At 32.7% G+C, this 72,089-nt stretch overlaps 1 pseudogene; it reads left to right on the plus strand.

Moving 5' to 3' along the window:
* The first annotated feature begins 32,276 nt into the window (after window positions 1-32,276).
* Window positions 32,277-39,031, plus strand: LOC114086004 (large ribosomal subunit protein P1 pseudogene; annotated as a pseudogene).
* Window positions 39,032-72,089: the final 33,058 nt, after the last annotated feature.

A 72,089-nucleotide genomic window follows, 5' to 3' on the forward strand; every position in this document is an offset into this window, starting at 1 on the left:
CCACAATTTTATTGGTGCATTATATTTTTACATAGAATGGTGATATTTATTGTTGCATATTACTATGTAACAATATAATTTAGCTAATTTCCCTCCTAAGGCCTTCCGCCTCCCTGAATCTCACCTCCTGATCCCCTTCCTCTATTCTATTGACCTTCCTTTACTTTTTCATGTGATTACCCTGCACCTTTCCTTTTTCCTGTCTAGCTTCCACATATGAGAGAAAACATACGACCTTGAACTTCTGAATTGGCTTAGTTCACTTAACATGATGTTCTCATTCCCTGCAAATGACATAATTTCACTTTTCTTTATGGCTGAATAAAACTATTGTGTATATATACCACATTTTCTTTTTTCATTCATCTTCTGATAGACATCTAGGTTGGTTCCATAGTTTAGCTATTGTGAATTGTGCTGTTACAAATATGAGTATGCATATATTACTATAATATGCTGACTTGACTTCTTTAGGATAAATACTTATGAGGGTTATGACTAGGTCATATGGTGGTTCCATGCCTAGTCTTTTGTGAAACCGCCACACTGATTTCCACAGTGGTTGTACTAATTTACAGTCCAATTTACAGTATAATATTGTTCCCTTTTTTCTCTACATCTTTTTCAGCATTTATTATAGTTTGCATTCTTGATGACTGCCATTGTAACTGGCATGAGATGAAATCTCAGTGTAGTTTTGATTGCATTTCCCTAATTGCTAATTATGTGTAATTTTTTCATATATTTGTTGGACATTTTTATTTCTTCTTTTGAGAAGTATCCATTTAATTCATTTGCCCATTTATAAGTTAGGGTTTTTAAAAGATATTTTTAGTTGTAGATGGACACAATACCTTTATTTTATTAATTTATTTTTCTGTGGTGCAGAGGATCGAACCTTGTGCCTCAAACTTGCTAGGCAAGCACTCTACCACTGAGATACAACCCCAGCCTGGTTATTTGTTTTTTTGTTTGTTTTTGGCATTCAGGTTTTTTTTTTTTTTTGCATTCTTTATATATTCTATATATTAATACTCTGTCAGAAAAGAAGCTAGCAAAGATTTTTCTCACATTCTGTAGATTCTTTCATCACATTTTGATTGTTTCCTTTGCTGTGCAGAAGCTTTTTAATCAGATGCCATCCCATTTGTTAACTCTTGGCATTACTTCCTGAGCTTTAGGGGTCCTATTGAGAAATTGTTGCCTGTGGCTATATCCTAGAGTGTTGACCCTATGTTGTCCTCTAGGAGTTGGCATAATTTATGCTCTAATTCCTTGGTCTTTGATCCATTTTTAGCTGATTTTTGTGCAGGGTGAGAGATAAGGTTCTAATGTCATTCTTCTACATCTGAATAAGTGGTTTTCCCAGCACCATTTGTTAAAGAGGCCATCTTTTCTCCATTGTATGTTTTTGGCACCTTTGTCAAGGATTCAATGACTACATATATGTTCTATTCTGTATCATTGGTCTATGTGTTTGTTTTTATGCTAGTACCATACAGTTTTTGTTACTCTAGCTCTGTAGTATATTTTGAAGTCAGGTGTTGTGATGCTTCCAGCAGCACATTTTTGGCTTAGAATTGCTTTGGGTATGCTGGGTCTTTCATTTTTCCCAATGAATTTTAGGATTGATTTTTCTAATTTTGTGAAGAATAGTATTGGTATTTTGAATGGGATTTCATTGAATCTGTGTATTACTTTTGGTATTATGGCCATATTAACATTATTAATCCTGCCTATGTATGAACATTGAAAGTCTTTCCATCTTCTTGTGTCTTCTTCACTTTCTTTCTTCAGTGTATAACAGTTTTCATTGTAGATGTCTTTAACCTTCTTGGTTAGATTTATTCCTAGATATATTCCTAGTATGAATGGAACTATTTTGCTGATTTTTTTTTCTCAGCAGATTTTTTTGTTGGTATATAGGAAAGCTCTTAGTTTTCATATGTTGAAAACTACTACTTTGCTGAATTTGTGTATTAGCTCTGGCAGTCTTTTGATGGATTTTTTTTAAATCTTCTAAGTATAGGATCATATTGTCTGGCAAACTGTTAATTTGCCTTCTTTCTTCCTTTATATATTTATCTACTTCTCTTGCCTAATTGCTCTGGCTAGAATTCCTAGCACTATATTAAATAAGAGTGGTGAAAGTGGACATCCTTGTATTGTTCCTGATTTCAGAGGAAATGCTTTCAGATTTTCCCTATTTGTTATGATGTTGGCTTGGGGTTTTTCATATATAGCCTTTATGATGTTGAGACAGATTACTTCTCTCCCTAGTTTCTTTAGTGTTTTTATCATGAATGGGCAGTAAATTTTGTCAAAGGCTTTCTCTGCATCAAATTTTCTTGTCTCATAGAAATTCGACCAGTCCCTGATTATGGTTTTTATCAGTAAAATGAGGAGAGTAATACTACAGGGTTATAAGTAGAAATAACTGAAATGATCCTGAACCCAATGTTTGGTATATTCCAGGTGCACAATTCATGTTTTTCATAAAGAAATGATTCTGCAGCTGTAGAATAAGGCTTCGGTATCTTCCCTGATGCTGTAATGTTACTGTTGTAATGCCAAATAGGAAAAGATTGTTAAAAAGAACAGGGTGTCATTATCATTAATAAAGAAATATGGCATGAATGCTACTCTAAATTTATTATCCCTTTACTCTTTGTCATGGAGAAAAATTTTTCTGTGGAACACCCCTTACTTCATAGTCCTTAGAAAAGTCATTGGTGTGAGAAGAAGAAATAATGATATGCGATTTTTATCCTGATGAAATACCATTAGTGTGGTAATATAGTTTAAGTAATACAAACACACAAGTCTACAAGTTTTCTTTGGATATGTTGCAGAAAATAAAGTGTTATTTAAGGTAAAGTCTGTACAAGATTATGTAACAACATTCTGTGAGATGTTGACTGATTCTTGTTCTTTTTTAAAGCAAATAACACTTTGCAATAATTTGTTTGTAGCATATATCAATGCTATGGATGCTCCATATCATATTCTGTCAGCTCACCTGAACTTGCAGGTGCAATATGTAAGTTCCCAGTATGCTGAAAACGTCCCATTTCAAGTTCCTGTTCTCACTGCTTCTCTACCCAGGGACATTCTATAAAACCATTAGAGCTTGCTCAGTCTACTTGTTGGGAAATCTAGAAGTTTTGGGACTTAGTTGCCCCAGACACTACCCTCAGCCAATGATGGCTGAAAATAGGAATATAAATTCTTTATCTTAGTCTGTCCTCTGATGATAGACCACATGGTTCTTCAATAGGATTGAACTGTAGTTGGCCACCTTGGTTACCTGCTCATAAAAGCCTTTTAGGGAACTTCTGCCTTGCCTGCTTTACATTCACTTTATTTTAAGTACTTCTTATAACTATATCTCAAATTAACTATCTTTACCTCACTTATTTCATGCCTCATGATTTAATTCTGCAGGGGCTCAAACTTAGATATAGGATTCCTAGAACTGTTCATTTCATACTGCCATATTTACATTTCTAATTATATAATGATATCTAGTCAAAAAAGAATTGTTGAACTGTCCTCTGTAGAAAGAGGAAATGGCTATTTTTAAATGCCTTTTAGGAGGAAAAGTCCAAAAATCAAGGATTTATTTCATAGGAAGGAGAGTATCATTTAGTTAGAATATCAACATTTCAATTTTAGACTGCATTTGAACATTAGGCCACACTAATGCCCACTAGCTCCTTAGAGTCATTTACTTTATGTGATGATAAAAAAAAAAGAAAATGTGATATATATACACAATGGAATATTACTCAGCAATAAAAGAGAATAAAATCAAAAAAAAAAAAAAAAAAAAAAAAGCAATGAATCGAAAATATTCAGTAATTTAATCTGATGGATGGCTTTGTGCTTCTGCACCTTTGGATCCTAATTGCCTATGTGGAGGGCACCAAGTTGAACTTGCTAAATAAAGCCTAGAAGGAGTTAACATTTCATCTGAGTGACCTACAATTGACCCCCATCCAATCTTCTTGGAGAGTTTCCAATAGAAACTAAACTATGCAACACACGTAATTAGCTATTTTAGATCTTGAGTTAGTAAGGATGCTAGACCATACACTCAGAGAGCAAAAGAGCTATGCCTTTCTTATTTACTTCTACATCTATAGTTCCTAGGACTTAATTAAGGGTTCAATAAAATGTTCTTTAATAAAAGGACACATTTCTATCCTCTACTTAGCTGGATTATATTTTTCTCATTTGGATTAAGATGAGAGATTTATTATCAAAGATATTACACATCGAAAAGAAAAACACTAGCATATATCTATCCTTTATCTTTTGTGTGAAGTTATAAGCCAGGAAGGTACTTCACTCTTTTTAGTCATACATGATGGTAGAATGTATTTTGACATATCATACATACATGATATTCAAGTTCCCATTTTTGTGACTGTACATGATATAGAGTTGCTTTGGTCATATATTCATATATGAACTTTGGAAAGTACTTTTTGTGGTTCATCTACATATCTGGGAAGTAATAAGCAGGAGGAAGTTCAAAGACTGCAAGATATGAGTGACCCTTAAAAGAAATTGTCTACCCATATAAATACTTGCTTAAACTCACTCTCGTTCTTTCAGAAGAGTTGGTGTAGAGAAATCAGAGATTTCAGGTCAGAATCAATTTTGTAGTGTTCTTTATTCTATCTTAGTAGAAAAAAGGAGTCCAGAAAAGTATCTACTTCATATTTGCAGTAACTAACAGATGATCAAATAACTGTAAATTATTTTCCTTATATTAGGAGATGAACTCATATCATTGATTTACAAGTGGTGTGTCTCAGATCATTTTGGATATGATATTAATTTCAAAATAGCAATGAATTGGCAAAGTGCAAAAAAGAGGAAGAACTATGTAACTTAGGCCTGCTTTGCATAATAATTGAATTTCTATAGGATTCATTATTTCTTACAATATATATCAGTTGACTTAATCTTAAAAATTTTATACCCCCCTAAAATTTCATTCCATTCCCCTCAGAAATTTTGAAGTTTTCTGCTAAAACCTAGTTAATCATTCTTAAATGCTATAATAAAAACTTTAGAATTTTTACTTTTTACTGTGATGTTTGGTGTACCCAGTTCACAGAAACCTTAAGTATTATCATCAATTTCTGATATGTACAAAATTTGGAGTTTGCTAGGGAAACTGCATAAATGTATCAGATAAAGTAAAAGGGAAACGAGTGTTTTCATTTGGCTAGATATAGATAGTGAAGAAAAATTCTCAAAAATGGCACATGCAATGATTTTGGAATTTTGATGAGAAGTACAAAAACTTTCTAAATTTTAAGTTGCAATATTTACACTTATAATTTACAGTGATGTGCACTAAATAAAGAATTGTACTGTCCTCTGTAGAAAGAGGAAAAGCCAGGCTTTACAATTCAGCAAGGCCTTAAGCAAATTAGAGGCCTTTAGCAAAGGACTGTAGTAAACTAAAAAACATTAAAAAGGCTAGGGATGAGCACCAGGGGGTGAACCCAGGGTTGACCACTCCTGGGTTCAATCCCCAATAGAAGAAACAATAATAATCATCATAATAATATTAGATTGTACTACCATGCCTGGCTCAACTATCATGTTTGACAAAAAAAAAAGGAAAAAAACTATTATAGAGATGTAAACTACTTTGGTCAATATTTAATTTAGATAATATATGATATGAAATAGTTACTCAATACCCTCATTTTTCTATCCCATTCAACAAGAATGCCTATGCTTTAATCTGAGCTCAAGTTATCTGGGAATCCCCAGGTTGTTTTTTTGATTCTCTGCCACTGCACTGTGACTAAGGACTGCTCAGGATTAAGTTGCATCATTAGCTCTCCCCAGCCCACTCTGATTGGCTCTTCAGGCTTTTTTTTAATATTTATTTTTTAGTTTTTTTTAAGGTGGACACAATATCTTTATTTTATTTTTATGTGGTGCTGAGGATCGAACCCAGTGCCTCATGCATGCCAGGCAAGTGTGCTACCACTTGGGCCACATCACCAACCCCTCTTCTGGCTTTTTATAAATGTATGTTTTGCCTCAAATTGTACCTTCCCTCCTTTCCTTTTACTATTTTCTCTTCTTTAAGCATTTCCCTGATAAATGTAGTTTACTGGCAAAGGCCTACTTTTAAGCATTACCCCTGCTGGCAAATGATTAAAACGTTGTGTTTGCCCCTTTAGGCCTTGACTACTAAGGGCATTTTCTGATTCCTTCCAGTTTCGATCATGCACTCACATGTATACAAGAGCAGAAGCTGCAAATTAGCCTTTAACTATTAGCTTGCTGTAACATTGCTTTGCCAAGACCATCTCTAATACTCAGAATGATGAGATGAAGCACAAATCCATTTCTGGGGATGCTGACAGTCTGCTGAGCATGGCAATTTTGCTTTGTAGGAGATAAGAAGCTTTTTGTTCGGTACCTGTACTCAACAAGGTCAAACACCCTACTTTTGTTTGTTTTATCTTACACACTTATCTTACTTAATAAACCAATGTGATGTCAATAGGTATCAACCCTGACAACATTTTAGGTCTCTCTGAAGTGGTTTTAAGAAAGATCACAGAAAAAGACAAAAAGGGCAAATTCTAAAGGTCATATACTAGTATAAAAATAGGTTTGCTTTGCATAATAATTGAATTTCTATAGGATTCTATCTTCCAATTAAGTAGGAGATCAGCCCCAATTTGGTACTATCAAGTTTCAAACCATTCACATTTTTCAATCTCATTGGACTTCATAATTTTTCACATAATGCACATTTAACAGATATGTGTTAAAAGAGATGATGATGATGATGATGATGATGATGATGATTTCTGCTATTGGAGATTGAATCCAGGGGTGCCCAAACCTGGGTTTACTCCCTGGTACTCATCCCTAGCACTATAAAAATATTTTTAAGTTTGAGACAGTCTCCTTCTAAGTTGCTTAGGGCCTTGCTGAATTGTGAAGCCTGGTTTTGAACCTGCAATCCTTCTGCCTCAACCTCCTGAGCCTCTGGGATTATCAGCTTGTGCTACCATGCCTGGCTCAACTATTATATTTGACAAAAAGGCAAAACTTTTACATAGGTATAAACTACTTTTGTCAATATTTCATTTAGATAATATATGATATGAAATTGTTACTCAATGAGAAAATAGAAAATGGAACTCAACAAGTAAGGCTTCTTGGAAAAGATATCTAAAGGAGTTCTTTATTTTTTAATGGAGAAGGACGATTCAACGTTAAAAAATGGCTTGTATACATGAGTAAAATTAAGTTAAAGTAACTTTTATTTTTTTCTTTTACTAAAGTAACCTTATTCCAGTAATTCATACTACATTTTGACCTGACTGATTACTGTATAAAAAGTTTATTAGAATTTCAACACAAAATAAAGCATAAGTAAGGTTGAAAATAATGTGTTTTGTTTAAAAAATGAAAGTTTGCCCTTAGTGGTAGAGATGATAGAATTTACCTATGAGATATTCTCAACAAATAGATCACTATTTGAAGCATGATTTAGGGATTTAATTTTGAACATTCAGATAACTCACATAAACAGCATTAATAATATTTTAAGCTATTAATGATAGCATAGATATTATAATGAAGCAAGACAAAAGAACATGTTTTTAAAAATGAAACAAAGATCATAGGAGAACTGTGGACAACAGGGAAAACACACACAAGGAAAATGGATGTAATCAAGAAAAATGTGGTTGATTTCATCATGTTGTCTTGGATAGCCATAAAAATTCTATAAAGTAATGGTCCTTAATCTGTTTTAGGTCATGGGCTCCTTTGAGAATTTGATGAAAAGTTATGTACTTCCTTCCTAGAGGGGAAAATGAGCATGCACACAAAATTTTACTATCAGTTTAGGATAATTATAGAACATTAAATCCCCACTACAGTACAGAGAAATAGAAGTATGTCTGAGACTATGAAAAATAAATAATAATAATAGGCCAGAAATAAGTTTCTGCAATGAATATATATTTCTTTTTTCTTTCACTTACAGAAAGTACATCACAGGTTTGAGGATGTTAATGAGGCTTAAATGAATAAGAAATACTTAAGTATATCTAACCCAATATTTATAAAGATTTTTGTCACAAAAAGTAATTACATTTACAGTTCAATTAGTAGGACCAAGAAGATATTTCATGACTGATTAGTCTGAGATTAGATTTCTGAACCAGTAATACTCATTAGGGTTTTTTTTTTAATAGTAAATTTTTGTTTTCCTTTTCAAATTATCAAATCACACTGTTTAATCATTTACTTTCTTGCCATCCTTACAGCCTCTCTGTTAACTCAGAATGCATTCCAAAAGGAAGCCCTTTACAAAGCAAATACTTTTCTACTTCTCCCACTAATTGAGAAATATAAGAGCGAGACTAGTCTGATTTACATTGATACTGACCTTTATGTATTTCAGCTTCATTTTTATTCAGTGACTCCTGGAGAACTCCAACATCTATCCCTTGCCTTGTCCCAGAACCTATTTTCTTGGTTTCACAGAACTTAGCTTTCATCCACATTTTTATAATATGCCAGCACTTCTATAGGTAGTGGGGTTTTGTTGACCTCACATATCTTTAAATAGGATTTAAAGGTCTTTAAATAGGATTCTGGAAACAGAATAGGTCATCTAAACAGCTCCAATTCAGGATTAAAAAATCATAATATACTCTTAAGGCATAAAGTTCATATTTAATAAAAATATATTCTCCTCAGATTTTCATTTCTGTTTAAATTACATGTAAGAGGAACACTTAATCATTGTGAGATTCACTTATATGCTCCACAGTGCTCACGCACCCCATGTGCAGATTAGGAGCCAGACTAATTCTTCTTTCCTTGCAAATTATTAAAACAGGTAATGCACTTTTATTAATGATAGAACCAACTGAAATAATTCTGGAAAATTAATGCCTCAAATGAATGCAATTTCAAAGCTCAGTGAGTACATTATAAGCTTATTATTCTTATCCTGTATGGGATGTTACATTCTGCAGTTTTGATTTCTATAGAAGAGTAAAAATAATTTCCCTGTCTTTTGTGCATGATAACCTGGTTATCTGGCAATGTTCCTTAAGTGAAAAAGTATCACTGCGGCTTGGGATGCCATAATTTTTAAGAGATATTCAGTTAAAATATCAGAGAGCAATAGAAGATTTTCTGTCATAAGCTAAACATTCTGTCATAAGACAAAAGATATAGTAAGTGTACACGTACCCCTTCTTTCTCTCTTTAATCTCAGAAACACACACATACAAATATAAATAACACATGTAAGTATATATTATGCTAAATATCATGTATGAGGGATATGTGTGGTATAAAGAAAACACAATATCCTTTCCCTGGAGCTAATTTTCTAATGGATGAAACAAACAGTACATGTAGAAGGATTGTCTTTAAGTAGGAGGCAGGACTCTCCTTAAAATATAATAGGAGAGCTGGGGTTGTGGCTCAATGGCAGAGTGCTTGTCTAGCATGTGTGAGGCACTGGGTTTTATCCCAAACACCACATAAAAAAACTAAATAAACAAAATAAAGATATAAAAAGATATAATAGGAGGGAAGATAAAATACAGTAGATTCATAATTTGGTAGTGGTAGAGGTCAGAATTCCCATTTGTTCGCTATTTTCTTTAAGAAAGTGTGAGGTAAGCACAGAATAAAAAGGAAATATCCGAGTAAGGAGACTTAAAAACAAAGGAGAATTAAACCAGTTATTTGGAAACTGGAAAACTAATGTTACTAGGCAGTACTAAGAATCTACATTGATTTGAGTTAAGGAAATTAAGGTGAAAAAAAATCTAAAAGTGCATTTTTGATACATATGTAATAGAATTTTATCATAATTATTGCCTGGATGAGAGGCTTTTAATCATGACTAACAAGCCAGTGGTCCCTTAGAAACCTGGACATATTGAGGACCAGTGATGATACACACCATAGCATTTGGTTCATTCTTTGAAACCTTTCTTATTTGTAGTGTATAGGTAGAAATGATTCCAAATTAAATTTCTCCAAAAGCCATCTTTTGAATAAAGTATGTTTCAATGTTGTGTTTTGGGCTTTTGTCAAATACTCACATATGAAAAAGTGAAATGAAGAACATTGTGTTCCTTTTCTAGATCCATTACTGGGAACATGATCTATTACGTTGCTCAATACTCCTTGTATAAAAATTCATATTATAGTTCCTTCAGTACCAGGAAAAAAAATTGTCCCTTATGAAGAAAGGGTAGGTTTCTTTTGATCAGATTATATACTCTATTGTGTTCTGCTTTTTGCTTTAACTACATAGAAATTCACAAAATCTAATGCTCTGTCATGGTATCCAGGGTGTCTCTTCATATTCTCAAACAATCAACTGCTCTCTCTCTCTCTCTCTCTCTCTCTCTCTCTCTCTCTCTCTCTTCTCTCTTCTCTCTTCTCTCTTCTCTCTTTTCTCTCTCTTTCTCCCTCCCTTTCATATATCTCTGTCTTCTCCACATTGACAATTTCAGTCAGTTTTTTATCAACCTTATAATAAATGCATCAATTGTTTTCAGTTTTCCCCCATTATTTTAAAATTTCAATTAGTATATTAATTTGACTTGTCGTACTACTATACTTTTAAACAGGAAAATCTCCCTTGCTCTGTTCTTCTATATATAATTTAATCAACACACAGTTGTTGCATTATTCAATATAATTTTCCATTATTTCCTCAGAGAACTACTCATTGAGACCCAAATGCATCTCTCTCTCTCTCTCTCTCTCTCTCTCTCTCTCTCTCTCTGTCTCTCTAGAGAGAGAGAGAGATATGAGTATGACCCAGCATCAGTAAGGTCTTAATAATTTCAAAGTCTACATTGGTGTGATATAGAAAAATATGTAGTCATGATATGTGTTCTCTAACAGGAGCCAGAAAATTGTTACCTAAGGGAATTTTTCTGAAAATAAAATTTTATTAGAATACAGACACATTTATCATTTACATATCACCTATGATTGCTTTGGAATTATAACCACAGAGTTGTGTAGTTGCAACACAGACCTCATGGTCCTCAAAGCTTAAGGTATTTACTATCTGGTTCTTCACAGAAAAGTTTTGCTGAGCCCTGATTTGTTATTATACATATACTTTCATCTCTGGCAACACTAACTGTTAGTAACCTAATTAGACAATAATACTCAGGTCTTAGTCATTATCTAACATGTATGAGGTTGAGTAAATATATATTTACTCAGTCTAGCTCTCCCAGCATTGGACTGGGAATGAATTTCAGTGGCACTGTCTGAAATACAAGACTGCTTTGAGCTGGTAAAAATGAATAATAATAAAAGGATCTACTTTCTTTAACAATAACCATATGATATGTGCTTTCCTAAACACTATTTAAACATGAACTTATTCAACCCTCAGAAAAGTCATATGAAACATTCTGTATAGTAGTATCTATGTTTTGGAAATAAGGAAATGGAAGCTAAAGAAAATTCTGTATCTTGCCCAGTCATGTAGCTAATTAGAAGTAGAAAAAAATTCAATCATTTTTTGCCTTCAAAGATTGAATTGCCAACTACTGAGCTATACTATATCTCTACTTAAATAATTAATAAGCACTTCCATGTGTGCACTCATTGTGAACTCAGTCAGAACCTCTGAGGATTACCTATCACCATCATATCATTTACCCCCTATATCTGGAAGTTCCTTAAGGTAGCAAGTCTCTAATATTCATCTTGGTATATCTAGTTGCCAGCAGTGGGTCTCAACAAAATGGGTTATAGGTGAATAAGTGGGGAACATTTTCTAGAAAAATATGGGTTTGGATAAAAGGAAATCTTGTCACGTGTGACAACATGGATGAACCTGGAGTACATTATGTTGAGTGAAGTAAGTCAGGTACAGAAATCCAAATAGCACATGATCTAAATTATATGTAGAATCTAAAAAAATTAAACTCATAGGAACATTAAAAGGATGGTCACCAGAGGCTGGAGATTGGGGGCCTAAAAAGATGTTGGTTAAAGGACACAAAATTTCACTTAAAAAAAAAAAAGGAATACATTCAAGAGACCTATTGTACATCACAGTGACTATAATTAATTACAATATATTGTATACTTGAAAACTGTTGAGTTTAGATTTTTTTTAAACAGAGAGAGAGAGAATTTTTTAATATTTATTTTTTTTAGTTTTCGGCGGACACAACATCTTTGTATGTGGTGCTGAGGATCGAACAAGGCGAGTGCGCCACCGCCTGAGCCACATCCCCAGCCCTTGAGTTTAGATTTTAAGTGTTCTTATCACACACCAAACAAAGGATATATGATGATATGTCATTTAATTAACTTGATTTAACCATCCCACAACATATAGGTATATTGAAACATTGTGCTTTGTAAAATAAACATACAATTTTTATTTGTCAGTTAAAAAATTAGAATAAAAAAGGAAAAAAAAATATGGGTTGGGCCTGGATAAAGAAAGGATAGGAATTATCTCCCCATCTTTATCACCAGGCAAATAGTGGGGTGGCTCAAGAAATTTGAGGGAAAGCATTCCACATCTTGGAATACATTATGAGTCCTCAAAAAATTCTAACAATGGTAAGAAAGTTCTTGCCTATAAATTGTGCATTTGGACACTATTTCCTCTATTAATCAATATATTATTTATTATTATGTCCACAACTCTTCTACTAATTAAATACAATTCCAGAAGATAAAAATAAATTTGTCAAAATAATGAATATTTATACTAGAATTATAAACTATTCCCAACCATATTTCCCCTTGTAGTAATTTGCATATGCAACCAGAATACAGTAGCCTGATCAATGTTCTTACACAAAGAAAAACGTTTCAGCATAAAAAACTATTTCTAAATATTACCATTCATAAAATACATATTCAATAGAAATTTCAGTATTTTCCAAAGAACTGGCAAGAAATAACATTTATATTTTGAAGTAAACTTAAAAGTGTTCATAAAATGATTAAGGAATAATTAAACAAATATACTAAATTCTTTTTAACTTAACTGATTCTATAACTGATATGCATCTGGTTCAGTCAAATCTTATTTTCTATGAAAATAAACTAAAACAATATATTTGATCCACTTATTTTATAGACAGCAAGTTTATTTCATATGGTTCTTAGGGACTGAAAACTGCTCTTAAAGTCATGGTTGGAAAATAACTTACAATCTCTTTCCTCAAGGAACTCATTGTTAATTAGTAATTTTTTAAAAAGCAAGGAGCAAGTAAAAAGTATTGCGGGAGAAAAAAGCAGAGATCTACAGAGTTCTTATTATTTCCCAAATCTACATCCTCTAAAATATAGGATATGAATAATACCCTAGCTTTTGCTAAAGCTTACTTATTTTCTCCATACAAATTCTTTTTTAAATTTTTTTTAAAGAGAGATAGAGAGAGAGAGAATTTTTTATTTGTTTATTTTTTTTAGTTTTCAGTGGACATAACATCTTTATTTTTTTATTTTTATGTGGTGCTGAGGATCGAACCCAGCACCCTGTGCATGCCAGGCGAACACGCTACCACTTGAGCCACATCCCCAGCCCACAAATTCTTAATATATAGTTTAATAAAAATAATGAATAAAATGATCATCAAATATCTGAAGTTCACTGTATACAAAATATTATTTTTATATTTCTTAATTGGCAAGGGAATCATTTTTACTTGACTATTCTGAATTGTAAGCAATTTTACATTATCAAATACTATTTTAATATACTCTAATAATAGGCACTAAACATATTTTATACTATAAAATGTAAGTACTACAGGAAAAATTAAATATATTTGCAAATATTAAAAAGTCCATCATCTATAATTTTCATAATTGTTAAAGATACCTTACAGGGTTTTTAAAAATGTTTGTTTTCAGCAACATGACAAATTTTGTGCAGTTTCATTAGCATATTTTTGCTTGAGTCACTCTATTTAATCTTGAAAATAATTTTTTAATGTGACAAACCAATCCAGCACTCTCTTTTTGAGGTAGTTGTTGTTTTTTACCAATAGCCTTAATCAAAAGAAATCACCAGAAGAATGACTCATCTGGGGACAAAATCAGCTGAAATACTGCAGAAAAAACAGCATGTAATGGCTGAAACAAAGCTAAATTGAGGACAGTGGCTTCTGATTAGACATGAACAAATGGTTGAAGCTAGATCCAGCTGCATATATTTCATTAGGAAAAAGCAAACATGGGGAATGTCTTTTTCAATCCTTTTTATAGTTAATATATTTTAAGTGAAATTAAACAAAGCAAAACAAATATAACATTGTATGAGTGAGAAAGAGATTTGTGTGTGTGTGGTGGCAGAGCACTTGAAGCAGGTGGCTTCATGGCTGACTGCAGGTTCTGAATCAAATGAAAAGCACCTAGTCACCTGATACTGAAAACTGATGCTATATGGAATTGAAGGATACACAAACCACAAATTTATCCCCCTCAATAAGATTTTCACATTCTTTACAGTAACATATATTTTAATCTGGACTACCATTTACCACCCCCACTTCCTTCTGCAAAAATGATAACAATAATAATAAAATAAATTAAAATAAAGGAAAAAGAAAAATCCACATTATGCCATGTAATATTCTCTTTCTTTTAATATTTATCAGTGGCACTAACTAAATCCAAATTATGCAACCTTGGACTTAAATTATCTTGGACTTTCACTTTCCCTCATATCCTTTTAGTCATTAAAACCTATCATTTTTTTCTTACAATTGTTAAGACAGTGGAGATTAGTGTTTAAATTGATGGGTTTTAGAGGCAGACAGGGAACATTTGAATCCAAGTTGAAATTCTTAGCAATAATATGTCCTTGGGCAGATAGCTAAACCTCAACTTGCCAATATGTATAGTTGAGGTAACAGTACTCAATGTCCCAGAGTTGTTGCAAAGGTCAAATGATGTCTGGAGCAAAGAAAGTACTCAGTGATATATACTGAACATATATCTACTCTCTCCATCTCAATATGATACTAGGTTTGTTTTCTTTCTCTCTCCCCCCCCCTCTCTTTTTACACACACACCCACACCCTACATAATAATAACCTTCTGTAATGTACCTATTATTGTTTTTGATACCAGGGGTTGAACCCAGAGGTGTATTTCCACTGATCTACATCCCCAGTCCTTTTAAAAAATGTTTTATGTTGTTATGTTGAGACAGAGTCTCACTAAGTTGCTTAGAGCCTCACTAAGTTGCTGAGGCTGGCTGACTTTTAATCTTTGATGCTTCTTTCTCAGCCTCCTGGGATGCTGGGATTACAAGTATGTGCCACTGCACGTGGCATATCTATTACTGTTTGTATTGGGATGAATAGTAGCTCCCCAGATTTCATGTCTGGGATCTAGGAATGCAAAATTTAGAATTTAAAACTATTTAGAAATAGTTTTTAAAAATGTAATTAATTAAAATGAGGCTATACTAGATTAGGTTAAGCCCTAAGTTTAATATAATCGATACTCTAATAAGAGGGAATGAACACAGAGTAATAGAGTAGAATGACACAAAAAGATAGAGACAGAGATTGGAATGATGCATCTATAAATCAAAGAATGGATTGCTGGCAACCATCAGAAACCAGAAAAGAGACATGGAACAAATCTTTCTCTAGAGCCTTCTGAGAGAACATGACCTTGCCAAAACCTTGATATTCAACTCTTAACCTTTAGAGCTATGAGAAAAATGAATTTCTATTATTTTAAATGACAGAGTTTGTGGTTTTTTTATTACAGCAGTCTTTGAAAACTTACACTCTACTTTCAGTTTATCAATGTAATTTAAATTTTCCTTCATCTCTATCTCCACTTCTGGTGCTCTTTATCTGATCAAAATAGTAACATCTAAGGAAAGAAGAGAAAAGAGGAATAGCCATGATACTAGTAAGAGTGCCTCTCATCCTGGGTGTATGTACCAATTGCAATTAAAATGCTGAAGGATGAGGTAGAGTCAGGAAAGCTAAGGTAATGCTGCATGCTGTGAACATAGTTTTTTTTTTTTTCAACACACTCTTGTATCACTATAGGGAATTATGCAGAAATGAATTAATTCCACCACATTCCATTGAAGTAAGACTAGGATAGTCTATTTTAATCTAGACTCTTGGAAATTGAACTTTGCCTTATATTATCTGTCTGAGGAGAGAGCAACTAGCCAATGATCCAAGAAAATTGAATCCACTATCAGAAAAATAAGGACTTGGATGGATAAGTGCTTTTCAAAATCTATCAGGTTTTAGAACATATAGAATGTGATAACACTGTGCCATATTCTGGTACACTGTGAAACTGTTTTTTAAAGCAGCTGCACCATTTTACATTCTATTGAGTTTTTTATGACGATTCTGATTTCTCCACATCCTAATACTTGGCTATCATCCATTTTTTTGATTATAGTTTTCCTAGTGGATGTGAAGTGTAGTATCCATCATGGTTTTGATTTGTATTTACCTAATGACAAATGATGGTGAGCTTCCTTTCATATACTTACTGGTCATTTTTTAATGTTTATTTTTTAGTTTTGGGTAGACACAATACCTTTATTTATTTATTTTTATGTGGTGCTGAGGATCGAACCCAGGGCCTCACACATGCTAGGCAAGTGCTCTACCACCTAGCCACAACCCCAGTCCCTTACTGGTCATTTAGATATCTGCTTTGGAGAAATGTCTATTCAAGTCCTTTCACATTGTTAATTCAATTGTCTTTTTATTATTGAGTTGTAAGAATTACCTATTCTAGATAAAGATCTCTTATTAGGTATATTATTTGCAAATATTTTAATCTATTTTTTGGCTTATGTTTTTAATTGTTTGATGGTATAATTTTCAACAAAAAAATGTTATTTTTTAATCTTGAGGTTGAGAAACGTACCTGTTTTCCTTTGGTATTTCTATGTTTTTGTTTGTTTGTTTGTTTGTTTATTTGGTATAGGGGATTGAACTCAGGGCCAATCAAAAACTGAGCCACACCCTCACCCCTATTTTGTATTTTATTTAGCGATAGGGTGTCACTGAACCAAACTGAACACACAACAAGTGTAATTTCACCCTTGCCTTTGCTGAGGGTGGCTTTGAACTTGTGATCTTCCTGACTCAGCCTCCGGAGCCACTGGGATTACAGGTGTGTACCCCTGCGTATGGCTCTATAATTGATGTTATATCTAAAAATCCCTTACCTAAACCAAAAAAACTATTTTTATTAATTTTTTATATTGTTAGTTTTTGTATTTAGGTCTATGATCCATTTTGAGTTAAATTTTATGTATGAGGTAAGTTGAGTCCAAAAACATTGTTTATCATATGAGTACCAGCACTATTTTCTATTTGTTGAGACTATTGAGAATAGTATTTCCTCATTTTATTTTATTGATATGTAATATATATATATATATATATATATATATATATATATATATATATATATGGAGCTCAGTATAACTTACATATATATAATTATAATAATCACATCAGGGTGATTAGAATTTTCATTCCTTCAAATATTTATTCCTTTTGGGTTAAGAACCCTCATATACATTTTTAGTTATTTTGAAATATATCACAAATTGTTGTAGATTTTAGTAATTCTCTATACTATAGAATACCGGAACTAATTCTTCCATGCTTTTTTGAGAGAAAAAAAAATGTATTGGTTCTTTTTAGGTATACATGACAATAGAATACATTTTGGCATAATTATAAAAGCATGGAGTATATCTTGTTCTAATTCAATCCTCAGTACCTCTCCTCCCCTCCCCTCCCCCCATCTTCTACTCCCTTCCCTTTACTGTTCTTTCTGCCATTTACCCATATTTTGTTACCCATTATTTGAAGATTTAGGATTAAAGGTACTAATAGGAACAAAAATTAAAATATACTGTCGGGATGGAGATGTAATTCATTGGTAGATGACATGCACAAGGCCCGGAGTTCAATTCCCCAACACAAAAAGGTTGTTTAATAATAATAATAACAATAATTTAATAATTATATAATTAATTTGATAATTAAAATAATAATAATTTAATGATAATAATATTGTTGTCATATTGAGTTTCAATTTAAGTTCACATAATCAAATTTAACATAATGTATATCAAATATGAATTATTAAAATAAGAATGGAAAAATCTCAACACAATGAGAAGGTAAAAATAATTCATTTATTTAACTTTAAGATGTTCTAAGATTATTGTTTTAACAGAGGTTAAGAAATATGAACAAATTGCAACATACTATTAAACAAATGCTAACTGTAGAAGTACCTTGCATAAAGGAATAGATTAAACAAATTATTTTTATACTTTATGTGAAATGATACCTAATTTAAAATAATAGTTCAAGGAAACTTCAGTCCTAAGTACCTTCATTAGGTCAAAGGAGTGTAACTGGTTGAGTTTGCCATTTCACGGCTTTTCACCTAGGACAGGTTTCAGACACAAGTGTTGGGCATCCAGAACTCAGTCAAACCAGGCACCAAACAACAAATATTGCATGTTCTCACTTATATGTAGATCAAGCTGATCTCATAGAAATAAAAAGCAGAAATGTGGTTACCAGAGTCTGGGCAGGGTAAGAGTAAGAGGGAAAAGGGAGAGGTGGGTTAATAGGTAAAATATTATAATTAGATGAGGGAATAAGTCCCAGTGATCTATAGCATAGTATGGTGGCTATAGTCAACATAAGTTGCTTCATATGTTAAAGCAGCTGGAAGAAAGGATTTTCAATGTTCTTAAGACAAAAAAGAGACAAAAATTTGAGGTGTAGGATATGCTAATTATCCTGCTTTGATCATCAAACATGTAGCAAAATATAACACTGGACCTCATAAATAGGTATAATTATTATGCATCAATTAAAATATGAAAAAAGCCAGAAATTACTGGGTTAATGAACCAGATGACAGAATTTAGTTCTCTCAGCAGTAGCTGGAAGCTAAAAATTTTAAATTTTGAAAAGAAGAGAGCCACAGAAAAGAAGATCTAAATTCTACACATAATTTCTACACAAATTTCTGTCTGATCTTTGAACTATATGTACCACACATCTATAAGACAGATTACAAGCAACCCAACTGAGGCTAAAAAACACAACAGAGATTTCACCTTATAGGTAGCCGGTGAAATCTCTTATCACAATAAGAAAGTTTGGAACTTGAGTTCACTACCCACTTAAAGAAATATCACAGAAGTCATAATCTATAAATTGTATCACTAGTAATGTTCAAGATGCAATTTAAAATTACCAGACAGCAGATACAGAATTCACAGGATAAGTGTATTCCGTGAAATGAAGGAAAACATGCTCATAATAAATAGGCAAAAATGAAATTTCAACATATAAGTAAAAACCATGCTTTAGACAAACAAGTGGACATTCTAGAACTGAAGAATATAATAATGGAGTAAAAATCACTTAATAAAAGATTAGATATGGCAGAAAAAGCTTCAGTAAATTCAGAGGCGGATTGATAGAAATTTTCCAATATATTTAGTTACCTATAGGTTTATAACAAATCTATTTATGAAGATGTGAAGTACTCAATAAATAATAGAATAGTACAGAAAAAATGTCTGAAATTTTTTCAAGATATATATGACACTATATTCTTTCCCAAAATTGTTTTAGCTATGGTATTTCTTTTGCATTTCCACGTAGTTTAGAATTGATCTTGTCTACATATTAAAAAATCTTGTTCAGGTTTTGATAGGAATTGAGTTAAACCAGTGTATCAAGTTGGGGAGAATCAACATCTTTGCTATCATAAAACCTTCAATCTACTGATATGTTATATCTCTCCATTTATTTAGATCTTCTCTGATTTCTTTCATCAGTGCTATATAGTTCTCAGTATATAATCCCTCTATATTTATTATTAAATTTATACATATTTCATTTTAAACTAATGTAAACAATATTATGCTTCAAATTTCAGCTTCTAAATATTCATTGCAAGCCTATAAACATACAACTTATTTTTGTTTGTGGATCTTGTATTCTGTGGCCTTGCTGAAATAACTTATTAATTATATTGCTTTTTCATAAATTCCTCTAGCTACATAGACAATGATGTCATCTGCAAATAGGGATAGTTTTACTATTTTTCTCCACAAACTTCATGCCTTTAAATTTCCTTTTCTTGACTCCTTTTGCTCTCTATGATTTCCAGTACTATGTTGAATAAAAGTGGTGAGGGAAGATATCTTGTCCCTAATCATAGAGGTAAAGCATTCAGTATTTCACTATTAAATATTATATTAGCTTTAGGTTTTAAATAAATTTTTGTAAACTTGAGGAAATTCCTCACTATTCCTAATTTTCTAAGGATTTTTAATAAATTAATAGGTGTTGAATCTTGTTAAATTATTGTTCTGTATCAATTGACATGATTATTTGATATATTTCCTTAGCTTGTTAATATGTGGGTTACAATGATTACTTTTTAATATTGAACTAGAACTGCATTCCTGGAATAAACCCAACTTAGACATGGTGTGCAATTTTAAATACATTTTTGGGCATGATATGTTAATATTTTCTCAAATAAATTTGGATCTATGGTCATTGGGGAAAATGATAATTTTTTTAACTTTATCTGCATTGTTCTGTTATCAGAGTAATACTGGCCTTATAAAATAAGATTGAGATGCCTCTCTTCTATCTTCTGGGAGAGATTTATCAAATTGCTCTTCTTTAAATATTTAGTAGAATTCTACAATAAAATGATCTGAGCCTGAAGATTTTTTAATCAGAAGTTTTTAACCATGATCCAGTTTCTTTAATCGTTATTGGACTATTTATATTTCACCTCGATTAGTTTTGATTGATAACTCTTTTAAGGATCAAAAATTTTACCATCATTGCCTTTTTATTACTTTTATCTACTAGTATTTCTGTTTCTTTCTCTTTTAATTTGAGTGATTTATACTTTCCTAGAAACATATTAATCCACTCCCATGTTTCAGTTTTCTCCAAATCTTCTTGTTTACTGATGATCATTTGTGTTGGTCTAAGTTGTACAACTTTGTATGTATGTGTGCACACATATAATCTTGATGATTTTGGATTAGTGAAAGGAAAGATTAGCTAAACTAGTCCACTATTTGGTCAAATACCTCTATGTTTGTTCTTATTCTATTTTCTAGGTGTCATGGTCCTATCTCTTTCTGGTGAAATTTGAGTCGTAAGGCCAATCATAATTGTTGTCTCTTTTCTGAAAACTCTTATAATTCTGTGGTAGTTAGATCCCCTATGATTTTTTATATCAATATCATTATATTTTTCACATTGTAAGACAATGATGACTTTTCCACACTGATGTCCTCATTAGGCTTTGGACTTCATGACACTAGGGATAATGCAATTTAGAATTTGCAATTTCAATGTGTAGCTCTGTTTAAACATCAAGGAGAAGGAGATAATCAATATATTTATCATATTGTACATAACTGTTATGCTTTACATCATTTTTCTCTTAATATAACTACACAAATGAATACACTTTAATATTACTTTGTAAATTTAATATTTAATGTTTAAATTTTATTTGTTTTTTAACTTAATGGTGAATAATTTTAACCAGGAAAATAGTTTCCTTCGAAATCACTGTCTTTTTGAAATGTTACTTATTTGTTCATGTAGTACAGGTGTTTAATACCCAGTACAGAGACTTTAGTAAACTACCAAAGATATCTTCACAGTGATAACCTTATAGCTAGAGTTCAGTTTCTGTGTTTGATTTCTCATTGAACCATACACTATCAAAAATGAGGCAATCATTGAGTAATTGGACATTTGGTTAGTGTTCTACGGTTCTATGAAGTCCTGGGACTCAGGTGTATTCCTTATGCATGAATTAGCATCTAAGATAATTTTCATAATTCTGTATTATATAACCCATAATATTCAGCCCTACCCATAGTATTTCATCTTATTAGATTTGATGACTATCACATATGAAAATAGAGAAAATTAAATATAAATTTTACTAACCTATACTAACTGGTGGAAAATTAGACCTGGATTTATAGAAAGAATGAAACACAAGTTTTGAAACCAAATAATGTAGTGAAATAGTGTTGATTTTAAATGAAACAAACAAAGTGAGGGCAATTAGAAGGTTTTAGGCCCTTGCATTAATATGTATGAATGAATAAAACATATAAATTGTACTAGTGACTGGCTTGGAGAAAATTGATATCTTGAGCATGTTAAAAGATGCTCCTTGTAATTTTTTAAAAATTTTTTAGTTGGAGTTGGACACAATACCTTTATTTACTTATTTATTTTTATGTGGTGATGAGAATCGAACCAGAGCCTCCCATGTGCTAGGCGAGCACTCTAACACTGAGCCAGAACCCCAACGCCTGTAATATTTTTATAATGTATATTTAAAACATTTTTATAGTTAGAGAAAATATAAACTTTAGTCTAGGAAATACTTATTTATTTTATCATAGAGCATGACTTTGAGGACTTAAAAAGACAAATACTAAGTGTCTTGTAGTGTATTTATGTCCATTAATAGTATGATAGTTTATCTTTACTTTCATCTGTTTTAAACATATATGAACTGTATTAAACTAAGATAATGAAGTTAACATCGCACAAATGCTTAGAATAACAGGTAGAATAAAATCAATACTTCTAATAAATTTTAAATTAACAAGGCTGTAATACAATAAAAACCTGCCTAGCCTGAGAACCTGATAGAATAGCTGTTCAGAGCACTCACATTAGCTTCCTGTTCAAGTCTTTAATTCTGTTAATATTTACCACTGCTGAAGCATAAAGCATCCCAATGAATAAAAAGGCATTATTCAGCTCCCCATACAGTCACCTTCAACCAGGAAACAAACCAGTCTAATTTAATACAAATTAGTGGTTTTCTGTTTTATAAAGATAATATGGAACCTTTATTGAGTTTGTTCTAATTGATATTTATGCTTATAATTCCTCCAGAGAAGCTATTTTGTTAAATTATTATGAAAAGCTGTAGGTCTAGAGGTATGGTAGAATTTCCAAATGCTTTAGAGACTAACTGACTTTGAATGCTGCTGGTTCAGTAATCTACTCAGTGGGTGACCATGGCCACGTTCACTGACCTACATGAAACTTGGTTTATTCACCTATGAAATGGGGTTATACAAATATCTGACCTTATTGGATTGTTGTGAGCATTCAGTGAGAAAGCACTTGATTTGTAGTGAGAAAAATTCTTATCTAATGATTACCTAACCTTGGTAAGCATAAAGCAAGGAAGACAGAGAGAAAATCAAAACTGAATTGCCTTGTTTATGGGACATCCCCCCTTTAAATGGTTTATAATAGGTATTGTTCTAAATGTTACACATATTGACTTATTCTTCATTTTAAAAAAACTATCAAGTAACTACTACTATTATCCCAATTTTGTAGACATTAAGAAACTTTTCCAAGAGCACCCAGTTAGTATATATGACTGAAATATAGCTGGGGAGGAGCATGAGGCACTGAATCTTCCAAACTAAGTCATGGGCACAGTTAGGGAAAGGATACATGACTTGTCAAGATTCTTAAAAACATGAGCTAACTTAGGGGGGCATCAGAGAAGAAGGAAATCAGAATGGAAAGAGGTATCATTTCTGTATTGCTCACCATATCCAAATGCCTATGAAATGGACTATTTTCATAACATCTAGTGTTAGAGACTGCTGAAATAAATGTAACCTTGTCAATTTAAAAGACTTGAAACTGCAAGTGAAATATTAAAATTATCCCAGTGAAGTCAAACTAAAAAAGTAAATCTCACTGGAAAAGCAATTGTCAAGATCTTTGTAATCACTGATCTATGTACTATCACTATAGTTTCATCTTTTCTAGAATGTGCATAGAAAAATTATGGCTAATTCATACCTAAATTATAATATTTAGTTGTGCATAGGAAAGTTATGTGCAATTCATATTTAAATCATAACATTATATTTCTGTCATTTAATCCTTATATGGACTTCTGTTGGTCCTAGTCTTTATTTCAAACACTATACTCATGGGGCTTTCAATAAAAACTAAAATCAAGGATAGATATATTAGTAATTTGGACCTTTTCCCAAAGTTGTGAACTTAAGAAATGCTAGTAACACTTAACATTCTGTAAACAATAGAACACAAGTTCACTCAATAAACATAATATAGAAAGCAATTTTAGGCTCAGACAGGTCCACATGGTGAAAAATGTTGACTCATATATTGCTGGTGGAACTGCAAATTGGTACAACCACTCTGGAAAGAAGTATGGTGGAGCCACCATTTGACCCAGCTATCCCACTCCTCAGCTTATATCCCAAAACCTTAAAATCAGCATACTACAGTGATGCAGCCACATCAATGTTTATAGCAGCTCAATTCACAATAGCTAAGCTATGGAACCAACCTAAGTGCCCTTAAACAGATGAATGGATAAAGAAAATATGGTATATATATACAACGGAATATTAATCATCTATATAGAAGAATGAAATTATGGCATTCGCTGGTAAATGGATGGAACTAGAGGCTATCATGCTAAGTGAAATAAGCCAATCCCCCCAAACCAAAGGCCAAATGTTCTCTCTGATATGTGGATACTAACCCATAAAAAGGGAGGGTAAGGAGGGCAAGTATAGAAGTTCATTGGATCTGAAAAAGGGGAATGAAGGAAAGGAAGGGGGACAGAAATACGAAAGACAGTAGAATGAATTGGACATAACTCTCCTATGCTCATAAATGAACACACAACCAGTGTAACTCCACATCATATACAATCAGAAGAATGGGATCCTAATTGGAATTGGTTGCACACTATGTATGTATAATATGTCTAAATGTACCCTACTGTCATGTATATCTAAAAACAACAAATTAAAAAAGAAGTTGATATTATTCAGGATTGCTAATACATGATTATTAAAAGTGGAAATAAAAGGTAATATATAATTATAGATGTGCCTAATGGTAATGGTTTCTTTAAAATGTGTTAAAGGGGCTGAGGTTGTGGCTCAGCAGTAGAGCGCTTGCCTCACATGTGTGAAACCCTGGGTTCGATCCTCAGCACCACATAAAAAAAATAAACAAGTGAAATAAAAGTATTGTGTCCAACTATAACTAAAAAATAAATATTAAAAAATGTATTAAGGCTTACGGTAATCACTAATGCCATACTGGTATTCATTAAACTGTCCCACATTTTAACATAGCTATATTTACTAGCTACACTTAGCTATAATCAATAGTAATTGTTATGCAAGTAACAGGAACATTCTTCTAAACAAAAAAGGCACCTTTCAGGTCCAATTTTAAGAATCAGCACTACCAGCCCCATGAGGTTGCACACATAAGTAATCCTAGCAACTTGGGAGGCTGAGAAAGGAGAATCAAAAGTTCAAGATCATCCTGGGCAAATTAGTGAGACCTTGTCTCAAAATGAAAATAAGGGAGGGAACAGATCCAAGGAAAAGAGAAGGGAGATCAGTAGAGTATTAAAAGGAGATTGAAGGGGAGGGAAGAGGGATGGGAAAAGGGAGGAAATTAGAATGAAATTAACAAAATTATACTACATGTGAATATACCACAGTGAGTTCCACTTTATTTACATCTACAAAGCAATGATAAAAATACAATAAATAGAAGAATAACCAGTAAATAAGAGGAAAGAGAACAGGAGGATGGAAGTTAGGAGGGAAAGGGGAAGCACTGGGGACTGAAATGGAGCAAATTATATTCCATGCATATATGATTATGTCAAAATGAACCCCATTATTGTGTATAATTGTTATGCATTAATACAAACATTAAAGGCTGGCATGGTATTGCTAAGTGGTAGAGCATATCTGGGTTCAACTCCCAGTACACATATACTACAAAAAGAATTAGCACTACACAGTATGATATATATTCAAATACACTAAGAAAATTATTTGTGACTAACTCATATACCTCTGACTTTCAGAGTTTTTAAATTAAGAATTTTTCTCTCATAAGCTAAATTATTACTTTGTCTTCTACCAAATATCAGACGTATTTTGAAGAAAATATATTAATTGATCAATAATACAGTAATTAAATGTTATATTATTTTTTGTGTAAAATTTTGACTGGTACTAAATAAAGGCAACATGAAAAATGCATTTCTCCTGTTTCTTGGACATATTAAGTGCTTAATAAATGTTTTTTTTCAATGAATTTGTAGAATATCACCTGCCTGCTTTATATCTGACACAATTCTATGAAGCAAGGAAACAAAGTTATCTAAAAGATAATAAAAGATAATCCTTGACATTAAACTCCAGAGGCAGATACCTGTATAATTAAGTGGATTATTCTGGTAATGCATACAAATTTCTGAAAAATAAAAAATTCTTCTTGGACAGGTGTCAGAAGAAACAATAATTGTTTGGGGCCTTAGAGCATCACTGCATGGAGTTTTAAAGGCTCTATCATAGTTAAAGACAATAATTCTAGGACATATTCAGGATAAATTTAGATCTAAAACATCTCTTTCTTTTGGTGCTAGCTGAAGGAAATAGTGATGCACCTTAATTTTTTTCTTTGTCAGCAGACTCAAATTTCAAGTAAGGATGACTTATTTCTAATTAGAAGATCCACACAATGTTTTTCATTTAACTTCAGTAAAATACAGATAATACAAACTTTATATCTTAGCCAGTTCAAAGTGTACAGTTCAGTAGTATTAGGAACATTCATGTTGTTGTGCAACCAGCATCCAGAACTCTTTTTATCTTTCAAAACTAAAACTTGATATACTCATAAAATATTCCTCCTCATTCTTCCCTCCTCCCAGTGCCTGGAAGCTACTGTTCTACATTCTGACTCTAGAGTTTAACCACTTTCAAAACATCATACAGGTAGAATCATATAGTATTTACTTTTATTCACTTATCACATACCCTCAAGGATCATGTTTTAGCATGTGTTTGAATTTTCTTTTACTTTATGGCATATACCACATTTTGTTTATTCATCCATCAGTAGACACTTGGATTGCTTCCATATTTTGGCTCTTATGAATAATGGTGTTAGGAACATGGGTGTGCAAATATCTCTTTGAAACTTTGCTTTCAATTCTTTTAGATGTATACCTATCTATGGAATTGCTACATGAAATGATAATTATATTTTTAGTTTTTGGAGGAATGGCCATAAAGTTCTCCATACTAGCTGTACAAGTTACATTCCTACTAACAGTACACAAAATTTCAAATTTTTCCCATCCTCACCAACTCTTTTGTGTTTTTTTCCCTTTTTTGGTAGTAGGCATCCTAATGGGTACAAAGTGGTATTTTAATATTAATTTTCAGTCCTTTCTCATACTACAAATAAAGTAACTATGATTACTATATAAAATTTCCTCTCATAAGGATTTAGATAACACATGTAAAAGATTCAGAGTGATATATGACATAGGATGAATACCCAGTATATGTTTGCTATAATAACCTCAAGGTTGTTATGAGTAAATCGGATTTTTAAAATTATTTAGTCCATTCAACTATTTACTGAGCACCTGCTATGTAAATAATTCTATGTGCATAATTCCAGTTCATGAAATGGTGATTGGAAATCTTCTGAGTGCAGAAGCAAAATTCAATTTTGGGGAAAAGTTTCCTTGCTGTTTTCTAAAGGAGGCCAAATAAGATTAAGGAATGTTTCTTTAGATATTATTATGTTTTGTTAGGTTTGTGTGTGATGCTTGGATCTGTGGCAGCCATCTTACTATTATGAGGGGAAATAGCCTGAAGAACTCCTTGAAGAATGGCAAAAAAAAAAAACAAAAAAACCTCTGGATCTTTAAAGGGGCCATTAAGCCTCTGAATTAATCCACCCTAGAGCTGCCCTATCTCTAGTCTTTCTGGGTAGTGAAATAAAATCTTCCCTCAAATCTATTATAGTATATGTTCTGCCTCCCATAAAAAGTAGTCAAATCAATACAGGAGTTTCAGAATGGAAATATTCTGCCTTCCTCTCCTAATCCGTTTGCAGAGCACTGAGTTAGCAGTATGTATTTCATTTTCATTCATGGATTTTGAAATAAAACATTTATTTGAGTTTTCATTTAAATGATTTTGTTTTTGTTTTTGTTTTTCAACTACAGGATCAAGAACAAGAACTTGAGGTCCATAAAGAAAGCATGATTAATAATCTGGTGTGATGTTGGACTGTCTCCACGTAGCAGTCCAGGGAAATTCCCTCTGGACAGTTCAGGTTTTATCTATTCCTTTTTCAGTAACCCACTATCAAAGACAGAATTCTTGATTAAAAAATAAAAATGGATTCTGCCTTTAACAAGATAAGAGGTACCAACTAAAAGTAATGCCAAGAACACCCAAAGCAAATGAACAGTATTTAGATGTGTGATTCACCAGAAAAATACAAATAAAGAAAAGTTCAGTGTGTTTATTCCTAACTTTTAAAAAGTTATAATGGAAAATAAAACCATTAAAGGAAGATCAAATTTAGAGCCCACAGAACACCATCTTTTTTTCATCTCAGCTTAGAACACTAAATCAAAAATGACAATTACTTTTGCCTGTGCTTATCTCAAAGACAGCCAAATAATGTGACTAAATGTAATCTTATTCACCCTCATGAATGCAAATCCAAGATTTAGAGATGCTGTACTGTCTTGTGCATTTGTTTCCCCTTAAGATGGTAGTCTATTCAATTTCATAAACTCATACCTCATATCTCATAGGACAAGTCTATGTACCTAGTTCTTGAGGGGCAGGAAGGAGGTTGAAAATGAGGTAAAAAGGAATAAGGCAATCGGTGGGTTAGAAAGCCACTTCAAAGTCCTCTGGAAAGCTAATTAGAATGTTAGTTTCTGATGCTCTTTAATGCTATAGCTAAACAAAACATCAAAGAGCAAAGAGAAATGGGAGGCTATATTCAGTCTGAGAAGGAGGAAAAATCTCAAAGAAATTATAGTACTTGGACATAGGGAAAATATGTAGAGTTGATTAATATGTAAAAACTGGGGTGAGGTCCTTTCTTGTGTGAGGAAGCAGCTGGAAATTTATATTTGGTAAAAGATATGTAAAATGCCCAATCTGCACCCCAAAGAAGAATCTCTGTGGAGGCAACCAGGCATGGGGGTGTTTTAAATCTTTCAGTGATTCCAAAATGTGGTGAAGATCAAGATTTTCTGGAATACAAAGAACTCCCTGATCTAGCCTCAACACTTATCACCCACCACTCTTATCACTTATCATTCTTCAGACAGATGATATCTCTCTCCTCTCTCCTCTCTCCTCTCTCCTCCTCCTCCTCTCTCTCTCTCTCTGCCAGAATAAGCTTTTATTTCCCTTCCTCAGAGCTTTGCATATCCTTCTTCCTCTGCAAGAATGTTTTCCCTCCCAAATCTTCCTTCACTGGCTAATTAAATGAGATTTGGGAGACTGAAAGCTTTCTTAAAACCTGAATCAAGTTAGATCCTGCTGATAAATAGCCATAGAACCCCATTTGTTTTTCTCTTAGCACATATTGCTCTCTATAATCAAAAATGTATTTATGTGATTGTTGGTTCAAGTCTTTCTTGTCTTTAAGAACCATGATAGTAACAAGCACAAACTCTAAAAAAATAAAAGAACCATGATAGTGGAAAGAATGTGAGTTTCATGCATTTTTTTGTCACAAATTTCTAAAATCATGTCTAGTGGATATAGATGTTAAATTAAAACTTGAAATGTAAATTAATGAATTGGATATTTCAGATCTCAGGAGACATGCAAGTTATCTATTGTAGAATGTACATGTACTGCCTAATCAGAGTGAATTTTTCATCTCCCCTATAAAAATATTAACAAATCATCCACCATTTCTCTCCCTTGCTTTATTTTTCTTTATAATAGTCATTTTTACTGACATATTTATATATTTTTACTTTGTTTAAGAGCTGTCTTCTCTTGTTAGAATTAAAGCCTTTTTATTTACTTCTGGATCTTCAGTATCCATACAACACCTGGCATTAAACAAATTGGGGTGTATGAGTGTTAGATAGGACAACCAATCATCCAGTTTTCTCTGGAACTGACTTGGAACCTTCATCGCTAAATCCTGGAATGTCTTGGAAAAACTGGGATGATTTGTTTACCTTAAAATGTGAATAGGTTAGGAAGGGATGGGGTGTTCAGAGATTGAGCCGAGCCAAAAGGATTCAGAATAAAGCAAGAATATTCAAAATCATGGAAAGTATTAAAGTTGTATGTATATATGTGTTTGGGGGATGGGGGATTGATTACACTATGGGAATAATATACATGGAAGATTAGATTAGAGAACTATTAAAGAAGAGGTTTTCAATTAACTTTTTTCCAATATCCCAAGAAATGTAAGTGGGACCCAGGCAAGAAAAGGGAACTAAAACGCAGAGGGATGCACCGAGAAAGATAAGCAATAGTTGAAGGTCAGGGCTGAAGGAGAGAAAATTACTTGATGAGTAAATTCTGCATTCTATGATTGGGCTGGTGAGGGCAGTAAGATTTGGCAGTGTTGCAGCACACGATATGAAACTCATAGCTGTGAGGCTTGGTGATTTATCTGAGCTCTGAAAAATTGGAAGTGTCACACTGGTGATGTTAAAGAGTGACTCAGGTACCTGAGCAAGGCTGGATTGAGATTTCCTTAGAGGAATTTACTTATCTATCTTTTTTCAATACATAGGATTCTGAGAAAGATATGCTTGAGTGTGTGGGCTTTTCTCCCTCTGTTTCTGATTTATTCAAGGCAATTTCCTAATACCATCTCTACAACAACTAAAACTCATTTTATGATTTTTTTGATACAAATAAATGAGGATTATCTATGTGACTGATATGTTCAAGGAAACTACTGAGAAATGTCTTATCCAAAGAGGTTATTCAAATAGTTTTAAATGTTGTATTTTTATGCATTACAATTTCAAAGAAGCTTGTGTGTGTGTGTGTGTGTGTGTGTGTGTGTGTGTGTGTGAGAGAGAGAGAGAGAGAGAGAGAGAGAGAGAGAATATTTTGATCAGTTCTCAGTTCTACAACTAGTTTCTCTGATGTTGCTTTCCTTCAGTACCAATTGGGTTCTTCACAAAATTATCTTGGGTTAAGGAAAAATATCTTTCCAAATAAGAACAGAGTATCATTCAATTAAAAATCTTAAGAACAGATTTATGTATGTATATACATGTGAAAAGAGAAATGGAGAAGATATGTCACATTCAACTTACAAGATCAAGTAGATTACATTACTAGCCCCAATTATTTCCTTGATTGCTTTAGGCCATTTCCCAAGCAGTTTTGCAGTTCTTTTGAGTAAAGACATGAAGTTAATTTCCCTATTCTTTGATTTTCTGTTATGTCACACTACTTTATTGGTCAAGGGAATAACACAAATGTGTCATGATCCTTTATGTTTGGACTTACTCTCTTGCACTTCTGCCATGAGGAAACATGTCTGGGTTAGCCTGCTGATCTCAGGAGAGGAATGAAATGCATATGGAGCAGAGCTGTACCAGCCAAATCACAACAGTCAAGCTGAGTTTATATTAACCACCCTATAACCTACACTCAGACATGAAAGAATATGAGAAATAAATGCTTATCATTACATACCACCAAGATTTTTGTGGTTGGTTGTTACACAGCATATTGTTGTAACAGTTGACAACTCAAGAAACTAAATATAGTGGTTTTAAGGAGTCAATAATTTATACCAGCAAATAAAATGACTAACTCTTGATATTTAGAATTCATATGAAAGAAAAGAATAAGAAACTGTAATTCGGATTTATTTTAATGTATCAACTATATTTTGTAGAGATGCAAGTAACTTCCAAAATGTATTTCTTGACAGCTTAAAGCATTACAAATTCAATTTATTTGGAGGAAAATGTTATATAAAAGATTTTTGTGAAGGATTTTAATTTTAAAGACAAAATAGGCATGCCAGATAACAAAATGCCTAAGATGGAATTAGAGGCAGTTTCCTTTATATAACTAATTTGCTTATCAGGTATATGTCAATAAATCCCTCTTTCCATCTCAACTAGGGATTTCCTTTTCTTCCTTTTCATTTCCTCTTGCTTACCTGATCTTACTAGAATACAAGTACCTTTCCTCCAGTGTCATGAATCCCCACACAAATCAACTAAGTCTTTTATGTGTCAGTAAGAGCCTAGTGGCAGAAATAGAAGCAATGATGGTTGGAGGAAGAGATCAGATAGTAAAAATTAAGGTAAAATTCCCCTTGATTACCAGCCCTCATCTCTTTTCATCAGTGCTTATAATTTTTTGTTTTATATAAAATGCTATGAAAATGGCACACAGAAGTTTTCACAAAGCCAAAAAATGACAGCTGTCTATGAAGATCCAGGTTATTCACATTTTACAGACTGAAAAGTGTCCAGAGGTTCAAGATGTGCCCCAAATCAAAGTTGATATGAGTCCTCTCTACCATAGATAATCAAGGCCTGAACAAGAATGATATGAGATTTTAGTTTTGTGAGGACAGCTAGTAATATTTACCCATATACTCTGCAGAGACAATACCATAGCAACTAGATTGGTTATAGTTGTTAACTATATAATATGGATACAAGGAAACATCTTATGCTACAGATCCAGAACATATATTGGCTTCTATTTGTACAAGCACTATATGAACATGGTAACTAAAATTTTTTAAAGTACAAAATATTTTTCCTGTGTCATACATTCCTATTCCATATACATTTTGTTAAAGGCAGATAAGAACTTAAGTTTTGAAAAATTGTCAATTCCAATTAAATTTACAATAACAACTGGCACATTTATCAAAGTGAATTTCTTCAGCTATAGCTATCATCTACTCTACTGCCTCTTATAGTACTAAGGTGAATATCAGTGTGTAAGTAACATACTCTTCAATGAAAATCTTAAAAACTAAGAGAAATAGAAAAGATGAGTCCATTTTGTAAGTTTATGACATACCATCTTTGTATAACACTCTAATCTCAGACTCAACTGTACTCTAAAATATGGGTTAGAATTCCAGGTTAGTATAACTGGTTTGTTGCCTTGCAACATTATGGGTTTCCAAGTCTAAATTGGTTCTCATCAATTGGATGAAAATTTTTTAATATTTATCATTGTGAACTCTATTAGTAAAGTAAAATGAAATCTCCATATGTTTGAGGGAAGAATTTAAAACATTCTATGATGTCACAGAAGACCATAGACCATGAATTCTCTGGATTCAGAGACATTCTATGCCATCAAGGATAATTCTCACATAGAGAAAAAAATTGTTTATAGTTCCTATGAGCAAACTATTCTTCATGGTAGTAGTGTCACATGTGCTTCTGATTTTTAGCATATTCCCTAAATCAATTGGCTTTTTGCATCAATGTCTTGGCTGTGCCAAGATGTTTCAGAGGGAAGATAGTTCTAAAAGGCTCCTCTATAAAATGTGGATATTCCCTTGCTTCTTGGAATTGTGTCTATGTGCCTGGGTAGTTGAATCACCTGATATATTTCCCTTGTCAGCACTTCCAGAGAACAGCTCCTTTGAGAGCATCCACTGAGATGGGCAGTGACAGTCACCATGCTGGATCAGTCTTATAAGGAATACTTCAAAATCTTCTAGTGTTTCATGTGGAAATCTTGGATGACAAAAGATTACCACATCACTTATTTTTGTCTCTCCCTCGCCTTCCTTGCTCTCTGATATGATCCAGGTCCACTCTCTACCTTGGGATGAGATGATGAAAACTTCATACTTGCAAGTGTCAAGATTCCATAGGGGTTACAGTTATGTTCCTTCACTCATTTGGTTAAAAATACAAGTTTAGAAAATTGAAGAACATGGCCGCCACTTCTACTTTTCAAAGGAAGTCAGACCCATCAGATCCCTGATTTAGTCACCAGCCTTAGATAGTGATCAAGATAAAGAGATTAGACCTGAAGGTATACTGACAATGTGTGGAAACAGGCCAAGTTGTATGTTAGTTTTCAGATACGGTTATAAAAATACCAAAGCAGGAGACTTTTTATTATTCAATTTATGCCTATATCTATACAGATCCATTCCTAATCTGACCTTAGAATGTTAACTGGGCTTGACAGAGAAATAGGGAAGTAGGTTGGAGAATTTATCACTTAAGAAAGAATGGAGTTTGTGTGCATAAACTCTAGTGCATAAGTCACTGTATTGATTAGAAATATTTAATAATGAGTAACTTTAGTGAGTCAATGCTAATGATGTATAAGATCAAAATATATCATACCACTCCACTTACCTTGTCATTCTGCCTTTTCAGGCATTTACTAATTGTCCTTAATGCTATCAGTTGTTATTTGAGATGGGGCATATGTTGGCATTGAGACTGAAATTTAGACTTACTTGTTAGGAAATGTGATACAGAGTTTCCATATTATTCTGCATACAAACTGAATCTCCAAATTAGGCAGCTTATTTCTCAAGGGACCCTATGATTCAGTTTGGCAATAAATTAAAGAGTTGAATAATTTATATCTCTAAATAATCAAAATATTTCTTCCTTTAAAGAAAGAGAGAAAGAACTGTATATGTGTTTCAAATAATTGTAAAATCTAAAGTGAAAGTCAATGGGAATATCACCATACATTAAGAGACATGCTGTGTTCACAGGAAGAAATATTCAATTTGTTTATAACTCATTTATATCCATAATTGATCTATAGATCTATAGTAAAAAGTGAAGCAAGCAAGCAAGACTTCCAGGCAAGAGTTCATATTCCAGGCAATAATATTCCCAAACCCCTGGTTTATTTTGATATGTCTTCAAGGTAATTCGGTAGGGTGGTATATTCTTATGTTCATACATCTCCAATAGTTTCTAGTTTTTTTTCCAAAATTCAAGATCCCCATGTACCATACTGCATCATTGTCGCAAATGTTTCAGCCTTCCCATTATCCAAACCCTTTGCCCTGTGACTTTGCAGTTCCCCTTGCCACCGTTATGTATATGAATCTGCAAAGCACAGTCCAAGCCAACTACTAATCCCTGAGAATGATTGCTGTTTTAAGCCACTGAGTTTTGGAGTGGAGTCTTCTGCCATATCATTGTGGTAATGGTATACAGTGTAGAGCCCCATGAAGAATATCTAGATTTCACAGCCCCCACTTACATTAGTGATTGAACATGTATACATAACATTTTGACCAATGACATGATATGTGAAATAAAAGACAAATTCCTGACTTGATGAAATTTTAATCTAAAGATAGTATCTTTCCTAATCTTAATAAATGCTTATATTAAGGAGGCAGATTTTCTCTGCTATTCCATTGTGATGGTTCATGAATACTGCTGTCTGGTTATTTTAAATATTTCAATTAGTTATCCACTTTAGTGTACTTCTGCCCTGAGGCTTAAAGCTAACAGAGTAATTTAAAAGAAATGGAAAAAAGACACTAAAATATTTCTCTTGCTGAAGCAGAGATGGAGATCATCATAACTGTGTCAAGGACACTCCTGTCAGATATTTTGAGTTCTAACCATGCAGCCTCAAGGCAGTTGGAACAACCCTGGGGAGGAAAGCAATTGCCATACAATGTTCAATAGTGGGCAGCTTCTTTCCTGAACTTTTCTATGCTAGTGTCCAGTGTCCAAAAGATTAGTTACTTAAAAAATGACTTGATTTGCTACCTTTATGACTCGTATATATAATGCTGGTGAGTTTTTAAATTTCACAGAATATTTTCCTCAAAGTTCAAAATTCATGAGACCAAAATTTGGGCAGCAATAATAATCAAGATGGCAATTTATTTAGGTATAACTTACCTAAAATAACAAGTAGAGATTGTAATTATTAAGTTTGATTGATTTTGATAATTCCATGCATCACTGCAATCACTACCTGAAACAAAATATAGAACATTTCTATCACCACAGAAAGTTCCCCTTGATCCTATTAGAGGCAATGCTCCCAGAAGCTACCACTTTGATTTCAATCAATAGAATTTAGTCTTGTCTGCTCTTGACCATCAGTAGAATATGTACTCTTTTTTTGTCTCATTTATTTTGTTCAACTTAAATTTTTGTTTCTTTCTTTATAGATATATGTCATTGTGTGTTTTAGCAATTTGTTCCTCTTATATTGCTGAGTTAGAATACTGTTACAAAAATACACTATAATTCTATTCATTCTCATGGAGATAGACACTTGGGTTCTTACAGATTTGGGCTACCAGAAAAAGGCTGCTAAGAATATTATTGGATGGGTCATTTTGTGTATGTAATTTTTTTTAGTATGTGCTTGTGGGTGTTTATATGAAAACACCAAGAAGTCAAATTTTTATTCAGAAAGATATCCATCTCTAGTTAAATTTAAAGATAATGAGCATCTCAACAAAATTCATTCATCAAATCCATGGACATGCTGCTGTGCTCCATTTATTTAGGTGTCATTTCATTTATCTCAGTAACTGAAATACATGATTGTCTTAAGTATATTATTTATGACCTCAAGATTCTTTATTAAATTTATTTTAGTAGATACACAAAACATAAAACTGTACATATGAATGGGGGTAATATATATTGTTTGTATATGTTGTATAATGTTCAGATCAGATTAAACCTATATTTCTTATAAAACATTTATCATTTCTTTATGGTGAAAACTTTTAAAAATCCTTTCTTCTAGTTTTTTTTTTGAATGTACACTACATTATTATTATCTGTAATCATCACTGTAAAATAGCACACCAAAACTTCTTGATCATATTTAGCTGCATTTTAGTACTCATGGGTCAACTTCTCTCCATCCTGCCCCACTACTCTCTCCAGCCTCTGGTAACCACAACTGTACTTTAAACCTTTATGGGATCAAATGATTTAGATTCCACATGTGAATGGGATCACATGGTACTTTTCTTTTTGTGCCTAGATTATTTCTCTTAATGATATCCAGTTTCATCCATATTGACAAAAATAATAGGATTTCATTCTATTTTATGGCTTAATAGTATTCAATTGTATATATTTACCAGCTTTTAAAATTCATTCCTCAATTGATGAATTCCAGTTATTTCCATTTCTCAACTACTATAGAGAGTGCTGCAATGAATTTGGGAGAGCAGATGTCTCTTCAATATACTGATTTCATTTTCTTTAGATATATACCCAGGAGTGGAAATGTTGGGTCATATTTTAGTTCGATTTTTTGTTATTTTTCAGGAACTTCCATACTATTTTTCCTTAATAACTGCACAATTAGCATTCTCACAAACCAGTATACATGGGTCAACTCCACACGCCTGCTAACACTTATTATCTTTTGTATTTTTTGTAATATCTATATTAACAGGTGTAAAATGATATGTCATTGTAAATTCAATTTGCATTTCCAGATGATTATTGATGTTCAGCTCCTTTTTATATACCTATTGACCATCTGTATGTCTTTTTTGGAAAAATATCTATTCAGGTACTCTGTCCAACCAACAATACTATACCTGACTAAGCTGTCTTTCAGAAATAAAGGAAAGATAAAGATTTTCCTAGATAAATAAAAGCTGAGGGAGTTCATGACCACCAAAATGGTCTTACAAGAAATGATAAACAAAGTTATTTAAGCCAAAAGAAAACATCACTAATTAGTAACATGAAAGTATAAAACTCACAGAAAAAGTAAGAACACAGTCAAAACCAGAATATTCTGACACTGAAATGATTGTACATAAATCACATATATTTAGAATAAAGGCTAAATAACAAAACTAGCAAAATTACAAAGACATTTTTCACAGAAAATATCCTAAAATTAACATGGCACCATAAAAGACCCTGAATACCCAAATCAATCTTTAGTAAAAAGAGTGAAGCCAGAAGCAACACACTATCTGATTTGAAAATCTACTGCAAGGCTACAGTAATCATAACAATATGATACTAACATATAAAAAGACAAATAGACGTATGAAACAGAATAGAGTCCAGAAATGAATCAACAGAATAGAGTCCAGAAATGAATCTACATATTTACAGTCAGATGACTTTCAACAAAGTTTCCAAGAATTAACAATGGGAAAAGGACAGTCTCTTCAGTCAAGGATGTTGAGAAAAGTAAAAAAAATAATGAAATTAGAACATTTGTGTCATATCTTATACAGAAATCAACTCAAAATGAACTATTGATTTAAATGTAAGATCTGAAACCACACATTTTCTAGAAGAAAATAGGAGAAATGCTCTATGACATTGGAGTGGGCAAAGATTTTTTATAGAACCCCAAAGTACAGTTAACAAGCGCAAAAATAGATAAATGTGATTATATGAAACTGAAAAGCTTTTGTACAACATAGGGAATAATCAACAGAACAAACAGACAACCTGTGAAATGGAAGAATATATATTTGCAAGCCATTTATCTGATAAGTAGCTAATATCCAAAATATATAAGGAACTCTTCTCAGTTGTAAGGAAAATAATCTAATTAAAATAAGCAAAGAGCTCTCCTCAGCTGTTGGCAAAGTCTTCAGTTCTTCCAAGGAATCTAAGGCTGCACTGAGGTGAGACCCTTAATTCATTTAGCAACTAGCATCATACCCAAGCACCAGCCCCATACTCACCAGCACCATAGCTTCTGTCTCTGAGCTTCCTGTATCTACACTGCCCTCATACTGCACTATGATGATGTGACCATCACCAGGATAGATAAAGCCCTCATTAAAGTAGCTGGTATAGATTTTGAACATTTTTTGACTTGGCTTATTTGCACAGGTCCTCCCCAGTGTCAGCATGGGGATCTTATTTACAATGTAGGGGCTGGTAGATCTGCTTCAGCAGCTAGTGCAGCACCAGTAGGTGATTCTGCCCACTATACTACTGCTGCCCAGCTGGGAAGAAAATATAAGTGAAGAAAGAAGAATCTGAGAAGTCTGATAATGAGCTGGATTTTGGTCATTTTTTAACTAAATCTCCTTTGTAGTATTTTCAATAGAAAGCTGAACTTGTTTAAAAATAATTAAAAATAAAATGGGAAAAGGACCTAAGTAGATACTTCTCAGAAGACATACAAATGGCCAACAGGTACCTGAGGAAAAAAAGTGCTCATCATGACAGATCATCAGAGAAATGCAAATTAAAACCACAATGTGATATCACTTCACACCTGTTAAAATGGCTGTTATCAAAAAGATGAACGATAACAAGTGTTGTCAAGGGTGTAGAGAAAAAGGAACCCTGATGTATTGTTGGTGTGAATATAAATTAATTCAGCTATTATGACAAACAGGATGAAGGTTCCTCAGAAAACTAAAAATAGAATTAACATATGATCCAATAATCCCACTTCTGCATGCAAATATATTAAAGTATCAAAATAGTTATGCTGATCTGCACTTCCATGTTCACTACAGCACTTTACAAAATAGCTAAGATATAGAAGCAACTCAAATGTCCATCATCAGATAAAGAGCAAAGGAAATGCAATATATGTACACATTAGAATACTATTCAGTCTTAAAATAAGGGATATCTTGTCATTTTCTACAACATGCAAACTAGAGGACAGTATGCTAAGTGACATACTTCTGGCACAGGAGAACATATACCACATGATTTCATTTATATTTGGAATATAAAACTTTGAACTCATACAAAGGAGAGACAAGTAGAGAGTAGGATGGTGGTTATCAGGGACTTGATATGATCAACAGATGGAGAAAAGGGAGATGATCAAAGGGTATAAAGTTTTGGTTAGGAGAAATAAATTTTAATGTTCTAATGCACAGAATTTTTATTATTAAAATATCATGTCCTACCCCATGAATGTGTACATTATGTCTTAATTAATAAATACATAAAATAAAAGAATCAATATAAATTGAGACTTTTTTCTAAAATAGGGAGATAGTTCAATACAATGTAGTATATCTAAATGAATAAATCTGTAATTATACTTTCAAAAGGAAAACAAAATCAAAACAACAAAATACAACTGTACAGCTTAATGGAGCAGTAGGATTAAATTAAGAACATAAAGGACACATTAATCTCTGGGGTTGCCATTCATGAAAATTCAGGTGGTATTCATCAGTACAGTTTAAAAGCCATCTGGGTGGTTCCAATGTGCATGCCTGTTTGAGAAACATTGGATTCTTAAGACATAGCCATGTATGCACAGCTTCATGTGCCCACACATGGCACATAGAATTGCAACAAAGTTTAACAAACTATTGATCATTTTCTCTTACTGGGAGTAGTGGTACACACCTCTGATTTCAGCTACTTGGGAGGCTGAGGCAGGAGGATGGCAAATTCCAGGCCAGCCCTGGCAATTTAGTGAAACTCTGTCTAAAAATAAAATGAATAGGTTGGGTGGAGCACTTACCTAGCATGTGTAAAGTCCTGGGTTTAATACATAGTACTAAAGAAAAAACAAAAGTTTTGTCTTGGTGATGCAATGACCTATCCTTTGATTATTTTATTTTCTAAATTGTATGCATTTAAACATTTTGTATTAAGCAGGATGATATCCAATTAAGGCAGTCATTCTTATAGTTTAATCGGTACATATTAATTACTTGAAAAGAGAATGGGTACTCTATACATCACAAACATTTCGCCTGACCTCTTATTTATAGAAATAATATTATTTTTAACAGAGTGGGAACATTTCAGCCTATCCCACCTGCATTTATCACAAATTCTGTATTAATGAGTAGTATGATAATTACTATGTATAGTCATGACTTGTTGAAATAAATATACAGTTTAATATTCATTGTTTTAAGAACCTGGATTGGAGACCTTTAGATATTAAGATTGATATACTAGAAAAACTATATTTTCCTGAAATAAAATTAAATTTAAATGTCTAAATATCATATAATTATTCAATTGTTCCTCAGTGATTTTTCTCAGCAATAGAAAATGCATTTTGTTAGACCTGAATAGTGCACTTAATCCTCACTTTCCTGGAGCCAAATTCATAACTAAGATTTAATTTATTTAGGAAATATAATAGAGTACCTATGTGCCAGGCACTGTGTCAGGTAAAGCACATGTAGTGGTGAACATAATGGACAAGGTTCTGTCCATTATGTTTAAAGACTTCATATTAGGGATATATTTGTCAAAATCATAAAGTATGGTGTTGCAAATAATAAAATATAAGAAGTTTTAAGGAAGTTTATAACAGTGTGACCTAATTCAGTATGAGGAAAGGAAACCTTTGAGAAAGTTGCATTTCAGCTTAGACCTAAAGGATTACTGAGAGTTACTCAAGAAAAAAAAAATCATGTGAAGGACATTCCAAGGATAGAGAACAGAATGTGCAAAGGCCCTAAGGCAGAAATGAATTTAAAAGATCGGTGCAGCTGCAGCATAATGAGGGAGAAAACAAAGTGGTAGGAAAGAGGCAAGTTATGCATTGTAAGCCATTAAAGTATTCCGTTCTTTATGTTAAGAGTAATAGGAACTGAAGAATCTGAACAAAAGAGTGAAATGATCAGATTTTTAATTTACTAAAGTTGCTTTCAAAGGACAAGACTAGCTTTGGGGAGAAAATTGGAATTGGGGAGACAAATTAGGACACTATTTCAGTGATTCAAGAAAGAGACAATGGAATAGAGAGACATTTGATATAAGTTATATTTTGGAAATAGCAGCAATAGGACTCGAGTATACATTGAATGAGGAGAAAAGAAAAGCAGATTGCTTCAAAGATGGCTCCTGGATGCTCATACACTTCTGGTGAGAGTATAAGTTAGTACAACCATTATGAAAATCAGTATGGAATTTCTTTAAAACACTAGGAATGGAATCATCAGATGGCCAGCTATACCACTCTTATTCATCCAAAAGAAGTATAATCAGCATACTATAAATATATAAGCATAAAAATATTTATAGCAGTGTAATTCATAATAGAGAAATTATGAAACCAGTCTTGGTATATGTCAACAAATGAATGAATAAAAATTATATGCATACACACACAAACATTCACACATACATATACCCTCATATCACACACAATGTAGTTTTATGCAGATATAAAGAAGAACAAAATTATATCATTTGCAGGAAAAATGGATGGAACTAGAGCACATCATGTTAAGTGAAATAAGCGACTTAGAAGGTCAAGGGTCATATTTTTTCTCACATAGAAACTAGAAAGTAAAAAGGGGAAAGTGGGATTTCATGAAAATAAAGCAGAGTAGAGGATGAAGATTGTGGAGGGAGTAGAAGAGAGAATGGCGAGATACTGGAATGGCATGGGTCCTAGTATACTATATGCATGCACAAATATATAACAAGGAATCCATTATTTCATACAATTATAATGCACCAATAAAATGATTTCTGTCCTAGGAAATTGAGAAAGCACTAGCATATTAAGACAAGGGAAAAACAGAGATGAAGCATAATGATGGTGTAGAAGTGGTAACAACTAATTCAGTTTTATGTATGCTTAGATAGATTTGAGATAACTAAATAAAGATGTCAAGTAACTATTTGGATATACTAGTTTATCCTTCAGAAATGAATATATTTGGCAGTCATGAGGATATAGTTATTAAAGATATGTATAGAATTAATGAGGACTGAGACCCAAGAACCACCAGTATGACAAGTTGTCTTAGAGGAGAAGATAGCCCACAAAGGATGAAGAAGTGGCCAGATAGGTACGAAAAAAACCAAGAGTGTCATGTCACAAAAGTTAAAAGACAATGATATTTTGTGAATAAGGAAGAGTACAACTGATCTTTATTACTGAAAAGTAAGGAGGTAATCTAAGCATTGGATTCAACCATGTGAAGGATATTGCAACCTTTAAAAAGTAATTGTAAGGGCTGGGTTGTGGCTCAGTAGTACAGTGCTTGCCTTGCATGTGTGAGGCACTGTATTCGATTCTCAGCAACACATATAAATAAATTCATAAATAAAATAAAGGTTCATCAACAATTAAAAAATGTTTCTAAAAAAGTCATTGTAAGAAAGAGGTCTGAGCAGAAATTTGACTGGATTGAATGAAAAAATAAATAAAAGTCCATGAAGATAACATTTAAATCTACATAATTTGCCCTATTATTTAGGGTGATTTGCTTTATGACCTAGAATATTTTCAAAATGGTACATACTTATTGTTAGTAAAAGAGAATGCACATTCTAAAATTGTTGGAAGCAATGCTCTAGATACATAAATTAGCTAGGCTTGTGAATTTTAAAATTCAAATCCTTAAAAACTTCACTCTTCTCTGTGCTTGTTTTATAAGTTAGTAAGATGCTTATATCAATATCTCTGACTATATTGTAAATTTATATCTCCACTTAGTTCAGCCAATTTTTTGCTTAATGTAGGTTCACTCAATGTTTTATATATATAAATGTATATATTTTTACTACTTCTGGGTCAATATACCCTTGTGTCATTATGAAATTCCTTCTTCAAGGCCTTATCTAACTTATAAGGGAGACTCAGACATGCAATTTAGCTATGTATATAACAAAGTATATGAGCCATAGAGATAAAATATTGAGCCAAGAATCAAGTCAAAACACCATATAAGTTATACCATTCTCATAAAAGTCAAAAATGAAAGAAGCTTAACAATTATACAAAAGAAGGGTTATTATAAGTTCAAGATAGTAGTAGTTCTTTGGGGAAACATCTAGAGATAGGAAGAGCTCACAGCAGGACTGTGTTAATATTCTATTTTGTAGTTTATATGATTTCATAGGCATTTTTATTATTCTGTGTCCTAGCCTATACTTAATAGATTTTGTAGCAAATAATTAATAATAGACTTAATAATGATAAGTGGCAGGTTAAGAAACAAATACTTCATATAGAAACACCATTTTGCAGGAACCTAGGCTGGTATGTAGAAAGAGTTGTACTTAGGAAGTATATGTTGGCCAAGAAGGCGATTTATCATTTTCTGCAATAATGGGAAAGGCTAAAGTATGTTTGAATGGTGATGAAATGATCCAATAGAGAAGATGAGTTTGAAGTTTGAGGAGAGAAAAAGGAGAATCATGTCCTTGAGAAGGGAGAAACAGATGAATTTAAGAGTATACATGCAAAGACTGCTACTGGTAGAGGAAGAAAACAGTTATAACAGAAGGAGTGGCTGAGTCACAAACACTTCTTGTAAAAATTATTTGACTTATTATACTAAGTTAGTGTTTCTTCTAAAAATGCAAGGAACTACAAGGAAAATGCCTTAGAATCACTTGTAAGTATTTTACTTCATTAGGTGGTGTTTCATTATCAGGCATGAAAGCAAACCTTATTCTCTGGATTCACATGTAGAAAAATAAGATTCGTTTATATGCTGATGGTCACCAACCAGTTTCTATCATGATATGTCAATTCTCTGAAGGACCAATAGTAGCCTCTCTACTTGTACCAGCCACACTTCCTATAGAAACAGGATTTAGATAGATTGCATTTACTTTCTTTGAGACTACCCCAAACCCTCACCCCTTCCCCTTTTTATCAGGGCATTGGAAAATGGTTGGAATAAATTTATCTCATTCCCATTGTACTATGAAAAGTCTAGACCATGAACATTTCCATAAACATTTTTAAAGATTTAAGAAGAGTTGAAAGATATAATAGAAACAGTTTTAGGAAATCTCCAAAGTTTCTATTAGATTATCAGACTATATAGGGGAATGCTTATTTTCCCAATGAGTGCTTGTATTCTATGGACAAAAAATGTCACATGCAATTAATCATTTGGGCATTTACACACACACACGAAACTTTTATAGGGAAAATTATGTGAAAATGGAAACTTATTTTTAAAGCAAAGGCTTCTTTTTATGAGAGTGATATAAATGCAAAGCTTATTAACAGTGATGGTATTATAAAAGTATATTTAAGACTAAAACCCACCATAGGTATTAAACAGGGTTCAGGCACAGGGCTTTAGAGAAAGCACAAAATTCAGGAGCTAATCTTAAGTCCAGAATTCTGATTATGTAAAATGTTGATTAAAGTTATAGAAAACTGATTACAAGCTATAGTCTCAATTTACAATGAATAAATTATACTTGACAATAGTACTGAAAATATGTCTTTTTTAGTGCTTTCTCCAAGTTCCATTCAAAATAACTACATTCAAGTTTCTTAGTGTGACTGGTACTAGCACAAAGTTAGAAGAAGGATCTGATTTAGATTAGTATGATTGCTTTTCTCTACTCTAGGCGTACATCTGTCTAAAAAAAAACTGATAAACTCTTTTCTCTAGAAGTTATAAACTGGGTACTTTTTTAAACCATTTTCATTTTGTGAGGGCCATATGCCTATCCAACATCTAAGAACAGTAATAGAATCCAATGCATATTACTCCCTCGTAGTATATTGCCCTTTGGCAAAACCAAAGGCCAGTAAGTTATAATTTAAACCAAACACAGAAGCTGGACACTTAACTACAGCAGCCCTAAAGGTGATCACCTTCATTCACAACTAAATGCCCTTTCTTTTTCTAGAGGTTTTATATGTAACTCTATACTCCATTTTGAGTAAACTTTTGTATGAGATGCAAGACTTAGATATAGATATATATTTTCTTTGGGGATTGGTCTGCTTTAATTTGGTTTGTGGCTATTCCTTTGCTCCAGTTTAATTTGTTGAAACACCTATCTTTAATCCATGGAATATATGATTATTATTTGTCAATGTATTATAACTTTTTAAAAAAATTATTTGGGCAAATTTTTGGTGGTGTATTTTGCATTCTCCCTTATGTCCCATTAAATCTATGTGATTAATTATACATAGTCTTATAGCAATACAGTAAGTCTTGAAATAGACTAGATTTATTACTCCCAAGTTATACTTCTTATTCAAAATAGTTTTAGGTATTCTATTACATTTAGCTTTCCATACACATTTTACAATAATCTTGTTTATGGGGCTGGGGTTATAGCTCAGCAGTACAGTGCTTGCCTCACACATGTGAGGTACTGGTTTCGATCTTCAGCACCACATAAAAATAAATAAAGTAAATATATTTTTAAAAGAATAATATTATTTATATCTACAAAAATATCTTCATGGGATTTTGATAGGCCTTGCTATATATTTATTTGAGGGCTAGCCTGACATCTTGGCTATTCTCAGTCTTCCAATCTGTAGATATGGTAAGCCTCTCCATTTATTTTGTTTTTGTTTTCTCTTTCTTTAGAATTCAGTTGTAAACATTCAAGTATTGTACATGTTTTGTTAAATTTTGACCTAAGTATTTGTCTTATGGAGTAATTGCAAATTGTATTATATTTTTAATTTCAGTGTTCAAGTGTTCATTGATAGTGTATAGAAATGAAATTGATTTTTGCATGTTTGCCTTGTATCCTGTTACCATGCTGAACATATTTATTAGTTCAGTAAGTTTTACTTCAGTGATTTTCTATGAAGACAATTATATTTTCTGCAAATATAATTTCATTCTTCATTTCATATATCTATGGCATTTATTTGCATTTTTGGTCTTGTTGCATTGGCTCAAAAGTAGTGATAGAAGACAACCTTGACTTTTTCTCAATCTTAAGCAGAAAGTATTTAGTCTTTTGCCATCAAGTATAATGTTAGTTATAGGGTTTGGTAGATGTTCTTTTCCAAATTGAGGAAGTTCTCTTCTATTCCTATGGGATTTACTAAAAAGGATTTTTTTTAAGTGTAAAATGGATGTTGACTTTTGTCAAATGCTCTTTCTGCAGTGATTGAAATAATCATGTAATTTTTTCTTCTTTAGCCTGAGTTACACTGATTTAGTTTTGAATACTAAACCAGTCTTAGATCCCCGAAATAACCCCCACTTGGTTATGAGACATGATTCTTTTAATACATTTTGAATTCTGTTTTCTGATATTTTGGTGTGTAGTTTTTCTTTGGACTGTATTTTGTTGGGGATCACAATCAAGTCAAGATGGCGCCTGGCAGTTTGCCAGGAGGAGTGGTTTGTGAGGCAAGGACACCAAGCCATTAAGATGATGGGGATTCCTTATTGGCTGACTGTTGTATCTAGATGATGCTAATTGAGTCAAGCTGTGTATAATCAGTTAGGCATATATACCTCTGCTGTTCCGCAATAAAGCAGCTCCCGCTACCTTGGGTGCCCGCTACCTTGGGTGCCAGCTGAGTTCCTTCGCAATAAAGCAGTTCCCGCTTGAACCTTCAAGTTGCTTGTCACCTCCTGGTTATTATGCCCAGCAGGTCTGCGGCAGTATTTGTGTGTGTGTGTGTGTGTGTGTGTGTGTGTGTGTGTGTGGTCAACACTACTTTCATAAAATGAATCAGAAAGTGTTTCTGACTTTCCTGTATTCAGAAAGAGATTGCATGGAATTGTTAAATGTTCTTTAAATGTTGAATAGAATTCTCCAGAGAAGCTATCTAGCCCTGAATTTTCTTTGTGGTAAGTTGTTTGATTCATTTTCCTTATTAATTATACAGTGTTATTCAAATTTTATAGCTCATTGTAAGTTATAGTGGTTTGAGTTTTTGGAGGAAGAGGTCCATTTCATCTAATTTATCAAATCTTTGTATATACATTTATTTGAAGTATTCCTTGTTATCTTTTTAATGTTTGCAGAATCCTTATGGATATCCTCTGTCATTCCTGATATTGGTAATTTTAAAATTTTCTATTATTTCTTTGTTATTCTTGCTGAACATTTGTCAGTTTTATCTTTTTTAAAAAAAATAGCTTTATGTTTCACGTATTTTATCTATTTATTCATTTTCAATTTCAGTTTTTCATTCTCTTTACTCTTTTCCTTATGAGGACCCATTGTAATTACATCGGTCCCATTCCAAAAATTGAGAATATGCTCCCCTTTAAAACTTCTTTTTTTAAGTATTCATTTTTAGTTGCAGTTGGATACAAAACCTTTATTTTATTTAATTATTTTTATATGTTGCTGAGGATCCATCCCAGGGCCTCGCACGTGCTAGGTGAGCACTCTATTGCTGAGCCACAGCCCAGCCCCCATTTAAAACTTCTTAACCACCTCTGCAAAGTTCCTTTTGCCTTGTAAGGTAACACATTAACAGGTTCTAGGTGTTAGAATATGGACATCTTTGTGGAACCTTTATTCTACCTACCATCTGTGGCTTCCAAAGATCTATGTGTATCCCACATGCAAAATGTATTCACCCTATTCCAAGGCTCCCAAAAGTCTCATCCCACTATAGCTTCAATTCAAGTCTAAAACCTCATATTAATTTTGTGACTTTGCAAGCCCAAATTTCATTGTCTAAACCAGTCATGAGTGAGGTTGGGAAAAAGAAAATCCATCCTGGTGCTTTTTTTTTTTTTTGCCTGTACTCTTTGGTAGTTCTGGGTTGTCATCTTCAGTGCTAACTCTGGTATGTATGAGGCAAGAAGTAAACTCAAGAAACTCCATCATGCCATTCCCGTGGTCCTGAAATTCCTGAAAGTTCATTCTTCTTCATCCATTTACAATCTTTTTATGTTTTATGTATGATGGCTAGGTGTTTTGTTTGTATTTAGTGAGAAGCGAAGAGAAAAGTAGATCGACTCCATATTCCTGGAATTGTTAAGTCCAACAAATCATGCTTGCAAAAGTTATTTAAGATACCTTACAAAGATAATTATCTTTTCTTGGGATTTTGCTGTCAAATTCTATGTAGTAATATTTTTCCCAATAAGGAATTCCACTTTGTTCCAGTAGTTACCAGTATCTAAACATATCTTAAAATTGATTGATAGGATAAAAAGACACTTTATCTTGCTATAAGTATACTTGAGAGCATTTTGAAAAGCCTTCAGTAAATGCTAAGGAAATCATATTTAATTAATCCAGGTCTTTAATTTAAAGCAGCTTGGTTAATAGAGATTAAATTAATTTTTCAGAAATCCATGTTATCTTTCAAATTTATCTGGAATTTATTCTGTAAATTAATTTTAAAATAATCATGGCCAATGCCAACTAACAGTTCCTTTAATCATTCATCACTAATTGGAAAAAAAATGTAATAAAATTACTGATCAAAGTAAGTGTCCCAATTTAGAGAGAAATATATTTTTTTAGTTGGAACAAGTTATGCATATAGGCAAGCGAAATAACCCTTAGCTGTGCTTTCATTCCAGGAATGCACGCACATATGAGTCACAAAATTTAGCCAAGTACAGAATATTGGGCACAAATTATTTTTCTAGTTCTTTAGAGATACCAAATGTGTGCCAATTATTACAGAATATATTAACTTCCAGGCAGTGTTCTGTTGTGCTTCAAAAAGCATGAGTAAAAGTCATGAAAAAACTCTTTAAATATTAAATTATCAGATAAATATGTATTACTGAAGCATTTTCCTTTAATTTTTTATTTTGAAAAAAGCTTAAAGTTACATAAATGTTGCAAAGGTATTATAATGAATTCCCCAACAACCTTCATCTAGATTTATTGTTAGGATTTTACCACCTTTACTCCCCCTTTTTTTCTCTCCCTCTCTTTCTACATATGTATAATATTTAAAATAATAAACATTTCATTTTGTGACATAGATAATATGATACATTTAAATATTATATGTATAGTTTAATATATTATATTTATATTGTGCATTTTAATAAATATTATTAATAATCATAAATAATAAATACATAAATTCAATAATTTGCCAGCAACATGACCCTTTACCTCTAGATTCTTTATTTGGCATATACTAAGAAAAAGAATATCTCTTAACAATACTATCACCGATTTCTGAGATTTAAACATTAATGAAGTCTTGTTATCTAATATATTTTTCCAACTGCACTAATAGTACTAATTGTACTTCCCCTGTCATGATCCATGGTATTGTCCATGATTACCATTGCATTTAATAGTCATGTCTCTTTTGTCACATTTTATATGGAAGAGCACCTCACAGTATAGATCAGTTTTACACAATGATCCACAACTTATGTTTGTCTGATGTTATCTTTTAATTTTTTATACCTTTATTTAGTTATCTTTATGTGGTGCTGAGGATAGAATCCAGGACTTCACACATGCTAGGTGAACCTTCTACCACTGAGCCACAACCATAGCCCTTATCTTTTTTTTGGATAATAATTCTTTTTAAATTATTTTGCATATATTTATGGTGTCAGAGCATGATGTTCTAAAATACATAAATACATTGTTGAATGGATGAATCAAGCTAAATAGCATATAGATTACCTCACATACTTATTATTTATTTGTGCTGAGAACACTTAAAAATCCTCATTCTTTGTTACAACTTTTATTGTATACACGTACTACACAATATACACAGACACTTCCCCTGGATAGGCATTTATTTGTTCCCAACATTCTGCAACTGCAACTTATATCACAATAATTAGCCTAGTATATATTTATTATTATGTTGTTGGAAGTATAAAACATTTCAACATTAGTTTATTTACAATGTCTATAACAATTAGACATAAATCTCAATTGCCACTATTGGTATTTTAAGAAGTACATACCAAATCAGACCACCAGTCACCCACCTGTGATCTTAAACCAATTAAAAATAGATAAGAATTAATAAGTTAAATAGAGACCAAAGCAGTCCTCTTTGTTACTGATTAATCTTATAAGAAGAAAGGTGGTTATAATAGAGCCTTTGAAGCCCTAGATCAAATCCCTCAACTCATCTCCAATTTAATATTTAAAATTTTTTATTATTATCATTGTGGTGATGATATTGAACCCAGGGGTGCTCTACCTCTTAGCTATATCCCTATCCCTTTTTGTTATTCTTTTTAATTTTGAGGTGGAATCCCATTAAAGTTACCAGGTTGGCCCTGGACTTGAGTTTCTCCTGCCTCAACCTCCTACATAGCTGGAATTAGAGGAGTATACCTGGCACCCACCTGCAATTTTAGCTACACCTGTTAGCAATACTTTCTGTGTCTTAATAACATCCTAAGTCAATCACCCACATTTTCTGTAAACCCCCAAGAACTCAGCAGTCTAATAGAGCAAACAGTTGTAGGAGTTCCAAGGGGTAAATCTGTGACCAATGAATGATAAGAATTGGTAGACAAATGCTTCATCTCAGAGGGATAATTCTAAATGTATTCTACATGATTTCTCAAAGAGATTGACTCCAGTGTTCTATATCATTTACTTGTTCAATAACACGTTCTTCATCCATTTTTCTTCCTATACTGTCCTATTCTACTCATTACCTCACTCTAGCTTCTTGGAGTCACAAATAAACTACTATCTGCCACCAAGTCCTCTTCTCAGACTCTGTATTAGGACGGAAACTGAAATAAGATACTTGCTTAGACATACAGCAATTAGATAAAATGTCACCATTAGAGAGATTTACCCACCCAAGCTGGGTAAATTGCAATGCCTATCATGTGGGTTCCTATTCTAAAACAGTTGCCATGGATAAGATCACAATGTGTGCAGCAGGTCATATAGCTTAAAAAAAGAAGAGACCAAATTATTTTTGAACAGTTCTTCTAAGCTCTTCAGTCAGATAACTCACTACACCTCTCTGAATAGGTGTAAGTGTGGGAAGGCAGGTCAGTAAGTTGGACAAATATCATTGTAATAAAAAAATCAAAACATAGGAGATATAGTGTTCCCACCTAATAACTTCTAGTCAATATCCTATGGAATAAGTTATCTAACATGTGAAAGACTGATGAATATGGCTAGTTATACTTTAATAAACTTAATGAGGTGGTACAGTTTCAGTTCTTTTAAAATAAACTTTCTTAGATGATGTGAGGAAAAAAGGAAAACTTTTACACTGTTGGTAAGATTGTTACTTAGTACAACCACTGTAGAAATCAGTATGGCGTTTCCTCAAAAGAGTAGGCATGGAACCACCATATGACCCAGCTATAACACTCCTTGGTATTTATCCTCAGGAATTAAAGTCATCATACTGTAGTGATACACGAATGCCCATGATCATAGCAGCACAATTCACAATAGCTATTATGGATCCAGCCTAGGTGTCCATCATTGGGTGAGTAGATAAAGAAAATATGGTGTATATACACAATGGAGTTTTACTCATCCATAAAGAAGAGTGAAATAATTCATTGCAAGAAAATGGACAGAACTTATGAACATTATATTAAGAAAAATAAGCCAAACTCAGAAGGTCAAAGGTCATATGTTTTCTCTCATATGTAGCAGCTAGAGAGGAAAAAGGTAAAAAAAGGTGAAGGGGAGATCTCATGAAAATCAAAAGTAGATCAGTAGAGGAAAGGGACCTGGGGAGAGAGGACAGAATAGAAATGGGAAATACCTGTGAATGACATTGGACAAATTATTGTTATATTGTGTATATGTATGAATATGTAATGGAAAACACCACCATGGCATACAACTATAATACACCAATAAAAATATGAAAAAAACTTTCCTTTTTTTGAAGATGTAAAATTATCTTTGTTTGAAAATGACATGATCTTATATAGAGAAAACCTTAAAAACTCCAGAGCCCCCCCAAAACACTAAAAACAATAAAATAAAACCAAACCCAACTGTTAGAATACACACACACACACACACACACACACACACATTCAGCAAAATTTTAGGATGCAAAATCAACATAAAAATCAGTCACATTTATTTTTTTAATTTTAATTAGGTATATATGACATAAAAATGCATGTTGATTCATTGTACACAATTGCAGCACAACTTTTTATTTCTATGGTTATACACAATATAGTGTCACACCCTATGTGCAGTCTTACATGTACCTAGGTAATGATTACCATCTCATTCCACCATCTTTTCTGCCCCCATGCTCACTTCCCACTCTCCCTCCCCTTTGCCCAGTCAGAGTCCCTCCATTATTCCCATGTCTACCCATCCCCATTTTGAATCAGTGTCCTCTTATCAGAGACAGCATTTGGCCTTTGGTTTGGGGGGATTGGCTTACTTCACTTAGCATGATATTCTCCAATTCTATCCATTTACCTAAAAATTCCATGATTTTATTTTCTGTTAATGCTGAGTAATAAGTTTGCAGATGGATGAGTGTTTTCATAAAGTAATCCCATAAAATAACCATCCAGATCAAGAATTAGAAGCCCAGAAGTTCCCTCCCTCTGTGCCATCTCCCAGATAGTTCCTCTAAAATGAAACTACCATTGACTTCTCTCCCCATAAATTAGTGTTACCAGCTTTTGAATTTCATATGAGTGGACTCACACAGTATATTCTCTTTTGTATTTGGCTTTCTTTGTCCAGAATTATGTTTGTGAGATCTAGTGAAGTAAGTACTTGTAGCTATGGTTCATTTTTATTGTTGTGCAAGGTAACATTGTATTATTATATGACAAGTTATTTTTTACTTTGTTGATGCACAATAGGTTAATTTAAAATTTTAAATATTATGAATAATAGTGCTATAAATAATCATACATATCTTTGATGTATGTATGTATACATTTAAGTTGGCATTCTAGGATTAGGTGATTGTGTTCTAGGGTATGTGTATGTTCAGCCTCAGTAAATATTACCAAATGAATTTTCAAAGTTAATTTGCACTCCTACCAGCAATATATTAGGGTTCCACTTGCTCTACATCCTTGCAAATTCTTGGTATTATCACATTTTGTCTTGTTTTTAATTTCAGCCTTTTTGATAAAATTTACACTAGTATTTCTCTGTGATCTCAACTTGCAATTCCTTGATGACTCATGAAGTTATGCACCTTTTCATATGTTTATTGCACATCAGATATCCTTTTTCATGAAAGGCCTACTTGAGTCTTTTGATCATTTTTCTTTTAGGTTGCCAATCATTTTTATTTTTGTTCAGTATTTTCATAGATTCTAGATTTTAGCCCTTTGTCATATATATGTAAGTACTATGTAGTCTGCCATTTTACATTATCAATAAGGCCTTTGATGAACATGAGTTCATAATTAAAATGAAGTCCAATTTGACAATAAATTCCTTTATAGTGTTATTTTAGTCCTACATATGAAATTATTGCCTACCTCAATATCAGGAAGTAATTTTATGCTTTCTTTTAGAAACTTTTGTTTTATATTTCCTATTCAGGTCTGAAATTTGCCTGGAAATTGATTTTTATTGGTGTGAGGTGGGAATCAAAATTAATTTATGTAGGCATTTAAATGTCTCCGTACTATTAATTGAAAAGGCCATTCTTTCCATCTAGCATGGCAGTGTCACCTTTGATATAAATCGGTCTTGTATAAGGTGAATGTGTTTCAAGATTCTAGCATATATCATTGGTATATTATTTTTATCCCTGCACCAATACCACACTATATTACTTTACTTTGGTATCTTGGTATCAGGTAGTATAAGTCTTCTGAAAGCCTCCTTAAGTAATATTATATTACTGAAAACTCAAAAAGGATTGCTTTCAATTATATTTTTTATAAACAAAATTGCTGAGATTACTGATGTGCTTTCGTGTATTTTGTCCTCAGGTTACTAGCTCAGGAAACCAATGAAGCTGGAAGGATACAAAGCTTAAATATGAAGGTCATTTGTAACTGACTTTGAGAAGCTTACTAGCTCTAGGGGAGACTTCCTCATATTGAAGAGCTGGTCTTCAATATGATCATGTAACATATGGAGTTCCATAAGAGGCAGATTCTGAGGCAAAGACTAGCATGCAAGAGGTTTATTAGAGGTTACCTTTGGGATCTATAGAAGGACATGAAGAGAAGAAAGACATCAATGAGTACAGAGAAGATGGACTGCAATATATCTTCAAGGGAAGCCATAACTGACCTTACTAGGAATTATTTCTAAATTTTTTTAAATTTATTTTTTCTTCCATATTTTCTTGATATATTGTAATTATACATAATAGTGGGATCATTACATATTCATACATATACATGATATAACAATATAACTTGGCCAATATTATTCCACAGCATTTCTCCTACACCCTTCAGAATTTGTAGAAGCAAGAAAAAGGGTACTGGCCCTTACATCTTGTTATCATCTACCAGATATAGGCTATCAGGAAAGGAGGCACTACCTTGGACAAAAATGGTTAACATTTTAGGATTGTAATTCCTGGGTCCTATGGAAAGTATAAGGCATAATTTTTAATTTTGGGTACTAGAGATTGAACCCAGGGGTGCTTAACCACTGAGCCACATCTGCAACCCCTTTTAAAAATATTGTTTTTAGAGACAGTGTCTCACTGAATTGCTTAGGGCCTCACTAAGCTGCTGAGGCTGGCTTTGAACTTGCAATGTTCCTGCCTCAGCCTCTTGAGCCACTAGGATTATAGGCATGTGCCACTATACCCAGCTTGGTATAAATTTATAAGAAAATACCAAACTGTACCATGTTACATTTCCACTAATAATGTATGACAAATTCAATTGTTCTACATCCCACCAGTATTTGGTGTTGTCACTGATTTCTATTTTAGCCATTCTGATACATGTGTGTTTATTTCATGGCTTTATTTTGTATTTATCAAATGGTTGACAATGTTGAACATAATTTTATGTGTTTATTTGCCTTTGTATAGTCTTTTTAGTTAATCTGGTCAAGTCTTTTGCCTGATTTCTAATGCAATTGTTATCTTTGAATTTTGAGTCATTTTTATATTCTATATATGAACCCATTCAATTGCATTCGTGATTTGTGAATATTTGTTACTGTCAGTGTTTTATACTCTCACTGTCTTAGTAAATTATTTCACAGAACAAAAGTTTGATTTTTTTTGCAATGCTGAGAATTGATCCCAGGGCTTCATGCATGCTAGGAAAAAGACTTACCACTGAACTATTACCCTAGGCCTGACATTTTTGATAAAGACCAATTTATTAATTGGTCTTTATGGATTGTGTGTTGGGTTTAATATCTAAGAACTTTGCCTCAACCAAATCATGAAGATTTTCTACTGTGTTTTCTTATAAGATTTTTATAATTTTATAGTTTACATTTAGTTCCTGATCCATTTTGAGTTAATCTTTGTATAAAATTTGAGGCTTAGGTTTAGGTCTATTTATTTCTTTTTGGGTCCATTGATATCCAATTGTCTAATATGATTTACTAAAAAGAGTATCCTTCCTGCACTGAATTGTTTCTTTCTTAATGATAAGTTGGCTGTAGTTGTATAGGTCAATTTCTAGATTCTAAGTTCCAATGATCTATATGTCTATAAGATACAGTCTTATGTTCATTTTTTTGATTCAATAATTTTACTTCCAGGATTCCTCCATAAGAGGTAAACATACACGAAAAAATTACATTTAGAGATGTTCACTTTGGCACGTTTCACATTCTGAAGAGTTGAAAACAATCTAATGTCTAAAAACAGGAAAAGGGTTAGATTTCAGATCTCAGCAAAATGATTCAGCTAGCTAGTACAATAATCCATTGCCTATAAGATCTAGTGATCTTGGATAAACAAAAGCCATTTAATACACAGTTTACCTCAAAACTGTGTACTCTCCAGGAGATAGAATTGAAGAGGTTCCTAAAAGCCAGAATTCCAGGAACATACGACAATTTTGTTGTAGCCCTGGATATAATACTAACCCAATAATGACAGAGTTTCAATTTTAATTCACACAAAGGAATGGGTGATAACAGCTTTACTCACTCAAAGCTGGATATAGAAAGTGAGATGTGGGAATAAAACTGAGATGCTTGAAAGACTGTGATCTCAGTGAACAGGAAATAAAAATGCTCCACATACCTACCCTGTGAGATGACAATAAATCTTCAGAGAGAAATTAAATCACTAAAACTGGGTTCCACATAGGTAGAGTCAGAATTTAGGATCGACCAAGACTATACACGAACATAATACTTGTACTGGTCCTTTGACACTCTAAACAACCAAGACAGCCTAATAGGAACAAACATAAATGCAGGTCACAAGGGATTCTTATTAAAAAAAATAATAAGCTATCCTTTAAATGAACTAACAACAAATGTTTAAAAATATATAGATGGTATTACCAACCAGGGAAAAGCCAACAGATATTATAAACAAGAGAATCAGCAACCTAGTAATTCATAACAGAAAATTCTAAAGACTTTTGAATTTATAACCACACCATCCAATATAAATGTTGTGAGCCCCAAGTGTGAATCATCTATGCAATTTCAAATACAATGAAATTTTCAGATTAAAAAGGTAAAAGAATAGATAAAAACTGTTTTTTATAATATGGTTTAACTATATTTAATGTTTTTATTTTACCTTTATTTAACATCTTTTTTATACAAAGTTTTTGAAATCCAGTACCTATTTCATACTTAATAGTGTATCTTAATTTGTTTTTTCTGTATAATTTGGATTAGCCACAATTAAAGTACTCAATAGCCACATGTGGTTAGTGACTAAAAAAGTATATATGAACCATATGACTCATTTATTCAACCATGATTCATTGAGCACTTATTGTGAGCCAGACATGGGGAAAACTACAGTGCAATAAATCAACAAAGCCACTGCCTTCATAGAGCTTAAATACCAATGTGTACAGAAGAGGAAGAAGATGGAACATGGAAAAAACAGATAATTAGCTAGAAAACATATTATGGTAAATGGTTATATGGGACATCGGAGAAAAATACAAAGTAAGACAACACTGAAAAAGAGGACTAAAAAGTGTGTGGGAGGTGTAAGGATTATAGGGGTATTATTTTATATCACGTGATCAATGAAAGCATCACTAATATGGTAATATTTGAGTGTGAACTTATAAAAAAAGAATTAAATACTGCACAATATCTGGGAGAAAAATATGGTCACTGAGATTTTTTTTTTAAAGAACTCAATACATGGATTAGACAGAGGATTAGACATAGCAGGAGAAAGGATTAAGACTCAATTCAGAAAATATGACATAATAAATATTTGAAAAGCTTTCCAGCTGCAAAATAACTATATTCTCTATAAATGACCAGAAATAGATTTTAAATTTATGACCCTATTTTTTAAAAGAAAACACCTCAATCAGCACTGTCAAATACAAATATAATGTAAGCCACATAGATAATTTAGTATTTCTAAAACTGTAAAAATATATAGCTGAAATTAATTTTAATAATATACTTTACAAGCAAATAGATAATATATTTAACCCAATATATCCAAGTGTCACTAGCTATTTTCACATGCTTATAAGCCACATGTAAATAGGAGCTACCATATTACACAGTGCAGCCCTAGGTTCTGCATAAATTATTGCAGATGGCCTTTTAAATACTTACTTAAATTCTAGCTAGATTAAACCAAGAAATTATAAAGAAAGAAAGAAGATGAAGCTGTGGCCATTCTAGGAAATTTCACTTTTCTTGGGAACTACTATTACTCAGGGTTTTATGGCTATGAAAGAATTAAGCAATATGACCTTGGAGAAACCCAGACAATGAATTACAATTTCAATTATGAAGACAGACATCCAAAGGGGAACATAAAAAGAGACACAGTGAAGCACCAAGAGAGTGAGAGTGATAGAGAAAGGGAATGAGATACTTACACATACATGTACACACACACACACACACACACACATACACGGGATGGCAAATGGGTAGTGAAAGAGAAAGGAAGGGGAGGGAGGCAGGGAGAGGCTCTTCTCTCTAGTCCAGATTTGAAATTGAATACAGGCCCTCTCCTACTTCTTGAAGCAGTAGTGTCCTCCAGTTCAAGATGTGTCTCCCAAAGTACCACTTGATAGCAGAAGACATCACTGACTTCAGTGACCATGGTTTGAAATCCATGATCATGAATTTGTCCATTTCATCTTTTAGTCAAGGCTCCACTTCTCCAGGGAAAGCAGTCTTGAAATCAATGGCTTCACAGAGTAAATGAAGAAGCTGAATTCTGCAGAGGCATGAGGTGGTAGAAGAGGTGTTCCCTACCAATACCTTACAAGTATAAATGTGTGATTAACTGATTTTGCCTGAAAACTATCTAAGAAAAATGTCAGCTCTTATGGCCTGGGTTCCTTGACTAAGAAATACATACTAACATACTACATATAAACTAAAATGGTAAATGCAAGCATCATAAGATATTTTAGACTCATTTACATTTTAACAACTATTGATTTAATTAATAAGTACATTTCTTTCTTTCTCTCTCTCTCTCTCTCTCTCTCTCTCTCTCTCTCTCTCTCTCTCTCTCTCTCTCTCTCTCTCTCTCCATATCATGGATTGAACCCAGAGGGGTTTAAACACTGAGCCACATCCACCCATCCCTTTTTATTTTTCATTTTGAGACAGGGTCTTGCTAAATTGCTTAGGGCCTTGCTAAGTTGCTGAGGCTGACTTTGAACTTTTAATTCTCCTGCCTCAGCTTCCCAAGCTGCTGGGATTACAGGTGTGCACCATATCATTCCAAAATGTGATTTTGGTCTATTTGGTAACCTTAAAATGCCTGGATTCTAAACAAGGGCCTTGCATGAAGAGACAAAGTAACACTATTACAAAAACCTCATTGCCTATGAACTTAAAGTTTGTATCCTTGGTCTATTTCTATTTCTATTTATTTATTTATTTATTTATTTATTTATCTATTTATTTATTTTGGACACAATATCTTTATTTTATTTTATGTGGTGCTAAGGGTCAAACCCAGGGCCTCACACGTGCTAGGCAAGCTCTCCATCACTGAGGCACAACCCCAGGCCCCATTTCTATTTTTAAATGGCACTGTATGAGAGTTTATGAGTCTGTATGTGTTAGAGTTGTAGAGAAGGGTAGTTCTTAAACAATGTATAAGTTTAAAATAGTTTACTTTTGAAACACCATTAGTCAAGTAACTTCATGATTAACCTTGAGAAAATTAAAATATATATGTTCAGAACCAATTTCTTCTCTGTTCCCCAAAAGCATTTTCAGTGGCCATGCACTCTCATTTCTAGTGTCATGTCTTTAGAAACCACTTGCCACCAGGTCCATGCCTTGCAGTTATCTTCAGCTTCGTCCTTACATATGATAAGTTTTTCCACATAGAATGTTGCTAAGAGGTATTGATGAATATGTGGTTATAGTGTCGCTTTGGTTGATATCCTTCTAGGTATGAAAGCTGGGATATATATTTAATATGTTTTATTGTGTTCTTGCAGCTGCTCAATACTAAATACAATGACATACACAATTTGTTGGCTTGTTTCAATATGCAAACTTCACAGAAGCCTCTGCCCGGAACCAGCAATCAGCAGGACCAGAACAACACTGCCAAAGATTCTACAAAGGCAATTCAAACAACCCTATAATTTAACTTTTATTTTTATTTAATAATGTTTGTGTACTATTTCAAATCAAAATGTAATTAGTTTAGGGACTTATGCATAATTTTGGGTGTCACTGAATGCACAAAGACAGGCAAAGGTCACATAATATTGCCCATTAGAATTGTTTTTCTGATTGACAGCTAAACCCTCCCACTTATTCAAGTTATTTACACTTTCACACATCAAACTCAAATACTGTTATTCCTTGAACCATGAAATTTGACAGGGGTTATTCCATTCTGCAAACAAATAACCATATTAGGGAGGAATACTTGAAAGCTATTTACTTTAGTCTCAATACTTACAAACTGAAATTTTGTCCAAATGACTCACCTGATAATGGGAACAGTACTAGAAATATTACAACTCTACACTGTTGGGAAGTGCTGTGATATCTATGGGTATTTTTTATTGAGCCACCATGTTTCAAGTTTGATTTCAACACTATTCTGCACAGTGCCTCAAAAAAAGTAGATGTTCGATAAAAATGACTTTAGTTCACTTATTGTTTTTTCCCTAAAGTCAAATAAGAGAATGAGTTTGGATGTCATTTCATAGGCATGAGGAGCTATTGAAATTCTCTTTTAATTTGGGAAATTAATATGACATTTTAAATGAATGATAAAAGAAGAATGGAAGCAACAAAATTGATTGATTGATAGGATCTGAAATATAGTAGATGCAGTGAGAAGCACTATAAGCTCTCTAGCTACCTAAGTACTTAACTATTTATTGATTATTTATCTATACTTATTTGTTTGGAAAGAACATTTACATGACCACTACGAATTCTGTGAAATAGGAAACAGGGATATATTCCATATTTATAGACAAAAAAAGTGATGTTCAAAGAACTGTGTGTTTTCTCACAAGGACTATAAAACAACTTAGAGTTAGAACCAGAGCTTGAAGGTACAATCTACCTATACTCATTTTAAAATATTTTTTTAGTTGTTGCTGGACTTTTACTTATTTATTTATTTATATGTGGTGCTGGGAATCGAACTCCATTCCTCATACATGCTAGGCAAGTGCTCTACCACTGAGCTACAACACCAGCCCCCTATACTCATTTTTTTGGTACAATCCATCCCATAAGAACATCAAAAATCATGAGAGTGACTCTTGGATGTGGATTAGGATCTGAGGGAGAAATCAAATTATATTCCACATTTTATAATGATAACCTTAAGAGAAAAATTAAAAGTTAACATGAAATGGGAAATGTGACAAGGAAATTAAAAGAATGCTTTTCTTTGGATATACTAATTTTAAAGTAGGATTGGGCATCCAAATGGAAATCTCACTAGGTGTTTGGAAATATGGGGCTGGTAGAGTATTAGGCCTATCTCTGTGGAGGTGGACAGTGGGCCAGGAGGCTGTAAGGATAAAAACTGACAGGAATATTTCAAGTGGAAGATCACCAAACGTATCTGTGGAACACCCATATTTAGGTAAAGAAAGGGAGTAAAAGAATCAACCAGAGGAACAGTGATGAAGCAGGCAGAAATATATGAAAACATGTTTAAGCATAGAAACTAAGAGAAGAATGACAGGATTATCTTTTGAGCATCCACCAAATGTCAGTCACTTTACCTATTTGTTAACATTCAATTATCACAAAACTCGTTAGATTCCCATCATTTGTTTTTGACAATGTTTTAGACATAAAAACTGGGGTCAAAAAATAAATTATAACCTTTTCAGCAATGCATGTGCTGGAATATTTTGAGAGAACATTGGGGATGAGACAAGATTCCAAATAGATAAGATTGTGTAGTAAATGAAAAGGTGAAAGATGTGTTAAGAGACTGTTCTCTGGGGGAGTCAGGAAATGACAGCAAAGAGAAAGAGGAGATAATAAATACAGGAAAGTTATGAAATAAAGATACTATATCTTACTACTCTTTACATATTGGCTATTCTAGTACTTTTGTAATTGCATGGTTAAATGATAGTATTAAAGCTGGAAGATTCTTGCCAATCATCTGACCCTTTCAGGTGATAAATAAGGAAATATTTGTAAAGAAGTTAAATTGCAGGCCCAGACAGCCAGATCTCCTGTTAAACTGGGTGGACAAACTCTAGTCTCTTGATTCCTGGTTTAATGCTCTTTTGGAAAGTATTAATGATAGCACAACACTTCATCCAATCTTCTTGATAAATCTAGCTCACACTTGGTTAATATGGACTTTGTCTTAAAGTCTTCTAAATTGTATCTCTATCTATTTGCTGTCCACATAGAAACTGAAAGATTTCCTATGAACAGAAGTAGCAGAGAAATGATTTAAAATACATAACTTTGAGAATGCATAGTACATATTTTAACTTTTGGAATTATACAATTTTCTTTTCTGCACCTTGATAGTCAAAGAATTCACTGTTATTTAGCACTGAAATACCATAATTTTGGTATTATCTGTCAATTGCTTTACTTAGCAGCTTTATTCCTTCTCCTCCAGAATTTAAACTTCCTTGAAGGTAGAGACTATATTATGTGTTGTAGGTTTTATTTTTAAAGAGATTGCTCAGTGTAGAGTATATGTTGGACAATGAATACATATTTTTGAAAGACTAATATTAATACAAAAATGTAAAAACTCTTTGGAACAAATTTTCCAAAGGCATATTTTTAAGCATTCATGATTCAATTGCCCCATGGAAAATGTTGTGTGAAATCCAATTATTTTCACATTTAAGCACCTGCTTTTATTTGATGATTCAAATGGACAATTCTGAATGCAATGAGACAGGATTAAAGAGGAATTCAGGTAAATTTTTTCAGTATATTATCTATTTCCTTAGTTTAAAATTTCTACTGGTAAATAATAAAACATATTTATCATAGATAATATGAGCAATGCAAAACTGAAACAAAAAAAGAAAATAAAAACCACTAATAAACCCACTAGTAACTCTAGTTGGTATTGTATTTCCTTTTATTATTTTTATGCCTGTTAAAAATATCTTTACATAGTAAAAATAAAAATGCATGTGAATTTTATATACACATGTATATATTGTTTCATCTAACATTATAAATATTATTGTTACTAAATATTCATCAAAATGATCTTAAAATATGAATGATAACTCATAGTATGTCATTTGCACTATCTTGATGTCTTAGGTTATTATGAAGGTTTCATTGGTACACTTTTGTGAATAAAATCTTTGTGCATAAATCTCTTACTAAAATTTCTGACCAGACCTTTAGACAGGATTCTGAGAAGTTGAATTACTAGGACATTGAAGTTTAATTCTATTTACTTTATAAAAATACTTAAAAAGAAAGTTCAAATGTTCAATCATTAGATTCATAGATGAGGAGTCAAATATAACTATGTCAATGGTTTTCTCTAGTTGACATTGGCAAACCTGACAATTCACTTGGCACCTAAAATATTGGGTAGTATTTTTAAATTAATTTTTAAAATTATCATTCAATGATATTAATGATAATATACAATGGTTATGGATTAGACAAAGGGGAATGACCAAGGGCAGGGGGATGGGAATAGGAAAGACAGTAGAATGAATCAGATATAACTTTCCTATGTTCATATATGAATGCACAACCAGTGAACTCCATATCATGTACAACCACAAGAATGGGAAGTTATACTCCATGTATGTATGATATATCAAAATACATTCTACTATCATATACATCTAAAAAGAACAAATAGAAATAATAAATATATAATGACTAATTCATTCTCCTTGCATTATTTTGTTAACAATAGGAAGACTATTGTAAGACTATGTAAAGGTGGTTCAATCTTTTCACACTCATTCATTCTTTAAAGGTTATGAAGTTAGAGGGCTAGATTGTGGCTATAAAATTGTCTCTCCATATGTTTCATACCAATTTCACAAACTTACTATGCTAGCCTTCTTCTCAGAGTCATCTTAATAATTTATCACCATCTATAGTGTTTGCACTACTGAGAAAGTGATTTTACCATAAGAAACTACATATACAGCATACAAACAGGTCAATAACCAGCTTGTTTTGATGTATGTCAGAAGCTTATTTTATCCAGGGACACAGTTTATCTGCCTTCAAAAATCTATTTTCCAGGGAATCCTACAGGCTAAATCATAACATTATTCCAGTTAGGCAAAGAAAATGACTTCAGCAACAATCTGCCTGGTTGCATTCAAAGCACATACATGTTTGCAATCAAGTTCTCCCTAATATGATACATATTTCTACCCTGTCTAAGGAAAAGAAATGTGAGATGCTCTTGTGCCTAATTGCTAGATTTAGAATCTAACATGCAATTATACATAAAGAATCAATAGGTTTTCAGGTTTGAAAATGTCAATATTAAAAAGGTTAATTTCACTTTAAAATGGTATTTAATGATTTTTGTAGTTATAAAAATAACATTTATTGCAGAACTTTTAGAAAGCATCAATAAAAATTTAAATTACCTCTAATCCCATAACCTGGTAATAACCACTCTTAATTATTTTGTGTGATATTTCAACTATTTTCCCCTTGCCTGTGTATGTGCGTGTGTATAACTGAGGTTATACTACATATACTCTTTTACAACTGTTTTATGACCATAAATACATCATGAACCATTCTACATGTTATACATATGGACCCTTAATAATTCATAATCATTTTTCAATTGGCTACATAATATTACATCATAACTTATTTAACCAATACTATATTTTTAGAATTAGGTTGTTCTCTTTGTTCTACCATTATAAATAATACTGCAGCTATCATTTGGCATATCCTTGTTTCTTTGAAATAAATTTCTCAGCAGATTGTGGTGAGGCTCACCTATAGTCCCAGCTACTTGGGAGTCTGAGGCAAAATGATCATAAGTTTGATGTCAGCCTCAGAAACTAAGCAAAACCCTGTCTCAAATGTTTAAAAATTAATTATAATAATAAAGGGCCGGGGCTGTAGCTCAATGGTAAAGGGACTCTGGGTTCAATTCCTAGTCCTGCAAAACAAAAGTAAAATACAATAAACTTCCAGAAATAAAATTACTAGGTTAAAAGAGTACAATTTGTTTAGAGGATATTGATACATATTTCTATATTGGCATTTAAATATATATTTGAAAAAAATATGGATATATATATATATATATATATATATATATATATATATAATATATGAGAAATTGAAGCTTAAATCTATTTACTTTATAAAAATACTTAAAAAGAAAGTTCAAATGTTCAATCATTACATTCACAGATGAATGGATTGCCACTCAAATTGTGTGTAGTGGCCAGCTACAGCAGATAGGTATCATCACCCTTCCTATACCTCTGGCTTATACCAGAGACAGTTTCCATGACAAGTTTCTTGCATCTGTCTGCCTGGTGTTGCTTTTGCCTTAGAATCCTGCTCAATCCACTGGTGGGGCAATCAGGAAATGTGTAGAGGGTAATGCCCAAGAATCACTCTCAGCAATTAAGGGGTAGGAGTTTGTATATGAATACACTATATTTTTTACCTTTTTGTGGATCAACTCTGAGTTGTATTCTACTCAGTCACACTCAGTCACTTGATGGGCCCTGGTAAGATTGAACCTGAGTTGCCCACAGCAAACTACTCATTTGTGTTCTTTATATTTGTTTATTCCCCTTTCCTCTCTCACTTTCTCATTACTTCACAGTGCTTCCTGGGAACACTTCTCAAATAAAATGCTTCTATCCAAATTCCTGTCTTAAGGATCTGCTTTTGAGGAAATCCAAGGAGAAAACCTCCCATATTCTCTTACTTTTACTTTCAGGATTATTTTGAGACTGGAGAAAGATTAAGGTAGATTTGATAACCTGTACAGTATAGGTAAAAACATACGTAAAATTATAGAGAACTATGTAGTGATGGGAAAGGACGAGTTCCTTTAGTCAATAAATAGGATGATTAAAATAATTTTAATTAGCCAGAAATAGAAAACAATTGCCCTTTACTCAAAGCAAAAATTAAATTGAAAATTTTAATCATAATTCTTTAGTCTTTATAAAAGACTAACAACTTTAATATTCACACAATACTTTAACGCCCTTTCCTTGCTTAGAAGACTGGTTAAGAAAGTCCAATTCAAAGGAAGTGTCTTGATTATATTCAGTAAACCTACTTCTTTAGCATGTAATTCCTAGATGACTAATACACTATGAATTGAAAAGGAGAAGATTTAAAGGAAGAAAAGTGGTAATGACTGAAAGATACTCCAGGGCCAAATAGATTTATATGATTAGATAGAAATAGGTGGCAATGTTTCTTGTTTGAGAGGAAAGAATATGCATACAGAGTATCAGATTGTAATCATCAGTGCTGTCCAAAAGACCTTTCTGTGATGATGGAAATGTTCTATATCTAAACTGCCCAGTGCACTAATCACTTTGTCATGTGTGACCACCAAGCATTTGAAATGTGGCTAGTGTGACTAGTACAACTAATGATTAACATTTTAATTTTAATGAATTTAAATTTAAATAGCCACATTTGGCTAGCAATTACCCTCTTGGACAGTGAAAACTCAGACTCTACACTGACTTCATTTCATAAACTACATTCCAAGAGTTAAATTTGGCTTATAAACTTGATTATACTCAACTACTGCAAAGAAGAAAACTGTCTTTTTTGTAAATGTCCTGTTACAAAGGGCTACTTTAATTTCTTTTTTAATTGGTGCATTATAATTTTACATAATAGTAGGATTCATTATGCCATATTAATATATGCATATAACATAATTTGATCACTGTCATGCCCTATGACGTTTCTTTCCTTATCCTCCCTCCCTCCTTTTGCTCACTGTATTCTACTGATCTCCTTTCTATTATTATTCTAATTAGCACATTAACATTATGCACTCCCCCCCCCCCCCCACACACACACACACACACACGATCCATTATGGTATATTCCCACATTGGCATAGCATAATCTGGTAAATTTCATTCCCTAGTGTTGCCCCATGTCCTCCCTTCCTCCCTCCCTCTGGATCCCCTTTCTTTTTTTAATTGGTCCTATTTTTAATTTCTTTTATTCTCCTCTTTATTTCTAGCTTGTACATATGTACAAAAAATTCAACCCTTGACTTTATCTCTGGTTTATTTCATTTGGTATGATGTATATGGGGGAGTAAAATGGGAAGTCAATCAAATAAAAGCATTAATAATAATATCAACTATTCACGTGGTACTTTGTTTCAGTCACTCTTCTAAGCAATTTGATATATTTTAATTAGTTTAAACCTTATCACAAACGTATAAAATACATGCCATTATTATTTCCATGTTAAAGTTGAGAAAACTAGGGCATGAAGAGGCTAAGTGATTTGCCCACAGAGCTAGAAACTTGTAGGGCTGGGAATTAAACCAGAATACGTGTTTTCGATCACTAGATCACACTGACTCTTGGAGTTTTAATGTTATTAGAGAGGCTTATTGCCAGTCATTCAGCATACACTAATAAAAATGCAATGTTAAATCATGAGCCTTCTCACAAGAAAGAAAGTCTTCCTGAGTCTTTTCTGACAAATAAAAATCTGGGAAACACTGGGTACACCTTGGTAATCTAAATAGACCAGTTCTACCTAAAAATACTCTCCAGCATTAAATGTGAAAGAAATCTCTCTTTCTGATCCAAAGTGATGTGTTCCTGGATGAATGGTATCTATTTTTATTACTCTGGCTTGGAAAAAAAGGGGGGATAACTTAGATATGAAGTTCTCTCTCTGATGTCTGTTCTGTTCCTCTATCACACACTTAAAAAAAAAAAACTTTCACTGAATGAATGCAGAATTAGCAATGTAAATCCATAAAGAGATTCACAAGTAGGAAAATTTTATATTTCTTGGTGGGGATGAAAGGATGATAAGGTGGTAAGAAAAGCATAATCCAATTTAAAAGAAAATACAGTGTTAAAAGAGGAATGAGAGCTGAAAAGAATTGAAATGCATTTGTAAACTCTGGACATCTCACTGTTGAAAATATTGTGGATTTAATATTTAAATATTGAACCCTGGGAATATTGTATTCAACCAGGTCAAGAGGGAAGAAAATTCTTTCTCAAAAGTGTAATGGATTTGTTAGATAGAAATACTCAGGAAATCTTATTGACTATATTTTTAAATTGGAGGAAGGGATATATGGTGATAAGACACAGAATGTTTTTATTTCAAAATATTAATTTTCTTGGAATTTCTCATATTTTGGAAACATTGAAAATATTCATAGTATGCTATTATAAAGTTTTAAGGAGTCACTGAGATTAACAGTAACAAGAGAAGATGTAAATCATGCCTAGAGTTTGATATCTAGAACAATTTTTCCAAGAATTATGTTGGAATATAACAAAAGACTTGCTTCCAAAGTTGAGCATTTGCTAGTTATAGAAAGAACAATCATAGAACCACTGAGATCCTAGATTTTTCTGTAGGGTCTCAGGACTTAAGCTTACCAACCCATACCAAATTCATTACTGAAAAAAATATGGCTAACAAAGTTAGACTTTTTTGATTATTAAAGATGCATAACAAGCAGATGTGATAAGGAAAGAAAGAGCATAATAATATGGGTAAACATTACACTGTGAGTTGTGGTGTGGTTAGTTAGATTTGATACTGGAGATGGAGGTCGAGGCCACAGCACAGACATCTTTGAGGTATCTATTAAAAAGTTTAAATTTTTACCCAGAAAATGAAGGGAACATATCAGAGTTTAAACAAGATTCAATTTATTCAGACTTGCAATTTAGAATATAATTCTATAAGAATTGTGGATAATAAATTTTGAGAGCTTGCAGATATGATTTGGTTAAATCAATTTAATAAGTTTTGAAAATTGAATAGAATGTTTGGCTATTAAACTACTAAAATTGAAAGCCACTATCTGAAATTAACACATTCAGGCCCAGATAATACACTTGAACATAATTTCTAAATAACACTTACCATCCAACTAGTTTTTGAAATCAACAATCAATTCTTCTCAATCAATTTAATATGCAGAATTTTGGTATAATGCAATTGATAAATTAGATAACAGATTTCTTTAGGGAGAAGACACATCTTAATACAGATTATTTGTGTTCGATGCAACTACTATGAAAGCAAATATGCTACCCAAGGATATAAGTCACTGAGAACTCCCAGAATTAAAAGGACTTGCTATTTACTCCTAGCATCTTCATTTAGGGTTTCATAAGCAATTTGTGTGTAAAGCTACCAGCTTCCATTAAGAGGTACTAAGAAGGTGAATTTATAAAAGTTAATAGAAGATAACTCTGCATTAGATAAAGATTTTGGTAAAACATTTCTCGGAACAGGGTATGGCTGATCAAAATGGATTCCAAAAGAAAAATCTTCAAAAGAAGTTTGACAATATTCAGAGATAAGCTAATGTATCTTAATATATGTCAGTAAGAAGTAGGACAAATGGAAAAGGACCTTGACTATTCACAGGAGGTAGTCAGAAGAGGGTATTTGGTGCAAAAAGTGAGCAATAAATAGGAGGGGAAGACTTTTTAAAAAATATATTATTCAACTTGAGGCTTCTTTATTTTTGTCAAATCGAGGGCAGGCCATAACCCTTCCCACCTACTACAGTTCAGATGAGAACATGTAAAGCATTCAAACAGTGAACAAGAGGAAGAAAGGAAATAGAGGAAAGAACCCTTCCTGGGGTAACAAACAATAGATGTCTATCAAGGACCCAATGGAAGAAAGATGTGTGGATTAGAAAATACAGAGGCACATAGCTGGAGCTATAGAAAATTAGTTAAATATATGTATTAAAGTGTAAGCTTTAAGGAAAACTGAATTTGAATATTGAGTACTTTTGCAGCTAGTACTAAAACCTGATAAAAGAAATGGTAAATGATGCAGAATAGTGTGGACACAAGAATTTTAAAAAAGAAAAAAAAAGAAGAAGAAGAAGAGAACTTGTGGTAGCAACAGATTGGAGACTTCTGTCTTCAACTTTTTATCTCAGGATTTCTATGAGGGCTTATGGGAAGAATTTAAAGGGATCATCAGAACCAAGACATATGCTACCTGAAGTTTGTAATATATTTTAATAAAATCCTATGATTATTATATCCACATACATGCATACTATTTAAATATGCATACTACTTAAGTTTCATGGATTGTCTCATCCATAGTATAGACATGGCCATATTATTTATTCATTTATTTATTTAAATTGATTAAAATAAATGACAGTGGAATGCATTACAATTCTTATTACACATATATACCACAATTTTTCATATCTCAGTTTGTATATAAAGTATGTTGACACCCAATTCGTGTCTTCCTACATGTACTTTGGATAATGATGTCCATCACATTTCACCATCCTTGCTAATACCCTGCCCCCTCCCTTTCCCTCCCACCCCTTTTCCCTATCTAGAATCCATCTATTGACATGGTCATTTTAAACAAATTATTTTTTCTTTACCCTATCCTTTGTTAAATGAATATGATTAGGAATGTTAGTGGTAGATATTCAAACCAAAATGCATCCATTGATCATTGCCTTCAAGATTCTATTGGCCACAGAGGACATTTAAGTTGGGCCTTGTATGAACCTTTAGTTTATTGATGTTTCTGAAGTTCCTGTCACAATATTTTATTCTTCATTTAAATAAAGTTAATTACTTTGAGTCTTCTTAAAATAAAGGATATGCAGGCATTCAAGACCTAGAAATCATATAAACCTAATTGAATGTCTGATATGAACTAGGTGCCATATGCTTTTCAGCCTGAAATATATGTTCTTCTGCTCATCATGAAACATTACAAGGGTCAAGACCCTTGAAATATTCTTCATCATGAATTCTTCATTAGGCATGTAGGATCTTCTTGTGGAAGAGTAATGCAAGATGGTGACATGACTGCTAAAGGTAATAACAATATTTTAAATAGTATCAATAAATTTGACCTGTTAAAAATATGGAAGGCATCATCCTATTATACATTTACCTATTCTATTTCTACATTTAAATAACACACTTTAACTAGGGAAATGACTAGTTTTATGGAGAAAATGCTAAGAGGATGTCAATGATACTTTACTAATTTTCATATATGGAAAACTTAGACGAACTCATGATTTGACTCCTTGTCCTAGAAAATGTGACTTGATTTTTCCAAATTTGATTAAGTAACATCTGTTCAACAAATGCAAAAGCCTAAGGTTCAATTGGGATCTCTTTCTTCCTTTACTTCTGAGTTAAATATCAATAATAAAATCAGATATAAAATTAATCCTAATCCAATTATTGCTAACAGTAGCTAAAATTCACCCAGAATTTGTTCTGTCAGACTCAGTATTTAGGAATCTTATATCATTTTTCTTTGTCTTCATAACAATTATACCTTCTGTCTTTCACTTGATAAATCTGATTCTTAGACCTACTAACATAGTTGCACATAGTCATAAGTGGTAGAACTAGGATTTAAATCAAGTTTGTCAGATTTCACAACCTGAACCAGGTCCTGTCATGAGAGCATCTAAAAATATCTTAACTCTGTCTACTTCTGTCCTTCCACAAATCTTATTAAAACCATAATCACATCTTACCTAGACTACTCCAGAAGTCTCCTAATTAAAGTTAAGTGTTTACGTGTATCAACAATTCCTGACTACAGTTCATGAAGTGAGTATTGTATCATTCAAAAGCAAATAAATTTACAAGGAGATGTTATGCAAGATGCCTAAAGCAATTCAACTAATAAATAAAGTTCAAATCTGTCATACAATACTCAGTGCCTTAAATTCACTTTGGGG

This window comes from Marmota flaviventris, chromosome X (assembly GCF_047511675.1).
Source record: "Marmota flaviventris isolate mMarFla1 chromosome X, mMarFla1.hap1, whole genome shotgun sequence".
NCBI lineage: Eukaryota > Metazoa > Chordata > Mammalia > Rodentia > Sciuridae > Marmota > Marmota flaviventris.